Below are 72,089 nucleotides of genomic sequence, written 5' to 3'. Positions count from 1 at the left end.
TCAGCGCAAAATATGCTCAAATGGGATTAAAGACCTATTTTGCTAAAAGCCTGTTTACTGCTACCAGACACAATCTCTTTAAGAGTCAAGGATGGCAGACTCTCCAGAAAAAAAAAAAAAAATCCTCCGAGCCAGCAGGCAGCATCAATCTGTTACCAAGCACTACTGGGAAGCAATTCACCGTGCTTTCCACCTATAAGCCAAGTATTTAAGAGCAGCTTTCTGGACCGTTACAGAGAATTCTCAAAGAAGGCAAGCAGTGCATGATGGCTTGCTCTAAGCCAGGCTCCGATTCTGTATATACGCACTCTCACCATTCCCGGGACGTTTGCGCCCAGGAGGCTCTGGGAGATAAAGTGCCTGTCCAAACTCGCACAGATTGAAAGTGGCAGATAGAGCAGGGGACGCCGCTCAGTTGGTAGAGCCCTTGCCCAGCGCGCATGAAGCCCTGGGTTGCTGTCCTCAGCCCTGGGTGTGGTGGTACCTGCCTCGCAGCACCAGAGAAGAGGCAAGGAAGTGGCAGGAGGTTGCAGAAGATGGAGACAGGAGTATTTGGAGTTCAAGGTCATCCTCAAGTCCATAGTAAGCTTCAGGTCAAGCCTGGGCAACATTTAGGCCTTGTGTGCCCCCCCCCCAAAAAAATATAAGATGCCATGCATGGTAGAGCAAGGCTAGAATCCCATCCCAGCACTAAGGAAGCAGAGGCAAGAAGATCCTGATTTTCAGGCCAGCCTGGACTATAGAGTGAGACCCTGTCTCAAAAAAAAAACAGAAAACAAAAATACAAATGACCAAGGAGACATTGCTCTATAGGTTTATAGTTCAACATCCAAATTTTGTATATCACAGAACACTGCCTCTATACTGTGAAGGTTGATGTCCACTGGCCTGAATCCTGATAGGATATGAAAAGATTTAAGGTTCATGGGGAAATGCATATAGGCTGGCTTTCAAATGCCCTAGGTAGCTGAAGAGAGCCTTGAACTTCTGATTGTCTTGCTTCCACCTCTTGAGTGCTGGGATTCCAGATGTGTACCACTGTAATCGGTTTATGTGGTGCTGGGGATGGAGCTCTGAGATACTAAGAAATGGATTGTTTGTTTGTTTGTTTCCTTTTAATCACGGCTATCTCAATAGTAGTCTGGTTGTTTTTCAGTATCCAGAGGATTGGTTCTAGGACTCTAACACTAAACACACAAATCCATAGATGCTCCGGTCCCATATGTAAATGAGACAGCATTTACATATAACATATGCATGTGTGTCCATGTACTTGAACTCATTACTAGAATGTTTATGTTATCTACAACATGAATGTTTTGTGAGTAATTGTTACATTCCATTATATAAGCAATGACAAGAGAAGTCTAGACATACTCAGTATAAATACGATTTTTTTTTCTAAGTACTTTCATCCCTGGTGGATTCAATCCACAGACATAGAAATCCCAGATATAGAAAAATGACAGTGTACCATAGTACTGCTTATCTGTGGGACATCGTATAGGCCTTGATAAGCTTTCTCCTGAACTAACGAGTCTTGATGACACAAGCCTATAACTCCAGCTACTCTCAAGACTGAGCAAGAAGATCTTAAGTTCAAGGCCTTCCTGGATATAATGAGATCACTTAGCAAGACACTGTATCAAAAGGTAAAAAGAGGGCTTGGAGCATGGCTCAGCAGGAGAGTCCTTACCCAGAATTTGATGTGGCTCAGTGGTAGAAGGCCTACCTAGAATCCCCAGTGAGGGACTGGGGGTGTGACTCAGCAAGAGAGCACTTAATAAGAATCACCCAGCAAAGGGGTGGGAGTGTGGCTCAGTGGCTGGGGGTGTGACTCAGTGGTAGAGCACCTGCCTAGAATCCCCCAGTGAGGAGCTGGGGGTGTGGCTCAGTGGTAGAGCACCTGCCTAGAATCCCCCAGTGAGGAGCTGGGGGTGTGACTCAGTGGTAGAGCACCTGCCTAGAATCCCTCAGTGTGAGGGTAGGGGTATGTTGATCCAAGAAACACCATTACAAAAAGAACAAAACACAACAACAACAAAACCCTCCCAAATAGGGCCTCCCTTAAGATTAAATATCGCATTAACTTATGGCTGACTATTGCATTAACTTATAAAAAGTTGTAGTAGCATTCACTTAAAATCCCAGTGCTGGGGAGTTAGAGACAAATAGATTTCTGGAACTCAAAGGCTGGTGAGCATAGCCTAATGGGTCAGTTCCCAGTCAATGAGATACTTTGTCAACCCAATAAAACAAGGTTCAGGGAGTATCATGGAGGATGGGGTGGAAAGAACGTAAGAGCTGGAAGATGGGGAAGAAGGCTGTGAACTGCTGACTTCTGGATACAACCTGGCCCTTGAACTCACTGAAGCTGTGGCTACTTGCCCACTACCTCTACAAGGTCAAGGTCAAGGCAACAGGTGTGTCATCGTTCCAAAGGCAGCACTCATTGGACTCAGTGGGTCACAAACATGAAAAGGAAGGGGATGACAGGAAGTTGGGAAGGGGTGTGTTGGGAGACTCTAGGGGAAGTGGGGAGGGGAGAGCTGGGGTGGATATGATCAAGTTACATTGAATGAGCATATAAAATTGTCAAAGAATTCATCGAAGGTTTTTGTTTTGTTTTGTTTTGTTTTGTTTTAGAAAGGTGATGTGATGGTTGGTTTTTGTCAGCTTGCCACAATCTTAGACATGTCTGGGAAAATGGAATCTTAATTGAGAAAATGCTTTCATAAAATTGGCTGGTAGGCAAGTCTGTAGGGCATTTTCTTGATTTATGATTGATGTGGGAGGTCCCAGCTCACCGGGGGCATTGCCACCCCGGGGCAGGTGGTCCCGAGAGGTATAAGAATTGGAGCCAAACAAGCCATGAGGCACAAGTCAGTCAACAGTGATCCTCCATGGTCTCTGCTTTGGTTCCTGCCTGCAGGTTCCTGTATTGAGTTCCTGCCCTGATTTATCTCCAGTGATGGAGTGTAAATGACCCAAGAGTTGTTAAACCCTTTCCTCCCCAAGTTGATTTTGGTCATGGTGTTTTATCACAGCAATAGAAAGCCTAACTAAGATAGGCGGATGAAGAGGCTAGAGACACAGCTCAGCAGTTAAGTTCCTCTTCCAGAGGAACCTAGTTCAATTCCTAGCACCTGAATGGTGGCTCACCACTCTCTGTAACTCCAGTCCCAGAGAATCCAACACTTTCTTCTGGCTTCCAGGGGTACTGCATGCATATGATGCACAGATATACATGCAAGCGAAATACTCAATGCATAAAGTGAAATAAATAAATAAATAAATAAATAAATAAATAAATAATGTGGATAATGCCTGAGGCATGACAACTGAACACACACATGTGCACACGCGTGCACACACACACCATACACACCACACACACACACACACACACACACACACACACACACACACACCTCAGAAAGAAAAATAGACTCTATTAAGGTAAATTTTCAGGAAAACCAGCTCAATGACCCCTAGAGTAGAGCACCTAACAGGGGAGAGGGCAGTAGCCTGAGAACTTTTTGCTGCTGAGCCTGGACAAGACAACTACAGAAATTGAGAGTGAGAGGTTAGAAGCTTGCATAGCAGTTGGACAGAGTAATTTTGTATCTTGCTGGGTCTAACAGCAGCAACAACAGAAAACTTGAGGCTTGTAAAAAAAAAAAAACCATTAAAGTGACTATGTGGTCTGACTTGCGGCAGGTGTGTGCCCCACACGGGTCAGAGCCATTTGGAATAGGGAAGTCTGGGCATCGTATTGCATAGTGAGGGATTTCTAAGGGTCCAGCCACCCTACAGAGCACATTGTGGACCAACACTGCCCTGGGCCACCGTTCCTTCCCACAAGGGTTCTGGAAAACATCAGAGCCCTGCCAGGGTGACTATCACATGACTGTTGCTATTGGAAGTTGTACTAAAAATATGGAAGATGACTTATTTGGAGAGAAACTTCTATTCGCCATTTTAGGGGGGGAAAAGGGACGCGGCAAAAGTCTCTGAGAAAGATAATTGGAGAATTATGTCACGTACTACAGAAATCTGTATCCAAAACACAGGGGCGGCCAAATTCTAAACAGCTGTCAGGAATTCCTAAGGATATGCTACATGAAATAAACCAGACACAAAAGGACAAGTGTTAGCTGATTCTGCATGCAGAGGCCAGAAAAAGGGGGAACCAGGAGGCTATTATTCACTGGGCACAGAGTTTCTATTTGGGGAGATGAGAAGGTCCAGGAAGCAGCTAATGGGGATGCTTTTATAACACTGGGAATGTATTTAATTCATGTATGTTTTGTCTCCATGAAGAAACAAGGGTTCCCATGGTACTGATGTATAAATCCGGGGCTGGGGATGTAGCTCAGTTGGTAGAGTGCTCGCCTAGCACCCACAATGCCTTGGGTTCCCTCCTCAAGGCCTCATATGGTGATGCACACCTGTAATGCCAGCACTCAGGGGTAGATGCAGGAGGATCAAGAGTTCAAAGTCATCTTCAGCTACAAAGGGAATGGGAGGCTAGCCTGGGCTACATGGGACCTGTCACAAGAAAAGAAAAAAGCCAGATATGGTGGTGCATACCTACTAGCACTCTGGGAGGCTGAGGCAGGAGAATTACATCCTGGGCTCAGAGTCTGGGCTATACAGCAAAACCCTGTACCCAAGAAAAGGTAAATTTAAAAATAACCTCTGCAGTGATCATTCCACCTGGATCTAGTTACTGCAGTTAGAAACAAGAAAGCTGCCGTTTGCTCTTGGGGAAAGACCACGAAGAAAGAATGAAATCGACATTGTTTTAAACAGTGCAGTCAGAATTTCTACCAGTATTAAACTATAGCAATTCTGTGTCCTTTGACACTCCCCATCGATCATCAGCATCCTATTGAAATTTTCCTCACTTCTGTGCAAAATCTGTCTCCTTGCTGATTGTCTGAGCTGAGTCAGTAGATGGGATCGTCTGGGTGAGAGCCATCTGAAGACTCCACGCGCAGTTGAGGAGCGTATGTATGGCTTAATTCTGCTTTTCGCGTTGGATACGTGAGAGTTCCCTTTTATGGTGTCCCCAAACAAACTCTTCTTGGGGCTTCGGAGATGGTTCATTGGATAAAGTGCTTGCTGCACAAGGGTCAGGACCATTTTGGATTCCCAGAACTTGTATAAAGGCCACATGGTGTCAATAGCTACCTGTAGTTCCGGGCCTGGAAAGCAGAGGCTGGGACTCTCCAGAGTAAGCTGGCAAGCTGAAGTAGCCGTATCTGTCTGCTCTGAGTCTGATTGAGAGCCCCTGCCTCGATGAGTAAGGTGGCAGAGCAAATGAAGACAATTACATGGGCATGCACACCCACACACTCATATATCCACGTGTGTGCTCGAGCATACACACACACATACACACATGCACAGGCACACAAACAGGAAAGAGGGGTGAAACTCTTCTTTTTCTGTGATTTGATGTGTTTTTTCAAGCTCCTGCATCTTCTGCCATCTCTCTAGTTCATTGTTTCAATAGATGTCCTCGGGGCTGGTGACGTGGCTCAGATGATAAGCTGCCCGCCGCATGTTGTATGAGATGCTTCTCCGGAGGACACACACAACATACATACATGTCTACTCACCCCAGAAAGGGAACTCATGGCAGACTGAAGTGATGCTTGCACCAAATCTAATTTGGTGAACCAATGAGATTTTACTGGGGTTACTCACAGGAGTATGAATGAGGAGTTACTTGCAGGAGCGGGCGTGACTCCAAGTAGCTGTGTCACTGAAAAGCTTACCCCAGCATGGGAGACAACACACAAAGCAGCTTAACTGGAGCCCTCTGGATACCCTGCAGATAGCTGGGCAGATCTGAAAAGCTCCTCTCTCAGCATTGGTTATGGCTTCCATAACCGGGAGGGGGGATAGGCCCTTAATTGGTGTTCTATTGCTATGAAGAAACGCCATGACCCTCGGTAACTTCTAGAGAAGAAAACATTTCATTGGGGTGGGCTTGCTTACAGTTCAGAGGTTGTAACATGAGTCTTAAAAGGTCTTATAATAAAAAAAAAAAACAGAGCCAGATATTGAGACGAAAGCTGAAAGATCAGAGAAGCAGAACAGCCAACCACTAGCTTACCTTTATGAAATCCTCAGCCTCCAGAGAGCGAGTTCCTGTTTCCTCATGCCTTATATACCTTTCTGTGTCTTGCCATATTACTTCCCAGGATTAAAGACGTGTGTCACTACTGCCTGGTTCTGTTTCTCTCATGTAGCCCAGTGTGGCCTTGAACTCACAGAGATCTAGACGAATCTCTGCCTTCCAAGTGATAGGATTAAAGGTGTGTGTCACTACTGCCTGACCTCTATGTCTAATTTAGTGGCTGGCTCTGCCCTATGATCCCCAGACAAGCTTTATTGGGGCACACAATGTATCACCACAAGAGATTTAGTCCATTGTCATCCTGGGGAACATGCAGGTAGACACAGTACTGGAGAAGTAGCTGAGAGTCCTACATCTGGGTCCATAGGCATAAGGAAGAGAGATCCACTGGGCCTGGCTTGGGCTTTTGAAGACCTCAAAGCCCACCTCCAGTGACATGCTTCCCCCAACAGGGCCACACCTCCTGATCCTTTCAAACAGTGCCACTCCCTGATGACCAAGTGTTCAAATCTATGAGCCTATGGGGGCCTTTCTCATTCAAACCACCACAGCCCTAGTTAGTACCTTATACATATCAGCTCTCCCAGACACATAAGTTAGCTTACCACCTGAGTCTCATGAGCTTCTTCCCCTTCTTCCTCGAGGGAATGTTTCAGTTCAGAGGGAAACTGTCAAGCAGCATCATGCAAGCATGGAGACTTGAGTTCAGATCCCCAAACCTCCTGGAGATTTTGTTGTTGTTGCAGTTTGTTTGGCCTTTTTGTGGTTTGGTTTTTAAATCCACGCATGGTGGTAAACACTTGTAATCCCAGAGCTGAGGAGGCTGTAGTGACTGGCCAGCTAGCCTAGCCTATTTGGCCAGATGAATGAGAGGTGACCCTGTCTCAATATACAAGGTGCATAGCACCTGAGGAGCAACAATTGAGATTGTCCTCTGACTTCCATATGCAGAAGAGGGAGAGAGAGAGAGAGAGAGAGAGAGAGAGAGAGAGAGAGAGAGAGAGAACCCAAACCCTGGGCCTTCTCTGTGACCACTCAGATAAGGGTTATGGACCATAAACAATGACCTCTCCCAGGTGGAAATCAACTTGGGCATCATCTAATCCAATCTGCTCATTTCAAAAGCCGGTAGAAACATTATAGTAAAAGGAAGGAATTCCCCTGGGGACTTCCTGATGATCCTCACAAATTACACTACTTTCTGCAATCAATCCCCAGCATACAAGAGCCTCCACTGCCAAGAGCTAACCATATAAAAGAGACTTGGTGGTGTAAGGGGAGGTAAGGATGCAAAGATGCTCCAGGGCTCCCCTCTTGAAAGAAAGCCTAGAGGATGAAAACATCCTTAGAAAAATAAAAGCTGAACCAGGATTTAATGAGGAAAATAAACACCTTTCAAAGGCAAGCCTGGCAGTGCCTCTGAGTCATCCCCTGGCACCTGTGCCGCACTCCAGACTGTGCTAACAGTACTCAGCATCCTAACATCCTTAACCAACTGTAGGAGAACAATTAGCCTTAGTCATGACGCAGAACAAGCGGTCAAGTACGAGTCCATGACCTCTCATCTGCAAAGTCTAAGAGGTCACTTTAATCGTTTTGTGTTTGCATGTTTATTTTAGCAGTAATAAAAGGGATTCTTGGCGTAGTGTATGTCTGAGGCTACAAAGAGCTTCCACTAACCGGGTAGGACTGGAGGGACAAGACAGAGCATTCATTTGGGGTCTAGATGGAGCAAGAATTGCTTAACAGTTTACTCACTTAGAAAGTGTGAGTTGGGTGAGGCCCATTGACACCTTCTTGTAACCCACCTACTTGAGAGGCTGAAGCAAGCAGATTGAAAGGTTGAGGTCTAATGGGCTACAGAGTGCTCCATTAGGCACAAAGCTAGACTAAGTAACTCTGTGCAACCCTGTCTCACAAGTAAAAGTAAACTAGGGCTAGGGACATAGGTCAGGGATAGAGCTGGCCTGGAATACCTCAGTAAGGGGCTGGGAGTGTGGCTCAGTGGTAGAGCACCTGCCTAGAATCCCCCAGTGAGGGGCTGGGCACGTGGCTCAGTGAGTGAGGCACTAGATATCAATTCCTAGTACCACAAAAAAAAAAAATTTTTAAACATGTGATATTGTGAGTTTGGAGCCAAACTAGATTACATGATACATGGAAGGAAATAGGGAAAGGAGGAACGGAGGGAGGGAGGGAGGGAGGGAGGGAGGGAGGGAGGGAGGGAAGGAGAAGAAAATATTTATCACATCTCTTTAAGACATCTCAAATCAAGGACCAAATTTATTGTTTGTTTGTTTGTTTGTTTGTTTGTATTTCAAGACAGGTTTTCTCTGTGTAGCCCTGGCTTTACTGGAACTCACTCTATAGACCAGGCTGACCTTGAACTCAGAGATCCACTTACCTCTGCTTCTTGGTTGCTGGGACTAAATTGAAAGTTGTTATATCCCCCACATAGCATAAAATAAACTCTTGCTCTGTTTCCAATATGGAAAGATGAGTCTCATTCCCAACCCATCTTCTTTGAATTCTATACAAAGGACCCCACTGATGTTAACAATATTAACTAATTATTTTCAACCTCTTAAGTCCTATTGTCTCCTTTCACACCTCTTGATTTTATTTTCACACTAAGAAAATTTCACACACTGCTTTGGTTTGGTACTGCTCTGAGACAAGATGTCTTGTATACCCCCAGGCTAGCCCCAAACCAATAATCCTAAGACTGGGAGATGGCTCAGTGAGTCAACCATTTGCTATGCAAATGTGAGAACTCAGTAACCACATAACAGCAGGCTAGAATCCCATCCCTGGGGTAGGGAAGTGAAGGACTGAACTCACTGGCCAACCAGCATGGCAAATCAGTGAGCCCTAGCTCAGGTGAGACTCTGTCTCAAAACAAAAAGCATGAGCTGGGGAGATGGATCAATGGTGAAGAGCACTTTTGTCTCAAAGAGGACCCAATTTCAGTTCCCAGCATCCTTTTAGGATGACTCACACGATCACCTGTAACCCTAGCTCCAGAAAATCAACACTCCATGAGCATTACACTCACACACATTATGAATTACTAACATTCATAAATATAATTAGATATTTAAAATAATAATAATAGTAATGATAATTAATAATAATAAAGTAGAGAGCAATTGAAGAAGACACCTGACACCAATTTCTGGCCTCCACATACATACAACATATAAATAATGATGTTAACAATATTAACTAATTATTTTTATTAAGAAATTTTTTATTCACTTTATATACTAATTACAATCCCCTTCTCTTCCCTCCTCCCATTCCCCAGCTTTCCCCCCTAACCCACCCTCATTCCCTCCTCCTACAAGGTAAGGCCTCCCATGGGGAGTCAGCAGAGCCTGGTACATAGAGCTATAGTAATAAAAAACAGCTTGGTATTGGCATAAAAACCGACATATAGACCAATGAAATCCAACTGAAGACCCTCACATTAATCCACACACCTATGAATTAATTCTTAATATAAGCAATGTAACGTTAATAAACCTAATGTGAATGAGTTCATTTTACAGATTTTTGAACAAGTTTGTCAATACAAAATGTGTAAAGAGGGAATACAAAGTATTCAGACTTAAGATTTCAGTTTTGAATGTATCCCTCTTGATATTCAGAGCCCCCAGGGATGTATGATGGCTTGTTCTACACAGGAGTTCATAAATACCCACCACCGTAAAGAAGTTCTCAGAATAGGAGTTTGATGATTGCCATAGAAGATCTCACGCTCTGATAAATGTTCTGATAAAAGGGAGGATATGAAGACAGTAGATTCCAAGTTTAGAAAAACCTATAAAACTGTAGAAGTGCCACATAAAATGCCACAATTCCCTTCCCAAGCAGTGATGTGCTTTCAAGAACACAGAAATCAGAGGAGATTAAGTCAAACCTCTGCTGCTCTGGAGCTTCAGGATGACTCACAAACCTTATAATGTCGTGGGATTCCTCTCTCCTCCTCCCCCTCTCCCATTCCCTTCTCTTCTCCTCTTTTCCTACTAAGGATGGGACCCAGGCCTTGTGCTTGCTTCTAGGAAATCTCTACCACTGATCCACGCCCCTAGTCCCTCTCTCCTCTCTCCCTCCCTCCCCCCGCCACCCCGTAAGTGCTCTAGCAAGTGAGCCAAGCCTCTAGTCCTTAGTATTTTGAAATAAGGTCTCACTGAGTAGCCCAGGCTGGCCTTGAACTCAAGATCCTTTCCCACTTCCCTCCTGAACCTCTCTAGTGCTGGGATCAAAGATACCCCATCAGGAAGCCTGATTTCACCTTTTTTCTTTAAAATGAAGAGCTGGGAATTGACTAAAGTATTTTCAAAGACCTTTTAAATTCCATAATTCTGTAAGCCTGTTTCTATGACCACTGAACCATGGGCCTCCTCCTCACTGTGGAACTCTAGGCAGGATGTCAGCCCCTCAGCCATGCTCCCCAGTCCTTCACTGAAGGAGTCTAGGTAAGCATGCTACTATTGAGCCACACCCCTAGCCTCTTACTAGGGGATTCTAGGCAGGTGCTCTACCACTGAGCCACACCCCAGCCCCTCACTGGAGGATTCTAGGCAGGTGCTCTACCACTGAGTCACACCCCAGCCCCTCACTGGAGAATTCTAGGCAGGTGCTCTACCACTGAGTCACACCCCAGGCCCTAACTGGGGGATTCTAGGCAGGTGCTCTATCACTGAGCCACACTCCTAACCCCTCACTGGAGGATTCTAGGCAGGTGATCTATCACTGAGCCATACCCCAGCCCCTCACTGGAGGATTCTAGGCAGGTGCTCTACCACTGAGCCACACCCAGCCCCTCACTGGGAGATTCTAGGTAGATGCTCTACCAGTAAGTCACAGCTCAATTCCCTCGCTAGGGATTCTAGACAACTGCTCTACAATAGTGATTCTCAAGTCAGCCTGTATAGTAATAATGCCTCATGGGAAATTTTGCAAGGCCACAGCTTCTGTGGCATCCTTCTTGGCTTCTGTGATTCCAGCAATTTGAAAAGAAGTCTGGGAATGTTGTAGTTTTAGTGGTACTATATCAAACCTAGTTTGGATAGAAATTTCATCTGCTATCATTATTTCAAATATATCTGCTACCAGCAGAATAATACTTTCCATTAGAAATATAGTTCCTACTTCATAATAATGATTAAAGACAATACAGGATTCACCTTACATCTTAGTGGAGCTTTCTTGGAAAGCATCTATTAATTATATATGGAAAATAACTATATATAAGCTGTGCTTTTAGTGGCTGTATGATCACCATACCACAATAAGCTAGAATCCTGAGCACAACACTTGCAGTTTTAATTGTGTGTATGCATGTGTGTCTGTGTATGTGCACATGAGTGCAAGTACCTGCAGAGACCAGAAGAGGGCGCCAGATCCCTTGGAACTAGTGTCTCTGCTGGTTGTGAGCCACTTGACATGAATTCTGGAAACTGAACTCAGGTCCTCTGGTAGAGCAGTTTGCACTTTTCACTCCTGAGTCAACTCCCCAGCTCCCCACATCCTTTTTTTTTTTAAATGTAAGCCCTCTTGATTTTTTTTGTAATGTAAGTCAGTAATCAATCAAATAATAATCTCATGTATAGATATTTATAGCTATACCCGGGAACATACTTGCATTGTTCAGTAATCTATACTAGTTTCTTTTCTTATTGAATGGAATATCTAACAACAGTAACTAAAGGGAGGAAGGATTTACCTTGGCTCACAATCAGGAAGCAAGGGGAAGATGTTGGACCTTGGCTCAGATTCTCCCTTTTATTCAATCTAGGTCCCCAGCCTATGGGGATGATGCCACATTCAGGGTGGGCCTCGCCATCTTGATTGACCCATTCTGGAAGCTCCCTCACAGACATGCTCAGAGGGTGTCTCCTAGACGGTTCTAGATCCTGTCTACTGGATCATCATCCATCTTAACTGTCACAGCCTGTTTGAATAAGACCCTCGCATCTGGAGCTAGCTTCGAGAAAGCATTAGGAAACTCCCTCACACACCCCGTCCTCTCCTGTCTTTCTCGTTCACTCGCACTCTCTTGTAACACCTGAGGAAGTTTGAAAAGAACCAATAGCTGTACAGCAGCACATCAAAGTCCCCCAAGGAAAATATTTGAATATTTCCCATCTATTTTCTTCTCCATCTCTTTATGCTTCTCAATGAGAAGAACTGCAACACTTACATTCATGTCAACACAAAAGGCCCCTGTCTGTGCATATCACCTATTAAAGCATTCAGACATTCAATGTCAAGGTATGTATTATACACAGTTGGTTTTTTTTGTTTTGTTTTTTTTTTTCTGGGCCATTATCAGTGTTCTTCCAACACCATTATTCTTCAGCCCAGCTAATGCTCTGTCAGAGATTGAACAACAAGCATGGGAAAATGTCAAACAGTGGGAAAGAAACCTAACTGTTCTTCCCAACCTCAAAGGGGAAGGAAAAAAAAAAAAAGATTGTCTTTTACGGAAACTCAGAAACATTCCAGGATACAGTCTGATGGGTTTTATCTAAGGACAGAGCAGTGGAATGTCTTATTTGTTTTTCTCTGCGCACCTGAGTCCTCTTCTGAATAATTTCCCGTTTTTTCTCTTGCCGATATACTTAATAAAAATAGGCCCCGGGTTGTTGTCACTGTGGCTTCTTCCCAGGAGGTACCCAGCTTGGAACGAGACAGAAATCACCTGCAAGACTCACCCAGCCCTGTCTGCAGAGTCCTGTGAGAAGATTTAAGGGGCAGTAAAAGGCTCCTCGGGAGAAAAATATTTTTCCAAGCTGCTTACCGGGGTGCCCAGAATTACAACCCCTCTGCTGTTAAGACATTGAGAGCCTCCATTAAAATGCAAATAGAGGAGGTGAGTTACTTTATCAAAGTATCACATTTCGGCTTGAATCAGTTCATGGCTTAATCCCAAAATCCAAAAACTGGCCAGACAGGGGGACGGTAGCCTCAGATGAGAGGAAAGGTTATATGAAGGTTGCCAGTGGGAGACCAGTCTGGGCTACATAGGCCCTCCCTGTGTCAGTGACCTGACAGCCGCTAATTAAGGGAGGAAGATTTATTTGGGCTCACGGTCTCAGAAGGGTCAGTCCATCACGGTGAGGGGGCATGGCCTCAGGGGGCTCCGTGGTGGACGGGAACTGAGAAGTCTTACTTTCTTGCCTCATACAGGAAGCTGAGTACAGACAGGGAGTGGAGCCAGGCTACCCAGTCCACCCGCAGTGACCCATTTCCTCCAGTAAGGTTTCTGTAGCCTCTCCCAAACAGTGGCACCATGGGGGGGGGGGGGGGAGAGAGAGAGAGAGAGAGAGAGAGAGAGAGAGAGAGAGAGAGAGAGCGGAATGGCAGAGATAGCTGAGCAGCCAAGAATCTTGCTGCTCTTCCAGTAAACCTGAGTTCAGTTCCCAGCACCTACATCAAGTGGCTCACAACCACCTGTACCTCCAGCTCCAGGGGATCCAACACCATCTTCTAGCCTCCATGAGCACTGTACTCACACAACACACACACACACACACACACACACACACACACACACACACACACGGGGGGGAAGGGAGGGAGAGAGAGACACACAAATAAAAATAAATCTATTTTCAAAGAGATTAAGAGTCAATGCATGCCGGTGAATGCCTTTAGTCCCAGTGCTCAGGAGGCAGAGGTAGGCGGATCTCTGTGAGTTCGAGGCCAGCCTGGGCTATAGAGTGAGTTTCAGGATAGGCTCCAAAACTGCACAGAGAAACCCTGTCTCAAAAAACAAAAACAAAAACAAAACAAAACAAAACAAAAACAAAAATCAATGCATACATACTCTCCTCAACAGCTCTGGCTAAACAACAATGGCCTTGAACTTCAAAGATAATGTCAAAGAATCAATGACAACTAATGGAATATCCTCCTCCTCCTGGAAGAACAGTCTCCTGGAATATTGTCTCATTTTTTTCCTTTGTCTGGGCCTGTTCAGCACTTCTTCTCCCTCCCTGGCCTGTTTCAGAGGAAGCATGCATCCTGAGGTAGACATTGTCAGTGATCTCCAGTGTTCTCATTCTGTTCCAGATGCTGAAAGGAAGCCGTTTGCAGAGGTGGGGAAACAGGTGCTGGGGATATGACTTGGAGGCTAAAAGCATATGCTGTTCTTGCAGAGAAGCCTGGTCCCCGGAACCTGAGCCTGATAACTCACTACTACTTGTAACTCCAGTTCCAGGGGATCCTAGGTCCCTGGCGTCTGTAGGTACAGCACATGCATATACACAAGCGTGTGTGCGCGCACACACACACACACACGCACACGCACACGCACACGCACACACACACACACACACACAGAAAGAAGTCTGGACAGTAAGATGGGTGGGTGAGCATTGGGAGGCAGAAACTTTTGCTGTATTTCTTCTAGATTTTGTCCGTATATATGAACATATATTCATACAGTACACCTAACCTTATCCTGTCTTGTCAGAGGCCAAAACAGCTTTATTATCAACCAATGAGAGAAATACATATTCACAGTGTACAGAAGGACCATCCCACAGCAGCTGGCCACTGGGGCTAAAGCTCGGTGAGTAAAGTGCTTTCCTTGCACAAGAACTGAGTTCATTCCCCAGAATTCACTTCACACACACAAAAAGCACTGAGGTGGCACACACACACACACACACACACACACACACACACACACACAGAAAAAGAAGTCTGGACAGTAAGATGGGTGGGTGAGCATTGGGAAGCAGAACCTTTTGCTGTATTTCTTCTAGATTTTGTCCGTATATGTGGACATATATTCATACAACACACACACACACACACACACACACACACACACACACACACACACACCAGGTCTAACTCAGGGTCTCTTACAAGCTAGCCAAGCACGCTACCAAAGAGCTTAACCCCTAGCTTGTTGATTATTTTCTATGTTGCAATGCTAATTTTCTGTTTTGTTTTTCTTGTAAGAAGATGATTTTTAACTCTGTGTGTGTGTGTGTGTGTGTGTGTGTGTGTGTGTAAGAGGTTGAGCTAGCATCTCAAGGTGCTCACGTGGAAGACAAAGGACAGTGGTGGGACTCAGTTCTCTCCTCCCACCATATGGATTCCAGAGGTGACACTCACATCATTACCCTTGCACAGCAAGCAGCTTTACTCAATTTTTAAACTGAGACAGGATCTCACGATATAGCCTAGGATGGCCCAGAGCTGGTGGCAATCCCCCTGCTTCTGTCCCTCAATTAGTAGGACTATAGGCATGTACTAGCATGGTGAACTTCTTATTCAATTACTTTACATTTTATTTCCAGTTCCTTTAACCTAATGTCTGACATTGCTGCTTTTCAAAACTATCTTCCTGCATCACTCACGCTAAATCCCACACCCTTCTAAAGCCTTCCCTCCTCACCCGGTCTTCCATTATCTACTTTCACTCGCTGACTCCACACTTAGTATTCAAAGCACGTAATCTCCATCTTACAACATGCTACCCTGTTCACTAATTATTGGAATCACTCAATTTGGCCCTTGAATCTACGCTAATTATCGTATGCTAATATACGAAATCACACCTTACCCTAATTCTTCATGTGTGTGCCTTCTTCACTCTGATCTCCAGCTCTACCGGCAATTTCCTGTAAGCCAGTCCTATGCTATGCTTCTCTCACACCTTTAAGGAAGAAGACCGTAGTGTTAGACATAGGATCGGCATTTGCTAAGTCCTTGCATCTTCCCTTTGGAGGATGCCAGCAATCTTGTGCTTCAGGGAACTGACTGGAAATGGAAAAACACTTTAGAGGTTAAAGTGATCTATATAAATCGTCAAGTAAGCCGGTCCAGCCATCTCCTCAGCACAGCCTGTGCTCTCCAGGAGAGAATATTGCCATGTATTAGAAAGGTCTCCAAAATCCTTCCAAGAGATTGCCTGACATATTCAAGACTAAGCACTATATATCAAGGGCTGGAGATGTGGTTCAGTTGGTGGAGTGCTTGCCAAGCATATGTGAGTCCCTGTGTTCCATCCCCAGAACGATCAAGACTGAGCATGGTGACTCATGCCTGTAACGCCAGTGCTCAGGAGGTGAAGGCAGGAAGATCAGGAGTACAAGGCCATCATTGGCTACGTAGTAAGTTCAAGGCCAGCCTGGGACCCACGAGACCCTGTCTCAAAATAAAACACAACCTGAACCTCATCCCTAGAAGGTCTGAAGTCAGTGGATGGATCAGGGTCAGGACCTCGATGTCCTTCTAAACAAACTCTTTCAGACCACTAACCCAGCCCTCCTCCAACTGTAAGACAAATGTTAAGCAGAGCTCGGGAGCCTCCTGGCAAACTACCTGAGCTGAAGCTACTGCATGGTTTGGGTTAGAAAGAACCTCTGTAGAGAAGGACAGAAGATGTGGCTTGCCTAGCGTGTGTCTCCATCCCCAGCATTGCATGGCAATGGTAACATAAGCTTGCAATCCCCAGCTCTTCAGGAGGTAGAGGCAGGAGAAGCAGAAATTCAAGGTCATCGTCAACTACGTGAGAGGCTAGCCTGAACTACATGAGATCCTGTCTAAAGCACCCTTCACACATCCTCTAACAATGGGTACTGCTGATAGCGCAGGATACTGATTTGGAATGCACCCTCTGTAGCCAGATTGTCAGAATTCAAACTACAGCCATATACCATGACTTTTATGAAGATGGAGAGAGTCCTGGGCTCCAACCCCAGCACCACATAAACCAGGTATGGTGATGTACCCCTGTAATTCCAGAACTTGGGAGATGGAGGCAGGGGGATTAGAAATTCATGGTCATCTTTGGCTACATTGTGAGTTCAAGGCCAACTTGGGCGACTTAGTGGGACATTACCTCAGGGAGGAAAAAAAAGACAGAAAGATGTTTTAACATGTATAGTGTTCAAACACTGGCTCACTGTAAGTATCATGGATCTGTTTGTTAATTAATGCTCCAACAAGCCATGCATTGTATAGCAATGTTTGGGTCCATGTCTGACCTCATCTATGACAGCAGTCTCAGGAGATTATACAGCCCAGTGATGTTTGAGTGAGTTTACTCTGTGACTTTAGTGAAATGAAACTGCCTAATGCTATGATTCTCAAATGTGCCCATGTCCTTACGTAACCTGTGATTGTTGTGGAATATTCCTTTACACTATGTGAAGATGTGTCACTGTGATTGGTTTAATAAAAAGCTAAATGGCCAAGAGGTAGGCAGGAAGAGGTTAGGCGGGACTTCTGGACAGAGAGAGCTCTGGGAAGAAAGGCAGAGTCACCAGCCAGACACAGAATAACCAGGATGGGCAGAATGGAGATGAGGTAATGATCATGTGGAAGAACGTAGATTTAAAAATATGGGTTAATTTAAGTTGTAAGAGCTAGTTAGAAATAAGCCTAAGCTAAGGCCGAGCTTTTGTAATTAATAATAAGTCTCCGTGTCATTTTTTTGTGAGCTGGTGGCCCAAAAAAGAAAGGTCCATCTACATGTGATCCTGTCTGTTCCCCAGTGTGCATTGGGGGCACGGAGAAGAGAACAGAATAGAACAGAAGAGAGGAGAGGAGAGGAAAGTAAGAGTGAGCATTTCTAGAAAAGACATTTCTAGGACCTGGTAAAATAAAGGAAAAAAATAGGATGCCGTCCATTGAGGAGTTCACAGTCTGTTTCCCATTATGGGATTTTGCTCTCTGAGTTTGCATTGACTTGTTTATTTGTAACTAGTTAGTCATTTGAACAGCATCTTACTAACATGAAGCTGAAACTGGCCTTGAATGCTACACCCTCCTGCCTCAGCTTCCCATTGTTGGGAGGACAAGCATGAGCCCCATGTCTGCCTTGAACTGTGAATTTATCGTGTTGACTAATGGATTGATTTTTCAAGACAGCATCTCTTTGCACAACTCTGATTGGCCTGGAACTCCATATGTAGACCAGGCTGGACCAGAACATTTTTCAACCTTCCTGAGTACTGAGATTATAGGCATTGGCCACCACACCCAGTTTTGTGAGTTACTAAACTTAACATGTTTTACCGTCACAGCTTGGTCCCCTGTTGTTGTTCTCAGGCCCACAGGATGCCTTTTTTTTTTTTCTTCCACCAAGGCAACTTTACCTCTACAAATGGAATATCTCAGCCTCCTTTGCCATCTGGTTTCTGGTGAATTCCCTCCAAAGACAGGCCCTGGCAGAAGATTCTGGAAGTCATAACAGCTGGGTCATCCCTTCCCCTGCCTTCCACCAGCTCTTGCCCCATCTCTGCCTTCTGCGGCCTCTCATCAGAGCTGAGCATCTGGGCCCCACCAGGTGAGACAACTCCTGGGGTCTAATAACTTCCCCTCTGTCTCGATGGGTTGCACCAACTGTGTGTGGGCAGAGGTGGCAGATGGCCTCTGTTGCTTATCTGAGATGAATCACCAGCCCTCCTGGCTTCCCAGCTCTGCCTGTATTTGACAGCTAGTTCCCTGCCTTTGACTGCCTCCCACTAAAGTAGCTGGTGTGAGCCCTTGTGTCCTCCACCCTTACACACACACACACACACACACACACACACACACACACACACACACTGGTGTCTGATGGATAGACACTGATAACGCCCTCCCTCCTCTCTGAACCTCTCATTCTAGTCGTTCAGAATCCTCTTCATAGGCTGGGATTATCCAAGTGGATATTAACCAAGCCTCTTCTTTAACGGTTAACCAGAAAAGCAGTTCTCAACGATGTAGTAAACAAAACCAAAATAAAGTTAAAGCCCAAAGCAACAGCATGATAAATTGGTTCAAACGCTGGTTTGGTTTGTTTTTGATAAAACTGCTAAAGTAAACAAACTGACAAATATAATTAAGGGAACATTTTTAATTAGAAATGAGAAAGGAGATAAGATAATTTATAGAAAATACTTTTCACCTAAATCTAAAGAGACTGTTACACATACTTATAAACAGATACACATTGAAATCCTTGGTGAAATAATTTCTAGAAAGATATAGGTTATGAAGAAGAATCTAGGAAATATAGTCCTAGAAAGTATAACAATCATCAAGAAGCTGAGAAAAATTATTCAATAACGACGCAAAAATATAGTTGGTCTCAATATTTCCATCCAGATAATGTTGAGATTTTTTTAAGAAATGGTGTTGGGAGATTGACCATAGCCCCACAAATCTGTAATCACAGCACTCTGGAGGCTGAGACAGGAGGCAATCAAAGGTAGAGAGTCTAAGGGTAGCTTGGGCTACATAGCAAGACTCTGGAGAGAGAGAGAGAGAGAGAGAGAGAGAGAGAGAGAGAGAGAGAGAGAGAGAGAGAGAGAGAGAGAGAGAGAGAGAGAGGGAGAGAGAGGGAGAGAGATTAAACAAACGAAACATCTGTGGTAGTCAATGTTGATTGTCAACTTACTTGACAGGGTCTAGGATCACCTTGGATACAAAGTTTCAGACATGTCTATAAGGGAGTTTCTAGGCTGGGTGAAATGAAGTGGGACTATACTCCCAGAATGAAGGCAGCATCATTCCATGGGCCCAGGTCCTGAACTGAAAATTGAAAGCAGAGAGAGAGGGACCTGAGCACCAGTACCCATCACTCTCTGACTCCCCATGGGAGACCTAGATTTGGGGGATGTGGAGATGTGGGGTGGCTTGGGAGGGAGGGCTGGGAGGTGGGGAGGAGGGAGGAGGGAGGAGGTGGGATCTGTGGGTGGTATGTAGAGTGAGTAGAAAATTTCTTAATAAAGAAAAATGAAAAAAATTGTCTTCTGCACACACACACACACACGCACGCACACACACACACACACACACACACACACACAAAATGTAGCAGTTCCTGAATTCACATCATCCTTGTACAGAGGCCACTGTCTCCTACATGTGTTGCTGATGTAAACCTGAGGAACAGTAACTTCATAGCACAGGTTGAAAGACAGCAGAGAGAATTGTCTGTACAATATAAAAGTAAACAGCTACTTGACACAGCTACTCGGTGCGACTAGAAATCAAAGAGATGATATCCAGAGAAAACATTCACAACAGATGAAACAAAGTGTTCGTGTCGATGACATATAAACAACCAACACACATGAATACAAAAAAGGTAAGCCTCTAATACATAAGCTGAGAAAGAAGTTGACAAATCACGGCGGGGGAAAAAGGAGAGACAATATCAGTAAATCAACATGTGCAAAAATTGTTCAGTTTTCGCTGGGCGTAGTGGCACACACCTGTAATCCCAGATGTAAGCAGGGGGGATCAAGAGGTCAAGGTAATCTTTGGTGGCTACATATGAAGTTCAAAGCCAATCTGCACTACAGAAGAGCCTGTCTAGAGGGGAGAAAAAAGATAACGGAAGTTTTTCTTGTGATCCAAGAAATGTCCATTCACAGGGTGTTGTAACCCCTGATGCCAGGAATATTTTACAAAGTGAAAGGTTGCCGCAATATGAAGAGAAACTAGAGTATGACCATTAGTGTTCTATTACATTTTATCTGTTTATTTTGTGTTGGGGGACACAGTGTGGTTCACCATCACTGGTGGAAGTCAAAGGACAAATTACAGGAACCGGTTTTCCTGCCATGTGAGTCTCTGGGTTCAAACTCAGGTCACTAGCCTTGGCAGTGGGCACCTGTACCAGCCAAGCCAGCTTGTTGGCCCAATGAGGGCTGTTATGGAAGTCGTCTGGTATAGAGCATTGGATAAAGGAAGCAACTCAGACAGTCCTTGAACTTGGAGTTTGGCTCAGACTAGCCCCCAGCACTCAATCTTCCTTCCTTTGTACCCCAAGTACTGAGATTGCAGGTATATAACCCCACACCCTTAGGGAATATTTAGGGATTAAAGAAATAATAAAGCTACTTACACTATTCATTGAAAAATTATTCTGACAATCTGAATAAAGACATTTTAATTCGACAACAGTGGAATTAAGGAAGGATTATAAATTGTTATTTATATTTATATAAAATTGACATCTTATTAAGCACTCTTGCACGTACCACCCTCTTTTAAGCTCTATCGATATGATAAAATGGGTAAGAACCTCTGAGTCTCGGGAAAATTAAATGGCTTGTAGAAAATCACACAACCAGTGACTCCGAACACCACTGCCATGCTCATAGTCTCTCTACATGTTAAAGGGACTGGTTAGAAATATCTTTTCGGAGCCTCAGTTTCCTTATCTGCAAAATGGAGCTATTCACAGCACTCGAAGAGTGGTTGTAAAGGTTCAATGAAGTCTCCAAAGGCTAGGAAACTGGGCTGGGGAGGTGCCTCGGTTGGCAATGTGCTTGCCAGGCGAGCGTGAGGACTTGAGAAATCTATCCCAAGAGCCTACATCAGAAATGCAGGCCATGGTGATGTACGCTTGTCATCTAAGCACTTGGGAAGCAGAGACAAGTGGATCTGTGAGACTAGTTAAACAACCGGCCTTGCCTACTTGGCAGGGCCCAATCCAGAAAGAGACTGTGTCTCAAAATGCAAGGCAGGCGAGACCTGAGGAATGACACCTGAGGTCAGCTCCTGGCCTGCACACGTATGCACACACATGTGTACACATACTCGCACACACATACGTCCACACATTTGGAAAACAAATGCTGTGAAACTCTTAGCACAAGATATGGCACACAGCCAGCCTTGGGTAAATTGTTGAGAAAAATAATAATTCAGGCAAACCAAATCCCAACCCATGGATGGCCGAGACAGGGGGTTGCAAATTTGAGGCTACCTGGGGGACATAGGGAAAGCGTGTCTCCACAAAACAAATGGCAGTGTGAAAAGAGCCAAGTGTAATGGTGTTTGACTACAGTTCCGGCGCTTGGGAAGCTGAAACAAGAGGATCAGAAGCTCAACCCTTGAATCTTCCCTCCCAAGAGTCAATACGGCTCTCCAGTCTCCACTCACTCCTCCTCCTACGTCACAGTGGGAAAGCTACTCCATGCTCAGGCCCTGTTTTGTGAAGAATAAGCTGAAATACATACAGCTGAGGGAGAGGGAGAGATGCAGCTGATCCACGCGGAGCGTGAAACGTGAGCAACCACCTACATGACTTAGAAAAGCACAGGAATGTCGTGTCCAGTAAAGGGCAAAATGCCCAAGAGAAGTAGCAGGAGGTGACACACGTCTGAGCATGACTGAAGGCTGAATCACAGGTTTAGACTCATATGTTCAGATACCTATTCCAGCTGAGACATCAGACATCTCAGACTTGATGTGTCAAACCCTGGGCTGGGTGTGCTCGCCCCTCATCTGCTCTCTACCTGTCTTCCCACACAGGTGAGGGGTTTCCCATCCTTCCCAGCTGTCATAGTCCTGACTTCCTGTCTTCTCCCTTCCTTCTTCTTTCTCCTTGAGACCGTGTAGAACTGATAGAATGAATATATACAACGAAGATTCAGTCGATCGGCTTATACAGTAGGGACTGGGCTGCCAACAATGGCTGTCCGCACACTGGAGAGGCTGAGAACTTGGTAGCTGTTCGGTCCATGGAGCTGGCTGCAGCAGCAATCCCAATCTGGTGCTGATGGCTTGGAAGATTCCTGGACAGCCGGTGGTCTTTGGTTGGCATTGGGAGGCTGAGATCCCATGTTGGTGAAGGATGACACACATAGGACAGAATCCCCAAGAGGAAGCAAAAATGGCCAGGCAAAAAGCAACACTGCTTTCCCCCAGGCCACTATATCTGAACTACTGCCTGAGTGGCTTCCCAGTCTGTTTCAAAAATAAAAAACTATAGAAGGGCTGGGGAGAAGGCTCAGTCAGTAAAGTGTTCATCTTGAGACCATACGGACACGAGTTTGATCTCCAGAACCAAAAAAAAAAAAAAAGTCAACTGTTGTGGCTTGTGTTGGGGAGACAGAAACAGGTGGATCCTTAGAGTTTGCTCCCAACCAGCCTAGCCTACTTGCTAAACTCTAGACCAGTGAGAGATTCTGTCTCAGTAAAAAGTAGACGGTGCCAGAGGAACATAATCTGACCTCCACACATATCTTTGCAGAGAGAGAGAGAGAGAGAGAGAGTTCAAAGCCTTCCACTATGTGACCCTGAGCTGCTGTGTTCTGGCCCAGGCCCTCTCACTATTTCCCAGGGACACTGGTACACTCCAGGGACAGCTACACATACAGGTGTAGTCTGGGGACTTCTATACACAGAGATGCACCCCAGGGACATCTGGGCACTGGGCACTCTGGGAGACATCTACATATGCTATTCCCTTCTGCTGGGAAAGCCTCCTCTCAGGAAATGTCACGGTTCACGTCCTCACCTTTTCAAATCTTTCCTGGCACGTCATCCTCTCAATGGGGACTTCCTTAATGTAGTATTTAAAACCGAGACACTGGATGTCCCTACATCTTCATCCTGCCTCCTTCCTTCCTCTGTGTGGCACTTAACATCAAGCGACGTGCCACAGTTCATCTGTAGCTCTTTCTACCAGAAGCCAGCTCAGAAAAACAAGGAGTACTTTATTCTTTTTTTTCATTGATTATATCACCAGCATATAAGAATATCTAGAAGAAAGGGGGGAATCACACTTTATAAATATGTGTTCAATAACTGAATGAGAAGAAAGGGGGAAAGAGGGAGGACAGGAAGGAGAAAGGAGAGGGACGGAGGAGAGAAGGAAGGACTGATTGGCTTTTACAACCAAGTGTCAGGATCTTTTTTGAAGACACCCCAAGTTAGTTTACATAGCCAGGCTCTGGGTGCTGTGTTTTACTTTGAGATAGCCCCTCACACTGTAGCCCAGGCTGTCCCGGAGCACATACCCTACCAGCTGCCTCTGTATCCCAAGCACTGAGATGATGGACAGCTGCCACCGTGCCTGGCTTCTCACAGCCAGACTTCGTACCAAGCTTTAAGCTTTAAAAAAGCGCTTAGCGCACATTTAATCCTTTACAATTTCACACCGGTGCTCCAGTACAATGTCATTATAAATTCTCTTTCTCTGTACAAGTGGAGGCTCAAAGCAGGTCCACTTAAGATCATGCTGGCTGCAAATGGCAGAGACCGCGTGTAAGCCAATAATTTCCCATCAGCCACCAGCTCTCACCGTGCCACCTGGGGCGCCTAAATTCTCCAACTTCCGTATTTTATTTTGTTCATGACAGAATTGTGGACAGATCTGAGCAGGTCAGCAGCTAGCTCTCTCGCTATAAATTCCCTTTTGTCACAACCAAAATGTAGGATTTTGAAAAGCTACAGTTCTGGGGTTTTGCTTTTTGGTTTGGGGGTAGGATGTTTTTGGTTTAGGTTCTGTTTTTTTTTTTTTTGTTTGTTTGTTTGTTTTTTTTGGTTGTTGTGGGTTTTTTTTAAGACAGGTTCTCAAGGAGCTCAGGTTGGCTTTGAACTTGCTATGTAGAGGACAATGACCTTGGAGTTTCTATCCTTCTGCTCCGGCCCCCTCCCCCTCCCCCCGCCCCCCAGAGTGCTTGAGTTACAGACTCAAGCACTGTGCTCTGTTTACTCAGTGCAGTCAATGAAACCCAGTGCATGCTCAGCAAGCACTCTATCAACTGAGCCACATCTCTAGCCCTGCCCTTCTGGTTTTTAAGTGGAAATGGATGACCATCATTGACCGTCATGTCAACAACCACGATTCTCTCCCCTGATTCTCTCCATTTACCCAAAAGCAAAATGAGAGGATTCAGGAGCCCTCCCTGGGAGCACAGGGAACAGAAAGATATTAACCCAGCACAGCCAAACCCAGCAGCCCCCACGCTTAGGGAGTCAGGCATACAAAGGAAAGTGTGCAGCTGGAGTCACCCGTGCATGGAGATCATCACCCCCTTAGAACTGGAGGTGGCCTGATGCCTCTAAGCATCCAGAAAAGAATACAAACAAACAAGTTTTTACGAGGGCTGTAACCCAATTGACAGAGGCGAGCTCTCTCCGTCTGGAAATGTCCCTGCTCTGAACCAGTTGCCGTGCCAACAAGCCACACGTTTCCACTCCACAGAATCCAATTTCTGAGCAGCCTGACAGCGACAGGTCCAAGAGACACAATATGCAGTTCCAAGGTGCCTTTGAACACTTGCTGAATTGCAAAGAACAGTGTAGGTCCCTGGATGTCCTTAGCAACCTGGGGACATGAGCCAGGCACATGCATCTGTGAGTAATGCACCCAGCAGCCTCAACCCACCCAGTCCTTAGGTATCTGACCAAGCGACAGCACATGGCACAGCACATCCTTTATCACCATATTTATCAGATGGAGCCACAGGCATGGACTCAGGCAGGATCTCACTGTGCAGTCCAGAACATCTTGGAACTCACTATGTAGCTCAGGCTGGCCTCAATGTACTCTGTGGCCCAGGATGGCCTCAAATGCACTATGTAACTCAGGCTGATCTGGAACTCATTATGTAGACCAACTCAACCTAGAACTCATGGTCCTCTCAGTACTGGGACTTTATATGCTCATGCCACCACCACAGCAGGCTATGTAGCTCTCTTCTTTCAATGTGTCATGTTTAACTCTCACAACCTTCCCCATTAGGTAAATATTGTTAAGGTCCCACTTCATAGTGACAAACACAGGTAACTCCAGCATTTGGAAGCTGAAGGCAGGAGGATCAGAATTCTGAAATTACAACATGAGGTAGAAACCGCTGGGGAACTTAAAGTATTCCGCTGGAGTTCCCTGTTGAGCATTCACTCCATGGCTGGGCATCCAGCTTCTCTCTCTCTCTCTCTCCCACCGCAGACACTTTTATAGGATGGGGTGAACACTAGTGACCTGTTGGGTCATCTTCCAGCTGTCCTCAAGGACACAGTGCTTCACTCTTGGGCTGTCTAGCTGCCTTTTCCCCTCCCTGTCATGGAGTTAGCAGACATCCCGCCTATCCCCAGACAAGGAACTTGGTCGAATACTGGGAAATAAATGTGTACTTGGGTCTGAAATGGAGTGGAGGGCAACCGCACTTCCAAAGCCATCTTCTCAGTTTCCTCAAACAGTATATTACTTTTACCAACATAAGATACATTCCAGGGTCTCTCACAGACAGGATTTTTTGCTTAACCTGCTTTAGAGCCCTGAATGACCACTAACATCAGCCATATCTGCCTTATAGCTTCAAGTATGTTTTTCTTCCTCTTACTGGGTGTATTAGTTCCTTTTCATTGCTATAACAAAATATCTGAGGCCCGGTACTTTAAAGCAGAAAAGAGGTTAATTTAGCTCATGGTTCTGGAGGTTCAAGGGTATGTCACTGACATCAGCTCAGCTCTAATGAGGACCTGAAGGAGAAAATGATAATAGCAGGTAAATAAGAGCATACATAGAAGACACCAAGACAGTTAATCATGACTGTCAACTTGAATGGTTTGGGAGGCACCTAGAAGGTCAGTACTTGTGGGTGTGTCTGTGAGGGAGTTTCTAGAGACAATTAAATTATGAGGGCTATGACCTAATCAATGGATTAATCCATTGATGGGTTCTAAATAGGAATAGACTATAGGAGATGGAGTTGTGGAAGGCCATGCCTGATTGGAAGAAATAGGTCACCGTAGTCAAGTGCTTGGAAGCTACATCTTGCCCTGTCCCCTTGCCATATTCCATCTCTGCTTCCTCTTTGCCTGTGCCATAATATGAATGAGATTTGATCTGCGTCCCATCTACCATATTGTGAACTGAGGAAACTGATCTGCCTCCTGTCTGCCACGTTGTGGTACTGATCTGCCTCCCTTCCACCGTGATGTGAACAGATCTACTTCTGGTCCTGCTTTCTGTCCACTCTGATATTAATTGATCTGCTCCCCATCCACCATAATGTGAGCTGACCTGCTTCTTATTTGCCACGATGTGAATTAAGCTAATTCCTGTCCACCACGATGTGAACTGAGCTGCTTCCCATCTGTCATGATGTGAGCGTCTCCACTACAACCTTCCTGCTGTGGTAGACTAACTTTGGAAACAATGAGTGTAACAATTTCTTATTTTTAACTTGTTGGGTTGGACATTTCTGTCACAAGGACAATAAAAGTGACTAACAGAGTCAGAAAATCAAAGAGTGGAGAGAGGCCAGCCTCACAGCTTCAACAATTCACGTTCAGAAGCTAATTGGGGCTCCACAAGAACAGCTTCATTCTTTCCAAAGGTAGCATCCCAGATAGCATAATTCCCTCCCTCCCTTTTAAGCATTCCATGTTGCCTTCCAATACCACCACACAGAGGACCAAGCTTCTAACACATAAGCCCATGTGGGACCCACTCAAACCATACACAAACCACAGCCCTGAGACGGGGAGCTCTGATGTAGATGGGGGTAGGAGATTCCTATCGAAACCTTGTTTTAAGATGGATGTGGTAGTGCACATCTGTAATCCCATTGGGAGGCTGAGGTAGGAGAATTGCAATGAGCTAGAAGCTAGCCCGAGCTACATGGTGGGACCGTCTCAAAAAATCAAGTAACAGAAGAAATAATCCTTTACTAGTTTGATTTTATGGGATCTTGGGTCAATGAGATAAGGTCAATAGCCCGTGGGTGTGATGATTTCACTGAAAAAGTGGCCAGGTGTACCATCTGCCACACTTCCTAACAAACTGCTCAAAAAATCTTCAGTGTGTTGCCTTAGACTCTGATTCTCACAAAGGCCAAAAATAAATAATTAAACTGAACAAATAGAGAAGGAAACATCATGATATTGCTATGCTGCTGGAGTTACTGATTTTTATTAGGTTAGAAGATCTTTATAGTCTTATCATGTGTACATATCTCCTGAGAGTCATTTTATAAAATATATTTATTCTACACTTTACACAAAAATGGAGCCTTTCTACACTTCCTAGGCGATTATCATAAATGTTCCAAAGGAGAGGTATTTAAAGGAACTCTTTATCAAGGTTCATTAGGCTTTCTCTCCCTTTGTGTATATGTTTGAAATTTTCCATAAGGTTAAGAGGGGGAAATGAAAGAAAAAACGATGGAAAGAAATGAGGGATGGGGGTGAGAAGGAGGGAGGAGGAAAGAAAAGGCAAGGGAGGGCAGGGGAGGCATGCTGGTGGCCTCAGTAGATTCTGTAGTAAGGAAAATCTCACTATATAACAGTGTACAAACAACATCCCTTTTGAAGATAAAGGAAAAAGGAAAATTCAGCTCTTATATTCTTATTCAACAATGTGCATACCAAAAGACAGCTGTGACTCCAAAATATTACATATATAATTTGAAGGCTGTGTTGTGGGATATGGTGGTATATACTTACAACCCCAGTACTCAGTAGACAGAGGCAGGAAGATCATTAAGGGTTCAAGGCCAAAAGTAGGCAGCGGTGGCACACTCCTTTAATCCCAGCACTCAGGAGGCAGAGCCAGGCAGATCTCTGTGAATTTGAGGCCAGCCTGGTTTAGAGAGCAAGATCCAGGACAGGCTCCAAAGCTACACAGAGAAACCCTTTCTCTAAAAAAACCAATAAAAAATAAAAGAATTCAAGGCCAGCCTTGTCTACATAGAAAGTTCTAAGACAGGTAGGACTACCTAGTGAGACCCTTGGGAAAACAAAAAGGATAAGGAGGAGGAGAGAAGGAGAAAGAGCAGAAAAAAGGAGGAGGCAGGGGGAGGCAATTGCAGAGGCATTGGAGGAGAAAGAGGCAGGGTTGGGAGAAATAACTTTGGAGGTGGACACAGCTATGTTCCTCGCATCCTAGAACACTTCTCCAACCCCTGCCCTTTGTTTTTATTGTCCCTTTTGGGGGAAGGGACCTTCTGCGGCATGGCTGAGCTGTGTCGTACAGGCTTACTGTGAACCTGCAGTCCTCCTATCTCAGATTCCGAGTGCTGGGGTGACAGACATGTACCACGCAACCGTGCTCACACACCAGTTTTCAAGTACAGTCACACTTTGCTTGCCGGTTGGAAAAGTTGTAAGAAACATGTTGCTGGATGGCCTCACTGTTGTGTTAATAGCACAGACGCAGTTTAACTTAGTTGGTGTAGGACAACCTTTCTGAGGGCCTCTTAACTCAATCAAGCAACACTAAACAGATATGTTAAGCCACTGCCAGCATAATATAACATGCTGTTTTACCGAAAAACCTTGTTTTCATAACTAGCAGGAAGGTAAGGGATATAGTTCAGTTGGTAGAGCACTTGCCTACCATACAGGAGTCACCAAGTTCCATCCCCAGAACAATATAAACCAAGCATGGTGGCTGTTGGGTAGTAATTTACTTCAAGATGAAATACTCCATTCTAGAAGTAAGCTAGTTAAGACTCAAGAAGTTCTAAAGGAGGCTCATTAAGATTCAGGAAGTAAGCTGAGCAGTGGTGGTACAAGCCTTTGATCCCAACACTTGGGAGGCAGGGGCAGACAGATCTCCATTAGTTCGAGGTCAGCCTGGACTACAGAGTGAGTTCTAGGACAGCCAAGGCTACACAGTGAAACCCTGTCTTGAGAAAAAAACAGACATAAACAAAACACAACAACAACAGCAACAAAAGACTCAGGAAGTAAACAATTCACATGACTCAGGAAGTTCCTGAAATTGACCAGATGCACTCGCCAGAGAGTAATTCCCCAATGTTATATAAGTAGTAAAGTAATAAAGAGACTCTGATCAGCCAAGCTGCCTGGAAGAGAGTCTCTGACCTCTTGAGCTCCGAGTAAGCCATGCTGGGGTGGGATGTTCAATGGTGCAGCTGCCTTTGAGTCATCCTTGCTCTTATAAGTAACCCCTCACCCATACTTCTGTCAATAACCCCAAAAAAAACTCATTATTTTCCCAAGTTGAACGTTGGTGGCATCATTACTTTGATCTGCAGTTGGCTTCCTCTCTAGAATGAATAGACGTCTGTGTCCCATCTCAACAGAAAAAGTGTCACACAACAGTGGCTCATGCACATAATTCAAGCACTTGGAGGTAGGGGCAAGATGATCAGAAGTCAAAGTCATCCTCAGCTACATGAGACCCTGTCTCAAAAAAAATCAACTTATAAATATATTTCACATTGTACATCTGCCATAATCAAGGGAAGTTGTTAACACCAACAGCCAAGACACAAGGCAGGCATGTGGATAGGCGTCATCATTATTCAAAACCAATGTACTTTGATGGAAAATGACATTTGGCTTCTCCAAGATCACATAGCCTTGAGGTAGAAGAAAATGGAAGAGTAGGTATTTAAACCCAAGACTGGCACTGACTAGATGTCTCAGTGGGTAAAGGTCCTTGCTTCCAAGCTGACCACCTGAGTGTGATCCCTTGAACCCAAATGATGGAAAGAAGAACTGATTCCAGCAAGTTGTCTCTGATCTCCACACACATTGTGGCATATGCACATGCATACAATAAATGTAAACCCAAAACTATGTAGTACTAGTTAGTTTTCCTCATCTGTCTCCCTACTAGGCACTTTACCAGCCTATAGTTGATTAGGTATTTTCAATGGTAGAGGTGCTCACATCTACTGATACAAGCTGTTAGTTATTCTTCATATTGCTGTGAGCAAACACTCAATAGAAACAGTCTAAAGAAATTAAAGATGGATTTCAGCTCACTGTTTCCGATGTTTCAAACCACAATCTTTGGCTCTTGGACTCTGGACCCATGGAAAGACAAAACATCATGGCGGTGGCAGTATATGGGAGAGAGAGCTACTCAGTTCATGGCAGACAGTAAGCAAAGAAGGAAGAGAGGGATGGGAACCAGGACCTGACCTCCTCCCTCCCTCAAGCTAGGCCCCACCTCATGATGTTCCCGCTACCTCCCAACACAGCACCACCATCTGGAGACCAAATCACTCAGTACATGAGCCTCTGAGGGACATTTCACAGTGAATCCACAGCACAACCCTAATTGCCCATCTTCTTTTTTTTTTTTTTTTTTTTTTTTTTTTGGTTTTTCGAGACAGGGTTTCTCTGTATAGCTTTGCGCCTTTCCTAGGACTCACTTGGTAGCCCAGGCTGGCCTCGAACTCACAGAGATCCGCCTGCCTCTGCCTCCCGAGTGCTGGGATTAAAGGCGTGCGCCACCACCGCCCGGCCTTGCTCATCTTCTAACAGCTCTATCAGCAGCACATTTATAGTTCTGTTCTTCTGGACTCAAGCTCTGTGCTAAGCCCATCCATTGGTATCACTGCTCTGAGGGGCTGCAGGAATGTAAGGGTCATCTTTTAAACACAACAGTCCATGAATTTTTAAAGACCCTGTGACTTAATCCCCAGCAAGCCTTTTCTCTTCCAGGCTCAGTGTCCCCAGGCTCATTATCCATTCTTCACCCAAGACTCAGTTACAAATCCCCTTCCCAATTCACCCTCTTTCTTGCCTCCAGGCTTGACAAGAGCTATATACTATTGATGACCAAGGACACTTTCATCCTGGCCCTTAGAGGTTTGCGATACATTTATGCTTTCTTGGGATGACATGTATTCTAGGAGTACTAAGACTCGCTGTCAGTCTCACTGGCATTGAGAAGGACGTTGGTATTTTACGATATAATCATTCTTCTTTTTCTCCCAAGGGGCTGTCTGCTTGAAGAAACAACCGTATTCTCCGATCAAGTGGATCCAAAGGGTTCTGAGGCAGGTAAACATGACTGTGCAGAATTAGTTAATTTTCTTGTTGCTGTGATCAAATGTGTAACACACAAAGGCAACATGAGGAAGGTGGGCTTGACTGTCACTCATTCAGTGTTTGCTGGTGACGTCCATCATGGCAGGGAAATCAGGGTGCCAGGAACGTACAACAGTCATATCACTTGCACAAGGCAGAGAGATAAGAGTGCTGGTATTCTATCTACGTTTTCCTTTTCATCCTGTCTAGGACCCCAGGACCCCAGCCCATGGAACAGCGCCACCACCATTTAGGGTGGCCCTTCTCTCACCAGAGGCTCAACAGATGGTACCACACAACCTTGGACTTTCGCCTTAGGATCTGTGAGCTAAATAAATTTCTTTGCTTTCCAAAGCATCTAATCTCTGGTGTGTGTGCTATGGCAACAGAAAGCGTACCAGTACAGTAGGTTATCAATAAGTATATCATAGATCCGTGATGTAAGTTGCCCCATCCCACCTGAAACTACTAAAAGGAACCATTCCTTTGTACACAGGGTACATATTTTGAATCCAAAATAGCAGGAGAAACAGAAAATGCACAGAAGAATCAAAACCTGGATAGGAAGGTTTGAAATGAGAACATTAAAATCCCTGGAATTTTCCCAGCATCCTGTAGACCAGAAGCTCCAGGGGTACCACGTTGACTTGCTGGATCTTTCTAAAGTAGACTCTACCTCATTCATAAAATCCTAGGGGGATGGACTGAAAATAAATGAGTGTTTGATTAGCCCGGTATTGAGCTGTGTTATTCTCCTCTCCTGAATAGGGAGATTTCATGTCCTGAAATAAAAGCCTGCATGAAAGCCCTGGTTATTCAGAAGGGGGGAAGGGGATGGGGGGGGGGGAGATTATAAACTTTCCAACAGGCCCTTAGCACTGTAACTAAACGCTAATGTTTAAAGATATCCCCGGTATTTTAGGAAGCAGTTGCTAGTGCCTCACTGAAGCTCATTCTACTTTTAAAGAGAAATATTTGACTTGGAGGAAGAGACCCCATGCTGGCTCCAAGATAAACTCTCCTAGCTCACTCAGGCCAATTTTAATGCTAAGAGCAGCTTCGTCTAAGTGAAAGTTCATTTTCAAGAGCCAAGCTGTGAATTATGCTACAGGCTGAGCCGAGCAGTTGGCCTTTTGCTGATGAAGGGAGAAGTCTGAATGTGATACAGGAGTGGAAGGAGGGAGCCAGGGACATCCAAGGGGGATTAGCGCAGAAGGTCAGGCTAATTAAATGGAGAGAAGTCACCGGAGAGCCGGAGCTCCCACACACACCATCTTCAAATACTCTGACACATGCAAGGAGTGATAAGAAAAAGAAAATAAAAGAAAGGCTGAATCGCCACTTCCATAGGCCTGGAAGGACAACCGTCAATCAAATAAAACGTCTCACTATTGGTTTCAACCCGGATGGGGAGGGAAAAATGGAAATCGCTGCCAGTTCCTGATCATTCAAGGAATCAGAGAAAGGAAGAGCGTGGAAAAGAAAAGGCCCATTGTTTCTGTGGTTAGCCATTGACAGCATGATGTTGTATACCTACTATTTGCCGGACATAGCAGGGTGCCAAAGATAAAACAAACAAGATATACCCCATGTGCTTGAGAAGCCCATAATGGATAAGCATGTATGTGATGGCAGTAGTTGATATGGCCAAGACACTCACAGAGCTTTAAAGATTGCAGGATGTGGGACTAGAGCAGTGAGTGGTTCTCAACCTTCCTAACGCTGTGACCCTTTAACACAGTCCCTCATGTTACAGTGACCCCCCCACTATAAAATTATTTCCATTGCTACTTCATAACTGCCATTTTGCTACTGTTATGAATTACGATGTAAATATGTGAAATGCAGGATATCTAATATGGGGTCACAACCCACAGGTTGAAAACCACTGTTCTAAAAGGTGGAACGATCCAAAACGTATCTAAGAAAGCTCACTTGGCCACAGACAGAAAACAGAGCCTTTTCATTTAAAGGTACTAGCTACAAACCCTGGAGTGGTAGATGTGAGCACAACTTCTCTCTGGCCTTCCATTTCCTGTTTGGTCTCAGAATGAGGATGCTGATGAACAAACAATTCCTGGGTGTAGACGAATTTCTAAACAGTCTTATTAAATAAAAAACACAGAGCCAAATATAGGGGTGAGAGCCTTGGAGGGATCAGGGAAATGGGGAAAGCCACCAACCACCTTTCCTCACCAACTTTGCATCTTCCAAATTCGAGCTACTTCCTGTCTACCCATGCCTTTATATGCCTTGCTTTTCTGCCCTCTCATTGGCTCTTAGCCCAGCTACCTCACTTCCTTGTCACTGCCTGTCTGTACAGACCTCCAGGTCTCTATGGTTGGTACTGGGATTAAAGGCGTGTGTCACCACGCTTGGCTCTGTTCCCTAGTATGGCCTTGAACACACAGAAACCCTGCCTGATATGTGATCGGATTAAGGATGTGTGCTGCCTGACTTTGTTTACTTAAAATGGCTGGCCTTTCCCCCCTGATCTCGAGGCAATCTTTAATTATCAAAGCACAAATAAAATATCACCCACATTTCAGCACAAATAAAATATCACCACACCTGAGGTCCTACTGTGTGCAGCCAGCACTGTGATGCCTGCATCCAGACATTCAGAACCACCGAGTGTGCGGAAGCCCATTCACAAAAAGTCAGGGCTACACATCTCATCTTGGCTTCTGTGACATCCCCTTGGTCGCCTGAAATTAGCCACGGTGGGAGGCTTTGCACCACAGAAATCGGCAAACACTGTAAGCCAGAGTGTTTTATCTCTTCCAGGAAGCCACTTAGTACACATCTGAGCAGCACACCCCTTGAAAAGAGCCAGCCCTATCCCTAGATGACAGTACTTACTTAAGAAGCACATCCCAGGGCTGAGGAGATGACGCAGTAGGTGAAGGGTTTGCCTTGCAAGCATGAGGACCTGTGTTTAATCCCCAGAACCCGTTTTTTTTGTTGTTGTTGTTGTTGTTTGTTTGTTTTTTAAGGTAGGTGGAGTGGTGTGTTGTTGGAATCCCAACACTGTAGGGAGTGGGGGCAAAGACAGAGTATTCCTAGAACTTGCTAGCCAGCTAGTCCAAGCCCAGGCAAGTTCTAAGCCAGCTAGCGATTCTGTCTCAAAGGAGTTGGATGGTGCCTGAGGAATGACATCTGAGGTTGCCCTTTGACCTCTACTCTCTCTCTCTCTCTCTCTAATTGTTATTGTTTTTGTTTGGGGTTTTTTTGTTTCTTTGGTTTTTTGGGGTTTTTTTTGTTTTTTGTTTTTTTTTTTGAGACAAGGTTTTGCTGTGTAGCTTTGGAGCCTGTCCTAGAACTCACTATGTAGACCAGGCTGGCCTCGAACTCACAGAGATCTGCCTGCCTCTGCCTCCCGAGTCCTGGGATTAAAGGTGTGTGCCACCACCGCCCAGCCTTGTTATTGTTCTTATTACTAATAAACAATAAAATGTTTTCAGAGAATCCAGCCCAGATCTCTGACTCCATGGCAGCCGTCCACGCCCGCCCATGCAGCTGCACATAAGCCTGTCTTAACTGCAAATGGTCTGAGGAGGCACTACCTTATAGAGGAGGCTGAAGGTTAGGTAAAGGCAGAACTCCATCCATGCAGCTTGCTGAAGGTTATCACCCACGCTGAGGTGGGACTTCTCAGTGATGCGGCCGTTTTGAGGTCACCGCTGGCACTCCTATGAGAGTAACCCCTCATCCCCATTCCTTTAACCCCTCCCCCACGCTCCTATAAGTGGCCCCTCCCCCACATTCCTGTGTGTGACCCCTCACCCGTTCTCCTATAAGCAACGCTGATAAACTCTTCGGTTCACTGACCTGGATTTGGACGGGACCATTCCTTGGGTCTCACATTAGGACCCTATCTGGGTGGAACAGGTGTTCTTCCACATCTCCTCAGGACAATTCTTCACCTGTTTGTGCCAGCAGCCTTTCCACACCTCTCCCCACGTTACTGGGGTCTCTGCGGGCCTTCCAAGTCTTCTCTGAAGCATTTACCTTGTTGCAACTTCAATTTTTATTTTATTTCTCTTTATTCGTTAGATTTTAATTTTAAAGCCATTATTTATTTATTTGTTTTTTTGTTTTTTTTAAATTTTGGTTGTTGAGACCAGGTCTCATGGAGCTCAAGCTGGTCTCAAACTCTCCATATGCCTCACACTCTAGCAAGAGTGACCTTGAAACACCTGATCCTGCTGCTGCCTTCTCCAGAGTGCTGGGATTACAGACAGGCACCGCCACGCCTGACTTCCGGTTTTATTTCAAGCAGCAGAATTCTTGGATGGGGTGAAATCCTTCATCAGACTCCCAAGATAACACAGTGAGAAGCCGACGCCTTCGGGACGGGAAGCACTCTCTCTGGCCCCTCCCCTTCGTTCATTGTACCATCCCCCTACACCCCCAGCTCCCCAAAGCCCACTGGATGTCACAGGAGCCTCCTACCTATGCCTCTGTCTCCGTTATCTTTTCCTCCAGCCCAGCCCACACTCTGCCAACTGTCTCATAATAACACTGCTCCAATCTTAACACCCTTTCAGCCTGTCACGCCCCCGTGCCATCAAGCCACCCAACCACTTCCTGCTGGCTGCAAGACACGGATGAGTCAATCTATCACATCCATCTATCACATAGCCCACCTGTGCCCACATGGGCCTCGGCGCTTTGGCTTCTGAGGGCCCTCGTGGCCACACCACACCCCTGCTCAGCTGTCATTACCAATAGCTCCTTCTGAGTTTGGGGTGTTCCCCTGGGGCCTTCTCTGTAACCCCCTTCTCTTGCTCTATCATGTAGCTTACCTCCCACTTGTCCTCTGGATTTCATTGCCTGGCATCACCCAAGGAGGGAGTTGTCCTAAAGAGCCTCCTGTGGCTTACACCTGTAATCGAGCCTCAGTCCTAGGATGGGACCATGTGAACAGATCATAAGCCTTCAAAGAAAGACAGACAGACAACAGGCAGACAGAGGCTGGGTGGTGGTGGGGGGCCCTTTTTTGGAGAGAGGGTCCCATTATTGTAGCCAATCCAGGCTAGCCTGGAATTCACTCTATAGCCAAGAGAACTTGTGGCAATCCTCCTGTCACAGTCTCCTACATGCTGGGATTACAAGCATGAGCCACTGTGCTTAGTAACATGCCTCAAGAATTGATGGGAAAGCCTCCAGATGAGCCCCACTGCTGGAACAATCCACCTTGACCACAGGGGCAGGATCAACTAACAAAAAATGCAGACCTTTCCTGTAGTCACCCTTGCTTAAAGTCTTTCAACAAGCCTGGGCTATATATCAAGACTCTCCCTTAGAGAAGAAGAAAAAGAGGTGGTGGTGTGTGGAGAGAAGAAAAAAAAATCAAGGCATACCTATTATCCCAGTACTTGGTAGGTGGAGACAGGAAGATCAGGAGTTCAAGGTCATTCTCCTCTAATATATAGGGAGTTCAAAAAGGCCAGCCTGGGCTACACAGGGAACCTGTGTCTCAGGAAAAAAATAACCCTCAACAGCAATCACGTGTTTGCATTAAGGTCCTGTTCCTCTACTGAATATAAAACACTGTTTATGCTTTGACTCCCACCTACATACAGGGCATCCTCCCCTTCCCCCAAGAGCAGCCAGCCGCTCTTCAGCTACCGAATCACCACCTCTTTCTTTGACATAGTGTACAGCTGCTTCCTCCTGCTGTGGGTGTGGTTCTGAGTCCACGGGGACACCTGTCAAGATGTTCAAGTTCATGTGTTATGGAACAAAGAATTGAACCAGAGACAGCAGTTTGGTGGTAGCAGTTTGTTAAGACAGAAGAAGTCGCTCCTGAAAATGTAAGGGGACTAGAGAGCTGGGAAAGGTTTGAACCTCAAAATCCTGGTGTCCCCAATCTGTCTGCCTCTGCCTTTGAGGGCTAGGATTAAAGGTGTGGGCCACCTGTTGATCTTGACGCCTGAGGCCTTCTCTACACTCTGCTCCCCAGCCACACTTCCTCAGCTTTTTCTTTACAGGAAAAGCCACCCAGTGCCTGAGGTCATTTCTCAGCTCACAGCAAGGTGACATCCACTGACAGCCATATTGTCATCATCGGTTGGTAAGTAGCCACCAGCCATTTCTGAGAATCTTCTCCTCCCAAGCCCCTTTCTCCTCCATTTTCAGCAACTGTGAGGAAACTCCTGGCCTCTCTGGACCCTTGAGTGGTCCAGTTGTTCAATATCTACTTATGCTCTGCTCTCGCCGTCTCCCTGAATTGTCCTTCTCTCCAGCCCCTGACATTTCTGACTCCCTTCCATGGATGTCCTTGGCCCTGGAGGGAGGGGTTTCTCTGATTCAATCAATACTAGGTCCCACGGGACCTTCTTCATCATCACCGAGCTTGTTTTATTATATTGTGTTTTGGTTTTTTTTTCTTCAAGACAGGGTTTCTCTGTATAACAGCCCTAACTGTCCTAGAACTTACTGTTAGGATCCTGCCCTCATTCCGTCACATGCTCAGCTTGGGTTATTGCGTGTCTTACGTCATCAGTGGACATGGGCGACTACATACTCGCCTTAAAAAGCCAGACACGGACCCCCACCCTCTCTGTGTTCTCTCTCTCTCTCTCTCTCTCTCTCTCTCTCTCTCTCTCTCTCTCTCTTTCTGTTTCCTCTCTGCTCCGCTCCCTCCCCCCATCTTTCTCTCTCACCAGGCCTGGTCCCCTTCCCCCACCCCTTTTCCCTCCTAATAAAGCTCTAAAAAGTACCATTGGGTTCTGTCATGACCGTGACCTTTCCACGCAGTAACCAGTGCCATTTACCTTTCACTTACTGTGTAGACCAGGCTGGTCTTGAACTCAGAGATCCACCTGTCTCTGCCTCCTGAGTGCTGGAATTAAAGGCGTGGGCCACCATCACCCCGGCATATTGAGAGTTCTTATCTCCACCCAATAGTTCTTAGGGGCTTCTTCACCTAAGAGATGCTCAGGTAGGGCCTGCTAAACTTAACATTTATAATCAATTTGAATTTAATCAATTTGCAAAAGTTCTCTTTAAGCTTCCTTACCTCCTGTCTTCTCCCTTCCAGCCTTTCTCATATATTAAACCTTCACAAGGTTTGCTTTGTATAAATTAAGCATATAATAGACACTCAGTAAATGGTCTAGCACATGCTATATAACCCAGGCTGGCCTTGAACTTGAAATCCTCCTGACTTCATGTCAGTCATGCTTGGGTTACAAGCAGGTACCACGGGGCCTCTGGAGTGGGGGATCTAATGTGTATTTATCCCCCACCCCCACCCCACCCCAGTGGGAGGGCAGAACAGCCTCTCTTAACTGAAATGTAGGGATCCAGCTGAGGCCAAATAAATCTGGAAAGAACTGCCAAAGCCAGCTAAGCACACTCATCTGGCTGGCAGAGCCAAGCACCGCCTCTCCACCCTGCCTAGGGCAGGCTTCCCCAGCCCTTCCACCAAGGCTCTTCTACCCTGAGATCTCAAATCAGACATCCCAGAGCCGCACAGGGGATCAAACAGCACTCCTGTTTGAGTTGGGTGATGCTACGAACACAATTTTTTTTTTTTTAAGACAGGAGAAAACAGCATGAAAAGAATGTCTCTTCTCTCGCAGAGAGAAGAACAAGACAAAAAGGAACATCGCGGGAGTTGTCCTGCTGTCGGCCGATTTCCCCCAGGTCTACGGGAGCTCCGGGAGAAGGTAGGGGCAGGGCCTCCACCTGAGGAGGGACAGTCTGACTCTTCTACCCTCCCTGGGTGTGCTGGGCACAGAGGAGTGGGGCAGCAGGGCAGAGAGGAGAGAAACGGGAGAGGAGGGGCAAGGGAAGGAGGGAGAAAGGGGGAACGGTAGGGAGAGAATGGGAAGAAAGAGAGTGGAGAAGAGGAAAAAGAGGAGGAGAGAAAGAGGGAGGGGTGGGGAGAAGAGAGAAGCGAAGGAGAGAGTGAGAAGGAAAGGGGAAGGGGAGGAAAGATGGAGGGAATGGAGGAGGGATGGAAGAAGAGGACTAGGGCCGGGAGGTGGGGTAGACGGACAGCAGCAGGTCTACCAGCACTCTGCCAAGTACTGTCAGTGCCTGCTCCCTGAACCGGTAAAGCAGCCCCCCCCCGCCCCCGCCCACCACCCTCAACAGGCTCGGGTTTATCTCTGTTTTAACCCAAAGGGAACAGTTGCTGGAGAAGTCCTTCTATCATCCGCCCAAGGGCAAACTGCTTACAAGCAAAGTAAAATTGCAAGCCAAGACGTCTGCAGTTCCTACCCACTCTCTAGGGCACTCACCCACCCACTCCCACTCCCACCCAGCACCACAAACCACTTCCCCTGCCTTCCTTCGAATCTCCATCAGGACCAAGCTGGACTTGACATCCTATAATAACCTCTCCGCTTTCTGCTCGGTAGAGCAGGTCCACACCCTCGTGGCTTCTGGTTGAGAGCGAAAGATGCTCAACACTCACGTGCTACACGTGTATCGTACAAGGTCAAAGCCAAAGCTGACTGGCAGCTGGGGATTATGGATTACAAACAGCACTGAGCCTAAGGCAAGAGGACCATGAGACACGAAACTTGTTAGAGCATCTGCTCAAAATGTCACCTGTCACGGCCAGGATTTTCCTTGGCTCCTCATCCCCCCTTTTTATTCATTTTATTTTTATTACGTTTATATATTTATTATCTACATGCATGTGTGTGCATGCATGTGCATGAAGACCAGAAGACAACTTTCTGAAAGTCAGTCCTCTCCTTCTACCATGTGGGCCCAGTGATCACACTCAGGGTGGCAGGTTTGGCAGCAGGCATCTTTACCAACTAATACATCTCACTAGCCCTTTTCTTTCCTTCCTTCCTTCCTTCCTTCCTTCCTTCCTTCCTTTCTTCCTTCCTCCCTTCCTCCCTCCCTCCCTCCCTCCCCCTCCTTCCCTCCTTCCCTCCCTCCCTCCCTCCCTTCCTTCCTTTCTATTTTTCTCTTGGCAGAATTTCATGGAGCCCAAACTGGCCTCGAACTCCCTATGTAATCAAGAACGACCTTAGATTCTTCATGCTACTGCCTCCACCATCTCCAGAGCATCAGGATTACATGCTTGCACTGCTACAGCATTAGATAACATTTGAAAACTCTCAGAGAGCCCCTGTTCCCTTCTAAAAGCTGGAAGATTCTGGTAGGATGTATAGAATGCCCCAAACCAAGTTTCTTCTGTTCCTGGCACCATTATAGCCTGCCTTCTGTGACTCCATTCCATACACCTCTTTCTTCAAGTCTGTGGGGTCGGAGACATAACTCATTTGGTAAGTACTTGGTGCACAAGCATGAGAGCCTGTTTGGATCCCTAGAACCCACGTAAAAATCAAAAGTGGTCGTGTACATCTATAACCCAAGAGCTGGGCGAGTAGAGATAGGCAGATCCTGGCCAGGACTTACTGGTCAACCAGTCTAGCTGTATCAGTGACCTGCAGGTTCATTAAAAGACCCTAACTCAAAAAATAAGGTGGCAAGCAATTGAAGATGAGACTTGATGAGGATCCCTGGCCTCCACATGCGTGTGCATCATGTATACCAGCATGCACACACACACAGAGAAACTCACAACCCACAACAGATGCACAGGTGAGGGTATACACAAAGAGGGAGAAGTGGGCTGTACAACATTAGTAGGCAGTCATCCTGAGCAATGTTGTATGGCAGATACCGTGGAGATTCACAGTAAGTGCTAACGAATTATGCGGAAATAAAAGACCCAGCCCTGGAGACGTTCTTAGAATTGACTGTAGATAATTCAACATCAGAGCCCAGGTATCCATAAAGCATGGAAGTTATCTTATTGGTAATCATATAGTGGACTCCCAGCAACCCGTTTTCAGAAGCATCCAAGTGCTCAACCTGAAATAACATATATACAAGTGACACTATACAGACCAGACAGACTGCATTTATATGTCTAGGAATATATAACAACAGTTAAAGAAAAAGAAGCCAGAGGCCATGAATTTGAAAGAGAGCAAGGGAAGGTATATGGAAGGGGTTGGAGGGAGGAGAGAGAATAGGGGAAATTATGTAATTATATTTTAATTTCAAAAATTAAAAAATAATATTTTTTTTTGAAAAGCTGAGTATCACATCTCACCCATTGCTGTAGAGACAATTTCCCTGGCCAAACATAAACAAGGTAGCCTCCTTCCTTATAGGTTCTATGCCAGTTAGTTTCTGTCACCTTGATATAAACTAGAGTCACCTGGGAAGAGGGAACACAGCTGAGGAATTGCCTCCATCAGATTGGCCTGTGGGCATGTCTAGCGGGCATTTTCTTGATCAACGATTGATATAGGAGGGCACAGCCCACTGTGGATGGTGCCACCCTTGGGCACGTGGTTCTGGGATGTATAAAAAAGCAGGCTGAGTGAGCCATGGCAACAAGCCAGTCAACAGTCATCCTCCATTCTTCAGTTTTTGCCTTCGGGTTTCTGCCTTGTTTGAGTTCCTTCCTTGGTATCCCTCCCTCGTATACTGTGAGCAAAATAGTAAGCCAAAAATAAAAAATAAAAAATAAAAAACCTTTTCTCACCAAGGTGCTTTTGGGTATGATGTCTATCATAGCAACAGAAAGCAAACTCAAACAGTTACCAACAAAACCCGAAATACGATTCCACCAAATTTCTAACGGCGGAATGAACAAGTTTATTGGGCTGACTTACAAAGGATAGATGAGAGGTTTGCTTACAGGGATGTGGGTGGCCCCAAAGCAGCTGCACTGGCAGAAAGTGTCAGCCCAGCTGAGATGACGACTTCCCCATAGCCGCATAGATGGAGTGCCCATCCCCCCTCCAGTTAACCTACACGCTATGTACTCTAGCACTTGCTGCTGACACATGGAATTGAGGCAAAATGACATACAAGTAGCCCAGGAGTACTGGGGAGTCTTTGAGATCAGGAGAGGGTTCAATGAACCTCCCACATCCCCTTCTATGGGGCAGTGTTAATAGTCAGCAGGACTTGATTGTAAGGGTCTCTTGCATATAGTCACAGCTGCACTGATGAAGATGATGGTCATTCTGCTTAGAGGACAGCTGTTGCCCATATAAAATATGAAAATTTAGGCAAATTCTACAAAGATATTCCTTTATTCTTTTCTTTTCCTCAGTACTGTATATCATAACGAGATATCTTCTTGGACTTGGCCCAGAAGCCATGGCATGTAGAGAACAATACCGTGGTATCCAGGTCTGTGGTAATGGTAATGGAGCTAGTAGCATACACACACACACACACACACACACACACACACACACACACACACACACTGCAGATGGAGGGAAGGATGATCAGGGAACTCTCATCTGAGAATCCAACTATTATATCTCAGTCCTCTCCCCCACAGCTGCAAAAGAACTTAGGAAATGACAGTCTATATAGACATGGTAAGGTTAATTGAAATCAGGACTCCATGATGTTATCATCCCTAACAGAGTGGGAGTTGTGGTGATGTAGCTGCTATGGAGGTCACCCACATTCCTGTAAGTAACCCCTCACTTTTGGTCTGTAAGAAATCCCAATAAACTCACTGATCTCACCAAGTTGAACTTAGGAGAAACTGTACTTTGGACTGTGGTGAGTGCCCATCTGGGATGAATAGGCATTTGTTTACATCTCCCCAGGAAATGTTAATGTAATACTCATCAACTTCGGGTGTCATTGTTTCAAACTTGTCCTTTTCTCTCCAAGCACACAAGTTGTTCGGCTTATAAGATTGCCAGGCCTGGCCGTGTGACACACCTGTCATCTCTGCTTCTCTGTGTTTTCGCCTTCGCAGCCAAGAACTCAGGCCTTGCATTCCTGCCCCCCATTAAAGAACACTTTCTCGAATGTAACTTGACAGACCAATTCAGTTCAATCCACAGGCGTTACGTTTCCACTCAGAAAATTTATGCCTCTCTGTCCACAATTAAGAAGGAAATATGGACCGTGTACCCCGTGTGTTACAAGAGCAAGAAACATATCCATGGCTGTCTCAAAATGGAAAGGCACGGCAAGCTGAGAGCCAAGATTCACAGCACAAGCAGAGTATTTGCTCTTCCACTCTGGCCCATGTGGGTCTTGTAAGGTCAGGATGGGGGTGCAAGGAGGACCCTAAGGCAAATTGTCCTTTGGAGTAAGAGATCTATTCGGGGAGTCATTCATGTCATAGATAGACAGCAACATGGTGGGGGCCCTGAGGAGAGTTCAGCCCATGAGACAAAGTGAGAGGTCACCTCTTAGAGGTTTCAGAGAGAGGGAAGGGGTTCCATGTCATGTAGTTGATGGGTAGCCCATAGTGTGTACTTGCAGTTGGGCTGTCCTTGATTCCTGGGGAATCCAAGCAAGGTTTCATCCCTTTATTAATGTGTGTCCTTCATCACGGGATGTGGAGCCTGTGGCCCCTGATGGTTTGGGGTCTCAGAGAGGCCAAGTTTGGGAAGAGAGGATTATAGGTTGGCAGGCAGACTCTCAGAAGGCTCCCTGCCGTTTCTGTCACAGCTGCTCCAACGGTAGAGAAAGAACGAACGCTGATGCAGGTGAGCTTGGCCTGAGGCTCAAACTTAACAGACCTTCTCCCTGCTCTCCACTCTTCCCAGCCATCCACCTCCCACACGAATGGGAGAACTGAAAGCCAGAAACAAGCCGTGGAGGAGAAGACGCTGCCACTGTGGTCCATAACTGTAAAACACTATCTCTTTCAATATGTCATTAGCAGGCTGGGATAAAGCTCAGCCGGTAGAATGCTGGCATAATGTGCGTAAAGATAAGGGTCTGGGTTTCATACCCAGCACTGCGTACACCTGACATAGTATGGCTGTAATCCCGGCAAGTGGGTAGGTGGAGGCAGAAGGACCATGTATTCTCATCCTTGGCTATGTAATAAATTTGAGGCAGCCTGAGCTACTTGAAACCCTGTCTCTGAATGAGTGAATGAATGCATGAGTGAACGAATGAATGAATGAACGAATGAACGAATGAACGAATGAATGAATGAATGAATGTGTCATTAACATCCTGTGATTGTCCAGAGTGCCATTGCCCTCCAAACTCTTTTGTCTGGGGTTCTGCAAACTCTGAGACCAAAGGTCATTACCGAAGCCAGAGACAGACAATGGCAGTGTGGACCGCCCTCTGAGCAAAACACAGGGCTGGTTTGTGCTTATGAAAACCACAGGGATGGCAGCTCCCCTGGCCAGCAGTGTGCTGAGGCCTTCTTGTCTCTTTTTCCTCTCCCTTCCCCCTCCCTTGACTGGGTCATGTTTCAAGTGTTCTTGGTTACTGTGGCTCCTTGCCTGTGAATGTTAAATATTCAGCAATCTTCTCGGGGCTCCTTACGGCTTTTGTGCAAATAGGTTGGCTTTGAGAAAGGAACAAGCTGATCTGAACTAAAGGCAGCAACACAGCAAGCGAGCCGAGTCAACAGTTCAGATGGAAGTTGAAAGGGAAGAAGGCTGCCTATTCAGCAAGACAGGAACACCACAACCCGGCACAGCACGGGAGGAAGATGTGCATCCTCCCGGAAGACAGCGCAGACAGGGGCCAAGAGTGTGAGCTGGGCAAGCGTCCTGCTGGGAAATGAATCCTGCAAGGGCCCTGGGCAAATCGGAACCACTGGGGGTCTTGGTGTCCTCCAAGGGAGAGATGTTTGGATCAACGCTACAGTGCTATTGGTGTAGATTAAATTAAATGAGGCATGTGCTTGGCTCAGTAAACGAGAGCTCTGATTGGGAACCAAAACACGCTGCTGAAGGAAGACCTAAAAATTATCCAGAGTCAGCTTTCATTGACAGACAGGGTTTTCAAATGGGAGTTCAAAAAGGGTTGTCTAGGCATGTGTTTACATGTATAAGATAGATACATGTGTATACATACACAGGAGCATGAGTTTGAATTTAATGCTAGCCTGAGGTACAACGTGAGATTCTAACTCCAAAGTAGTAAGTGGGTAAGTAAGTAAGTAAGTAAGTAAGTAAGTAAGTAAATAAATAAATAAATAAATAAATAAATAAATATTAATATAGATAATACAGCTATAGGTATAAGATGGAGATAGAGATGGATGATACTGATATAAATATAGAGACAGCAATGAATAATATTGAGATGTATAGAGACAGAGATGGATTATATACATAGAGATACAGAGATAGAGATGATGATGATGATATGTGTGTGAATAAACAATGATCACCAAAATAGGAGTACTAAATAATAGAATATTGACTACTATGTTTATTTCTTTGAAAAAAAAAATACCCAACAAAAGCAACTTCAGGAAGGAAGGATTTATTTTGCCTCTCCGTTGGAGGGTACAGTCCATCACGGCAGGGTAGTCATGGAGGCAGCTGGTCACATGGCATTACAGACAAGAAACAGAGAGAGTCGACTACTGATGCTCAGCTTACTCTCTCCTTTGTATTCTGTCCAGGAGTCCAGCCCATAGGACGGTGCTGCCCACAGTCAGGGTGGATCTTTCCTCTTCTAAACCTCCCTAGAAATACTCTCACAGACACGCCCAGAACCACGTGTCCTAGATTATCCCAAACACTACCCAGTTGACAATGGAGGTGAACCATCACAGCTACCATGTGCCAGCTACTACGTGAGGCCCTTCATCGACACACCTTCATTTTCAAAACATCCTAAGACACGATGACAAGGGTCCCATTCACAGATGGTCATTGGGGACTCAGAAGTAGCTCATATCTATTAGCAACAGATCCCAGGCACCAACTCTTGGGCTCCCTGACCCACCTAGGCAGGCTCTTCCCACCACACCACACAGCCTCTCTGTCTTAGGGTGTACAAATTGAAACATTCACGTAGCTGGGACTTCCTGTTTCCAGGAGCCAAATATACGCAGAAGTGAATTTCTGTTCGCAGAGATGGAGTCCTCCTTGTCGAAGCCGCGTGGTCATGCCAGCATCCCATACAATCCCCCGTGAAGTCACTTTCCCATGAGACACCCTCAACGAACTGACTAGGGCTCCCTGTTCCAAGCTGTGACCTCTCACTAGAGGCACAGACAATGTACCTCAGAAGCGGGGACCCACTCAGAGAGCAGCCACTCACCAAGCCCAGTTAGCTTCCTGTTAGGTCAGCAGCTTCTCCTAGCAATGCTGCACCCCTGCAGCCAAGAGGCTGAGGGCCAGCTTCTCGGTGGCGTGGCGCTGTTTGCGATTAGTTATATACAGTGCCTTGGCTCCTCAGCATCGTTCCATGTACCCACTCAGGTGAGGTCACCACAGCTGTCACAGCCCAAGCACCTTCTAACAAAGGAAAGGAAGGGTCAGCTGCTGTGTGTCCGTCCGTGTGGATGGAGGGGCAAGGGAAGAGAAGAGAAGGGGAAGGAGAGAGGGAGGGGAGAAGAAGTATGGAAGGAAGGAAGGAAGGAAGGAAGGAAGGAAGGAAGGAAAGAAGGGAGGGAGGGAGGAAGAGGGAGAGAGAAAGAAAGAAGAGTGGGGGGATTGGAAGGAAGAAGAGAGGGAGGAGGGAGGGAGGGAGGGAGGGAGGGAGGGAGGGAGGGAAGGAAACACTCCCATCCACATGAGGAAATCTGCTTCTAGTCTGAGACACTGGCCTCCTTTCCTCTGAGGGGGACGCTCTGTTGAGAACTACAGAGAGTCACTCTGGTCTGGTGGGGATTCTCATGTGTAGTAGGGATGTCCTTGGTAGGAGGATATAGTTCCCTGGGCTCCCAGACTCAGTTTTACTCCCATACAAGACCAACTAACTAGCTTCCCTAAAGCTTTCTCTATTATGGCATGGGAGGAAACTAAAGAAACTTCAGAAATGGGCACTGGGACAACGGCTGGGTCATACAGTACGTGCCGCACAAGGATGAGGATCTGAGTTTGGATGAAGAAAAAACTAGGCACCTAAGAAAAAGAAAAAAGCCGGGCGGTGGTGGCGCACGCCTTTAATCCCAGCACTCAGGAGGCAGAGCCAGGCGGATCTCTGTGAGTTTGAGGCCAGCCTGGGCTACAGAGTGAGTTCCAGGAAAGGCACAAAGCTACACAGAGAAACCCTGTCTCAAAAAACAAAAAGAAAAGAAAAAGAAAGAAAGAAAGAAAGAAAGAAAGAAAGAAAGAAAGAAAGAAAGAAAGAGAGAGAAAAAAAGAAAGAAAGAAAGAAAGAAAGAAAGAAAGAAAGAAAGAAAGAAAGAAAAAGAAAACAAACTAGGCACTCTGTGCCAGCTGGGTGTACTGGGAAGGTGAAGACAGAGGATCTCTGGGGCTCATTGGCCAGCCAGCCTAGTGTAATTGCCAAGTTCTGGGTTCAGTGAAAGAGCCTGTCTCAAAACATGAGGTAGAGAGCAACTGAGAAGATGTTTGATGCTGACCTCAGGATCCCTGCCCATCCCCCACCCCACCCCCCAGTGCATACACCCATCCCACACACACACACACTACATGCGCATGGACTCACACACATATGCAATGGACTGATCTGAGTTTCATCTGCTTTATTTCAGCTTTGTAAATAGTTGTAACTAGTGGTTGGAGTTTTTTAAGGTTTTCCTATTGCTTTTTGTTTTCTTGTTGTTGTTGGTGGTGGTGGTGGTGCATTTATTTTGTTTTGCTATAAGACTGGGTCTCCCCTACATAGTCTTTTCAGGTATGGAGATCATCATGTAGCCCAGGATGGCCTCTAATTTGCAAGCCTCCTCCGACTCCTGCATGCTCCATGCTTTCTCAAGTGAGAAACTTTCTCATATTCGCCCCAGGCCAAGGGCAGCACCCAACATTGAACTACATTCATCAGCCATACCAAAGCAGCTCATGTGTGTGCCTGGGGCTTCACTAAAACTTGCGACTTGGTCCAGATGTCAGCTTTAGCTGGGACTCTAGAGGTCTTCCCCTCAACATGGGCTTTCAGAAGTACTTTCAGCCTGTGTGCAAAAAAAAAAAAAGAAAAGGGGGGAGGCCTTGGAATCAAGCTCAAAAGCACCCAAACTCATCCAGGCTCTCACGGTCTCCCTCTGCACTACTGATTAAAATTTTTAAGTTCTCCTGGGTCAGTGAGTCAAATGAGGAGAGGCAAAGCTCAGAAAGGATTTCTGAGGATTCTGTCCAAATCTCTAACCAATACAATGCTGCTCACCAGGCAGGAGCGTGGCCTCTTGGAACACAGAGAGCCTCAGCGAAGCATAGAGTCTGCTCTGCATAGTGGTGAAGCCGAAGTATTATGGCTGAAAACAACAAAAAACACACAAACCACAAAACACACAACGACAATAACAAGATGGAGATATCAAGATGATCTGATAAGATATGGTCCAGACAAGAATCCTAAGCAGAATGATGGCCATGGGGACTCAGTTCCCCAGCTGAGTGAATTGGAGAGGGGTCCAGAGGCAGAAAGGACGATGAGAGAAAGACACTGAAGCAGTGAGCTTGAAGGACACCGGTCCTGACCTACCACCAACATGAGAAAGAGATGTTACAGTTTGCAAACAAACCGGGCAGTGGTGGTACATGCTTTAATCCCAGCACTCAGGGGGCAGAGGCAGGCAGATGGAGGCCAGCTTGGTCTACAGGGCAAGTTTCAGGACAGCTAGGGCTACAGAGAGAAACTCTGTCAAAGAAAGAAAGAAAGAAAGAAGGAAGGAAGGAAGGAAGGAAGGAAGGAAGGAAGGAAGGAAGAAGGAAGGAGGAAGGAAGGAAGGAAGGAAGGAAGGAAGGAAGGAAGGAAGGAAGGAAGAAGGAAGGAGGAAGGAAGGAGGAAGGAAGGAGGAAGGAAGGAAGGAAGGAAGGAGGAAGGAAGGAGGAAGGAAGGAAGGAAGGAAGGAAGGAAGGAAGGAAGGAGGAAGGAAGGAAGGAAGGAAGGAAGGAAGGAAGGAAGGAAGGAAGGAGGAAGGAAGGAAGGAAGGAAGGAAGGAAGGAGGAAGGAAGGAAGGAAGGAAGGAAGGAAGGAAGGAAGGAAGGAAGGAAGACAGCAGGTGGTGGTGCACATCTTTAATCCCAGCCCTGGGAAGGTAGAAGGCAAATGGATCTCTATGAGTTCGAGGCCAGCCTGGTCTACACAGTGAGTGTCTGCAAACAAGCTGGAGGGAAGTCTAAAGACTTGGTGCTCCTCTGAAGGTGGGACTTAGTTTTAAAAGTGACAGGTTTCCCAGAGGCCTGAGAAAAGCTGGAATCAGGACTCTCTCTGGAAAAAAACTGAATGCAAGCCAAAGGCTGACATTTCCCAATAGCAGCAGAGAAACTCTTTGAACTCAAGGTAGTAAGAAAATTGTCTGTAGCCCCACCAGCTACAGTTGTATGCCAGCCTGAAAGGCAGTTCAACAAGAAGTGGACACATGTAACCAATGTGAGCATTAAAATGACTGTGGTGCAGAAGCCGACTCTTGCCAGGAAAGATGCACAGTCGTTGCTGAAAAGGAATTCAGCAACTGCAGTTATAGCTCTGTAGTAGAGACTTCACATAGAATCCCCTAATGAAAGGCTGGGAGCATGGCTCAGTGGTAGAGCACCTGCCTAGAATCCCCCAGTGAGGGGCTGGGGGTGTGGCTCAGTGGTAGAGCACCCGCCTAGAATCTCCCAGTAAGGGGCTGAGGTCATGGGTCATAACATGGGTCATGCTAGCATTTGCCTAACACACCAAGACCCTAGGTTTGATGCCTAGCGCGTGCGCGCACACACACACACACACACACACACACACAAAGATAAAAATTTAATTAGATCTGGACATGGTGACACATACCTGTTATCTCAGCACTCAAGAGGTTGGCCACAGGAACGTAGGTTTAAGTTCAACGCTAGCCTGAGCTACAAAGTGAGATTCTAACGCTAAATTAATGAATAAATAAATAAATAAATAAATAAATAAATAAATAAATAAATAAATAAATAAATAAATAAAGGAATAAAGGAATAAAGGAATAAATAAAGGAATAAATAAAGGAATAAATAAAGGAATAAAGGAATGAATGAATACTAATTTCTTTCAATTAAATGAAAACAAAAGCTTTGCCGATTTAAAGCTCATCTCTTTCTAATTATTCTCCTATTATTTATTACTGTAGGGGCTTTGGAGATTACTCATGCCTGCAGCCTCTCTGTTTGCAAATGCTGCTTCACTTCTCATTCCAGCTCTATTTAGTGACGTCTCAGCCAGAGTGACATGGGCTCAGGCTGGATCTTTCTCCACAGGTGAGACCGCGGGACGTGCTCCCTAAGACTGTTCACCTGCCTCACAACCTCGGCTGTCCACAGGGATCACACTGGACTTCTGAGAGCCTGCATGGAAGCCTTGGGGGTCTCCAGGATCTCCCAACCCTCTCCAAATCTCTTTTTTTCCTACAGCCAACCTGTTCTTACAAAAATGGAAGCCCCTGGTTTATATGATGCTCCTAAAACTATGCTATCAGGGTACGCCCAGAGATAGGTAAGCCTACACACACACACCTACTATGCCTCGGCTTATACCAAGTGATTTCCCTGTGGAAAATCTGGCTAAATGTACCTGAAGGACAAAGGAACCCATCAAAGGGCATCTTAATGGACCTTTTTAAAAGCCGGATAGTAATTCTAGCACTCCGGGAGGCTGGGACAGGCAGGTTGCCAGTTTGCACCCAGCTTAGTCTGCCTTATAGCAAGACTTCATCCAAAAGAAAAGAAAAGGCCAAGCCTGGTAACATTTCACCTGCAACCCCAGCATGTGACAGGCTGAGACAGGAGGATTGCCATGAGGTTGAGGCCAGCCTGGGACATACAGTCCATTCCAGGACAGCCTAGGTTACAAATGAGATCCTATCTCAAGAAAATGGGGAGGGAGAAGGAGAGGAGAAGGGGAGGGGAGGGAGTGTATAAAAGTTTAATGGTAGTACTACAGCCCCATGGGAGGGTGCGGAACCTCAGCCTCCCTTTCCAATCTTCGCAAATGCCCGTTTAATCCTGACCCTGTGTCTTTCACCACTACTCCGTAACCGCTGGCCAGCTCAGCTCCCTGCTTCTGGCTTCGTGCCCTCTGCCCACCCCAGCTGGCCTCGACACAGCAGGCGCCAATCTTTCCTACGTGTGAACATGATCCCAGGCCGTGGCCCTCGGCCCACACTCCGTGGCAGGTGTATCAGTGTTACCCGAGTTTTTCAGGTCAGATCCTAGGCCAAAGCAGCCCTGAGAAGCTAGGCTCAGCTGCTCATCATCAAAAGACAAATTAAACAATTCATAGTGAAAAGCAGAGAAAGATTTAGAAGGGGAATAAATACGAGGTCCATCTTCAAAGTATTGACACAGGTTGTAGGTTTAAATATGCAAGGGGTTTATGTAACAGAGCCGGAGAGGGACTCAGCAGTTAAGAGCATTCATTCGTCCTACAGAAGACCCAGGTTTGGTTCCCAGCTCTCACACATTGGCTCAAAACTGCCTGCAACTCAAGTTCATGACAATCTAATGCCTTCCTTTGGCTCCCGTGGGCACCAGGGCACGCATGTGGTGTATACGGATATATGCAGGCAAACATTCATACACATAATATAAAAATACATTTAACAAAAACCAGGTTTGCATTGCTAAGCAGTCTTTGTCAAGGTGTGGTCACACTCATCACTCACCCATCATTGCCCCAGCTACAGCCTCTCTTACAATAGTCTAATAAATGGTCAAAACTCGGTGGAATATCTTCCTGAGACATGTTCCACCTCTACCAGAGCCCTTCCTAACCCTTCCCTTCTCCTAGCATATTTGAGGGGAAGTTCTGATTTCTTGGGGGTCTATCATGTCAAAAGTCTGATAGCCAAAGGGAGGAGCTCAAGTGTTTCTTTAAATTTCGTCATTTTTACCCTAGGCCACTGATCTCCGCATCCCTTCCAATGTCACCTCAGCAGCCTCCCCTACTGCTCTAACCCCTTGTCTAACCCATCATCCCCTGGGACCCGGGCCCTGCTCAAGTGTGGGTGCTCTTTCCTCAAAGTCTCTCTCCACCCCACAACCTGACCTGGCATTGTAGTCCATCTTAAGATCTCAGTTTCAGGGGTCATCTTCTCCCCTAAGACTAGATTAAGGGGGCTCTCTTCTGCCTGCTCCCAACATCTTCAGCCTCCTAACTGGGAAGCACCAACTACACAGGTGTGGCACATTAGCCTCTGTTGCTGCAGTTGGGGACTTCTGAGGCCTGTGCCCTGCAGCAAGAGCCATATCTTTTCCGCTGTGACATCTTATAAATGGCATTTAGCTTGGCCTGGCTGAGTGTGAGCACTTGGCAAATATTGACTGGAGAAAAGATGACCTCAGAGCCTCCCTCTGCTGACACTCATGGGTATGCCTGCCCACGGGAGAAAAGGTCAAAGCTCCAGAAACACAGTTGGTGTGTGTGGAGGGGATATTTAGATACTTGTTCCAGCCATGAAACTTTGTTACCAGGACCATGGAGGCCTTCACCAAAGTGAGTGTCTTTAATAATTCACTGTATATTAACTCAGTCCTCATGATCACTCTATATGGGACACATTGCCTTGTAACTAGTCTTTGTCTGTCCCACCAGTCAGTTCCCAAATAATTACATGGAGACTTCTTATTAATTATGAAAGCTTGGCCTTTAGCTTAGGCTTGTTCCAACTAGCTCTTATAACTTAAATTAACCCATTTATATTAATCTATGTTCTGCCATGTGCCGTTACCTCTCTTCCATCTTGTACCTCCCACTTCTTCTCCATCTCTGACTGGTGACTCCACCTTTCTTCTTTCCAAAGTTCTCTCTCTGCCCCAAAGTCCCACTGCCTCATTATGCCTCCTGCCTAGCCATTCAGCTTTTCATTACACCAATCACAGCAATACATATTCACACAGTGTACAAATATCCCCTGACATTTCCCCATTTTTGTCTAAATAAAAATGAAAGGATTTAACTCTAATGTAGTAAAACTATATACAATAAGAACAATTATCAGATAATAATTACATTCACAATGTCCAGTCCATTTGAATTTGGCATATTTGGAGAAAACACTCTATTATATATCCTATCTTGATGAATCTAAAGTTTTGTACCTAAACCACTTTCTATCATAACTTGTATTACCAGCCTAAAAGTATCCTTTTAGACTTTAAAGCATTTTCTTAGCTAAACAACTTAAGCTTTATGTGTTTCAACCTATAAACTTTACATCTCTTTTGTAAGTTTCTGTTTTTTAATTTGGTAACAAAGAAAATGGTATAACTATCTATAGTCTTCAACCCCATCAAAGACCTGAAAAGGACATAATATTACCTGAGTAAACAGGAAGTGCAGAGCAAGCAACTTCCAAAACTATAAAAATGACAGAAACAGTTGGCTGCCTGGACAATCACTCATGGTTCCTCTGCAATATTGGGACATCCACCTTCAGCCTACAGGTTTAGAACATCTGACAGATTTTTCTGTGAAGTAGGGATGTTGAAGGACTGTCCCACCTTGTCTTGGCAAATTTTGGCAGTTGTCTTTTGTGTCCTACTTGTCCAACTTGGACAGCACACAGTCAGCAGTTGAGGCAAGAACAGTGTCCCTGCCCAGTGCAACTTTACTATAAATAAAAGCAAACTCCATATGGAGGTTCTACACCCATCATCCTTTTTTTTGAAATAAATTGGTGCTGCCAGGAGCAGACATGTCTCACTGTCATGAAAAACCTTATGTTATTAAAACATCTTAAATGCCATCTTTTTTAGGTCTCTGAAGTGTTTGAAGACCATCTATCTATCTAAAATATATCTCTGATTGACCTTGAAAGCATACCTAACATGACTACAAGTTTATTATACATGATTAACTACTAACCTGCATTTCTTAATTATCTCAAATAGTATTCAAAGACTAGAACTTTATATTACATTTTAAAATGAGCTGCATAGGTACAATACCTTAAATAAGAGTAAAAACATACATACAGTATGTTATAACAAAGTAATCTTAAAATTGTGTCAATATATAAAAATCCATAACAATGTAAAATATTTAAGATTAATAGTTGCTTTTTAGTTTAAAAGTAGATTTAATAATCTACCGTTTTATCCTACCATTTTATATCCCCATTTTTTATCTTTTTAGAAAAAGATCTCTAAATTTAACGTTCTTTCTTTAGTTTTTTCCCTGACCATGATCAATAACAACTTGCAACCAACCCCCTAAACAATGACAAACATCCACAAAACAACCAGAAACCACCCACCATACCTCTTGGGAATGTGGGCATAATGTTCTCTAGACTGCTTCCTGTTGTTTGGTGGTGACAGCATTTTAGGGAGCCCTGAGAAAACTAGAATAATGATTAAGTCCTGAGAAAGCTAGCTATGTTATTTTTGTTTAGTTTCTGTGTGGTGGGAAAGTATAGAGCTTATCTGAAGTCTTGGCTGAAGTAATCTGTGAGGCTGGATTATCTCAGCTAACAGCTTTGAAGTTGTTTTGGATGCAGAATTTTGAGAGGCTGGATCACCTGGGCTACTTATCTACTTCACTAGTGTCTAGTCCTTTTGTTCTGAAAACACATAAATTTTAAAGGGTAATTATATATATATATTTATTTACTTATTTATTTATTTACTTATTTATATTTGCATTAACACAAGTATGGAATGAGTGGTGTGTACAAGTCAGCTGAAGATGATTTTCTGTTTTATGTTTGAGCTAGTAAAATGCATTTGTCAACTTTATAAGTCTGTTTGGACTGTATAACCAAACCTCTATCCATGCCATAAGAATGGCATGTAAGGCCGGGCGGTGGTGGCACACGCCTTTAATCCCAGCACTCGGGAGGCAGAGCCAGGCGGATCTCTGTGAGTTCGAGGCCAGCCTGGGCTACTAAGTGAGTTCCAGGAAAGGCGCAAAGCTACACAGAGAAACCTTATCTCGGAAAAAAAAAAAATAAGAATGGCATGTAAAAGTCATGAGGACTCTGTAGCCAACAAGATTTATTATGTCTCATCCAGTCTCAGAGCTGTTCCCATGTCTAGGGATCGGCATATATATCTCCTGTCTTGTAGTTTTTCATTTGTTTCTTTTTTTAATGTCTGTAGCCAAGATTGTCAGGAGGTCTCCCCCTATCAAATCTGTTCTTTATTAATTTTGAAGAAATCTTTAACTTTTTGTTTCCTGTGGAAACAAAAGCAAAACCTCCCCCCCTGTACAACATATTTTCTGACTTCCATTCTGAAGTTAAGACATCTTTAAAATATATAGTTTGCTTTAGCAGCTTCCATAATCCAATGTCTCTCAGCAGCTATTTTTGTTGTAGTTGTTTATTAGCATTTAAAAAGTTTAAAGTCAATAAAGCACCATACAGAATCTGCTTCAGGCCACAGGAATATATCATAAGAACTTAGCTGGTTATGGCAAAGTCACTACCTGGAGGGATCAGGGAATTCCTCCAGAGGAAGCCAAATTCCAAGGAGCTTTTGGTGTTATTTGGCTTGTTATATAGCAGCTGTCTTCTGTTAGGAAAATTATGTGTGCCTTCATAGTTTTTCCAATTGACTTTTCCCTAAGAAGGGCTAACAGTGTGGACTGATCACTCTCTGGACATATACATTCCAGGTGTTTGGAGAACAGCCTCAGGAAAGGCTTTCTCTGGAATCAGGTATCTCCCTTAGCCATTTTCAAGGACTAGCAGTGATAACAGCCCACATGCAAGTCTCCTGACTTAAGGTAAATTCCACAAGGAGACACCGCCTAGGTCAGGTGGATGTTAAGTAATAGCTTTACACAATTTAGCTAGGACCCTCCCTTCTTATAGCCTTACTAACTTTATAGACCTCTAACTTCTTACCTAACCACTCCTAGGAATGTAGACTGAGCACATAGATCCCCTTTTTGATATACTAAACCTTCATTAGCACTCAGTTGACCTTCTCTTTTACCACTCCCATTTTGGATTGTTAAAGAAAGCCTGGTGGTCACTGCCTGAGGAAAATTCTTACCTGTCTTTATGACTCTGTAGAATTCAAGCCTGGTGACCTTGCTCGACCAGGGGATTGCTATTGCTTGGGTTTATAACTGGATCCCTGGGAGACTTAGGGAGAGCTGAGAGAATAAGAATACAGAGAAGAGAAAAGAGAATGGAAGAATAGATGGGTAAGAACTCAAGAGGAACAAACTGAGACAGGGAAGAACTAGATTGAAGTGATAGAAGAGAGTACTAGAGGAATGAGATAGAAGATGAAGAAGAGCCAGATGAGGAAGAACGAGATGAGAGAGAAGGAGATGGGAGAGGAGCTGATATGGGAAGGAACTAGATGAATGAGAACCTAGAAGGGGCAGAACTAAGATGAAGAAATTAAGATAGAACCTAGAGGGGACAACAGATAAATGTAAAGAGAAATTGGGCAAGAAAGGAGCTAAAAATGAGAGCAGAGTTTAAGCTTGTAGAGAGAGAAGTGACAGAATAATAAAGTGTATGAACTAAGGAATTTCTTCTACATAGATTCATTTCTTTCTTCAAGATTAATTATCAACTGGTTGTAGATTCTTCCCAGACCCTGGGAGGGGACTATCGAGGGGCTGGACCCCCCTAGTGCCCGATAAGGATCCAGACACCCGGTGTACTTCTCATCTTTATGGTGCTTTTTCCTTTTATATTACTTTACTCTTTCTTTAAAGACTTTATTATTTTTAAACTATTTATTTTTCTATGACTGTCTATACCCATTTTCTTTTCTTTCTTTAGCATCTAGGCACATTTTTAAGTTTACTATATCTGTTTGGAGGTTTTCTCGGTCTGGACCTGACTTTTTGCACGTCTGCAGCCTTCTCTGACCATGGGGGCCAAACTTTAAACTGCTAAGCATTGGCTAGGCCCTCAGCTGCATGGCTTTACTTAGCACATGGCCTGGAGGCTAGCTCGGCCCCCTTCAGTTCAGTGAGAGTGAAGCCTCATGCCTGCAGACCCCGGCCTGGGGCCAGTCTATCTGCCCCAGCTCTAGTAGGTACTTCTATCAAATCTCCTGTCACCTTGTAGCTCACCACCCACCACTCATAAACCCCATTCAAGTGCTCGGTAGCAAGGCCTCTTAAAAGAGCCACGCCTCTGTACACCTCAAACACTGCCAAGCCTGTAAATAATGACCCAGCTTAGGCTTTTTCCAAACTAGCTCTTATAACTTAATTAACGTATAATTTTTTTTTTAATCTACATTCTGCCACATGGCTTGGTTACCTCTTCTTAGTATGGCACATCCAACTTGCTTCTGAGTCTGCTGGTGAAATCACATGCCCAGAATCCTCCTCCTAGTTTCTCTCTCTCTGCCTGGAAGTCTCACCCAGTGTCTCCTGCCTAGCTATTGACCATATAGCTCTTTATTAAACCAATCAGAAGGTGCCTTAGGCACAGACACATCTTTACAGTATAAACAAGTATTCTGCAACATTGCTATGATGACTATAATGTTCTTTTAAAATGGAAGATTTAGAGTTGGGAGAGGACTCAGTGGATAAAGAATTTGCTATATACAGCATGGGGATCTGAGTTCCAGTCCCTAGAACTCAGGTAAAGCCAGACACAATAACATGTCTACAATCCCAGCATCCATCCATGTAAGAACTGGGAGACAGAGACCAGTGAATCCTTGGAAGCTCACAGGTCAGGTAGCATGGCGTACTCATCCATTTCCTGTTCACTGTCTGCTTCCTGAGTACAGATTCAATGTGACTCAACACTCTCCTGTTGCTGCCACTGTGTCTCCCATGCCGGCTAGCATGTCTTCCCCACTACGAGGGACTGTATCCCTCTGAACTGTGAGCCAAAATAAGTCCTTTCTCCCTTAAGTTGACTGTGGTTTGTAAATTATGGGAAGTACAAAATGGTGGAGGTTCACAGAAGAATACCAAGGAGACACCAGAATGGTTCTGGTGTGGTCAGAATTACTGTGAGCTTGTTCAGACCCGGAACTCTTCCTTGAGTTCCTCAACTTTCTTCTTCATTCTGAGCACACTCAGAAGAGCAGCCTGCAGGTCCATTTCTGGGTACCATTGAAACTTGAGGGACTGAGTATAGAGCCTAGTTGGTAGAGTACTTGCCTAACACCACATATGAGGCTCTGGGTTCCATCCCCAGTACCATATGAACAAGGTATGTAATCTCATCCCTACAGAGGAAAACACAAGAGAATTAGTTGTTCAAAGGTCAGCCTTGGCTGAATTTGAGACCAGCCTGGGCTACATAAAACCCTGTCTCAAAAAAAAAATGTTTTTTCTTTAATTACTCAGGATTCTACGTTGGGAATTTTATTACAGTTGTTTTTGTGTTTAAATTCACATGGTTTCCAAAAGCAGGTCTTTCTTATAACTATTGACACCACCACCAAAAGAAAAAGAGAGAGAATTACACACACACACACACACACACACACACACACACACACACCTCAAGGTGTTATTTATAGATGGAAAGGGGGCAGTAAGATAGAGTCTTACTAGGTAGTGCAGGCTGGCCTGGAACTCAGTATTCTCCTGCCTTAGCCTCTCAAGTACTGGGATGACAAGACTTGGCCATTGCTCCAGATAGACACGAGTTTCTTGATGAAGACCAAGTCATCCTCACTGTGTAGGGTTTTGTTTGTCTGGGATGCAAAACCATTCCTCTCTTGATTTATAGTCTGAAGAACTGACCAGAAGAGCTATGACAGGCAGATGGGGATGAAGCTGGCAGACCGATGTCACAGGCAAGCTTGCATGCTTGCTTTCTTGTTGATTTTATGGGCTTACATTCACAAAGTCCTCATCAACCAGCTTTTCACCTCTGAGGAGATTACAATGTGTTTATGGGTCTGAATCCTTCCAAGACAGTAGCTAATTGGTCTCACCACACAACAGCAGGGGAGTCTCATTATCCTGATTTAACAAAGGAAGGCACTTCCTGCAGAGAAGTTAAGGGACTAGATCCAGTCCATAGCACTGAATCTAATCACCACTGTCATTGGCCCACTTTTCATCGCCCTTAATTTTTAACATGCTAGGAGGGCACTCCAGCAATCCATGCTGGTCCTCCAGGAGCCCAGAGATTAATAGACCCTCGGTGGAACTCTCTCTCAAAAACCTAAGTAATGGAATAAATATTTATTGAACTCAATGCTGTGGGCCTTCTCCTCCTTCTTCCTTGGCACTGGCCACAGAGGTAGCACCTTCTGCATGACTTCAGACCTCTCATGAATTCCAAGGCTGTCAAAAAGAGGACCAGGCACTGAACAGATGTCTCAATGGTTAAAATCACTTGCCGCTCTTGCAAAGGAGCTGTGTTCAGTTGCCAGCATCCACATCAGGTGATTCACAACCTCCTGTAACCCCAGCTCCGGGGATCCAGTGCTCTCTTCTGGCTTCAGTTAGTTCCGGCACACATACTGCAGCCCCACCCCACACATACGCATATACACATAAATAAAAATAAAATAATCTTTTTTTTAAAGGGGGTGGACCAAGAAGTTCATACCAATAATCGGACCAACATGTCAAGACTGTCACTGAAGGGTGGACAGCAGTGCCTGGAGATGGTTCCAGAGCCACATCCTGATGCTCAACATTGGTTATGGGAACAACAAGCAACTGTCACACCTGGTGTCCAGTGGTTTCCAGCTGTTCCAGGTTCACACAATCAAGAAGCCGGAAATTCTCCTGATCTCTCAGCGTTTCCTTCAAGGAAGGTCACTGTGTAAAGAGCCGCCCAGCGGCCATCAGGGCTATCACTCCCGAGGCCAGGTTGCCCAGAAAAGAAAAATGACAAGATGGCTAATGGGTTTATTTGTGCTTAAAATAAAGACCACAAAACAGGGGCTGGTAGCTGGTACACATCTGTCATCCCAGTACGCCAGAGATGGGAGATTAATAGAGGGTCGGGGGTTCAAGGTTATCCTCAGGCTGAGCCACACAAAATTCTGTTTGAAAAAAGCAAACAACAAAAACAACCAATAACCAGGCCAAACAAAAACAAACAAACAAACAAAAAACCCAACTATGAAGCAAGACTAGAGATGTGTGGCTCAGTTGGCAGAGTGCTTACCTAGTATCTAATACTTCATAAAGTAGGCGTGGTGTTACGAGCCTCTCATTCCGGCACCCTGGAGACAGAGGCAGGAGGATTGGGATTTCAAGATCATCATCTGCTACATAGTGAGCTGAAGGTGAGCTACATGAGACCCTCTCTTAATATGAATGAATGAATGAATAAATGTACAAAAAATTTAAGTAATGCTCTCACACCTCTGGCCTTATTCTTTTTTAGAAGAACTCAAAGGAACTAAATGTAAAAGCAGAGGTTAATTACATCCTGTTGACTGTCTCAATGTCCCCAACAGTAGGAAAGAATTAATACTATCTGATGGTGTCCTCAGTGGTGGTTAACAATGATGCTGATTAACATTGATGTTGAGCTGGCCTGCAGTGGCACATGCCTTTCATCCCAGCACTCGGGAGGCAGAGCCAGGCAGATCTCTGTGAGTTCGAGGCCAGCCTGGTCTACAGAGTGAGATCCCGGACAGGCACCAAAACCACACAGAGAAACCTTGTCTCGAAAAACAAAACGAAACATTGATGTTGATTATTAACTTGTCCTCTGGGTTTGTCTGAGAGGGATTGTCTAGATTGGGTTAACTGAATCGGAAAGACCCACCCTAAATGTGGCCTGCACCGTTCATTGCCTGGGATCCTGGACAGAGAGGCAAAAAGGAGAAAGTGAGCTGAGCACCAGCATCCGTGGACCGCTGCTTCTTCTGTGGATGCGTCATGCCCAGCCACTTCACACTCTTGCTGTCACACCATCCTTGCCATGACAGATTGCATTCAAACTGTGAGCCACAATAAACCTCTCCTCTCAGCTGCTTCAGACAGGTATTTTTGCTACAACAATGAAAAAAAGTAACTAATACACCTCCCTCCTAAGAAGGCTTTAAGGTGTTAACTAAATACCAGGTTCCCAGACCTTACTCTGGATGTCTGGGGTGGGTCCAGGATCAGTATCTATGTGAATTACTCTTTTAACTGAGGAAGAATTGGGCAGAATGGCATGCATCTCTAATCTCACTGCTGTCAGGCAGTGGTGGTGCATGCCTTTAGTCCCAGCACTCAAGAGGCAGAGCCAGGTGGATCTCTGTGAGTTCGAGTCCAGCCTGGTCTACAGAGCAAGATCCAGGACAGCCAGGGCTACACAGAGAAACCCTTTTTTGAAAAACAAACAAAAAATAAGTTCAAGGTCATCCTTGGCTGCATAGTAAATTCCAGGGCTACATGAGACATTGTCTCATAATAAAATAAAAATAAATGAGGACCAAATAGAAGACAGGGCAAATTTGGGGGGCTAAATATATCCAGCTACTGTCATTGTTCAATATGTATTTCACTGCTGTTGACCCAGAAACACGGATTAGTTTTAGGTTGGTCAAACCTAAGACTGATGGCTTAGGTTTCTCAATAGTGTACAGAACAGAATTGAATTAGGACATGAAATGGGCAGTAACGTGGCCACCTAATTAGCATCATGGTTAGATACTTTTCCCCCTGAAGCACAGTTTTGTGAAGGAGTAGTCAGAAGAGCATTGTGGTGGCTGGTTTTGACTGTCAACTTGGCAGAACTGAGAACCACCTCGAAGACAGACCTCTACGCATGTAGCGGGATGATTGACAGAGGGGGAAAGACCCACCCCTCAAAGTGGAAGGGAACTTCCATCAGGCAATCCAGATATAAAGAGATGCGAGGAATAAGCAGTTTCCTCTGCCTGCCTTCACCTCTTCCTGAGCAAATGTGTCTGTCCCTAACGCTTTGGTCCATGGTGGATGCCAGACTCCATCTTCTTTGGCTTGCTCATATGCACCAAGTACCAGTGATTCTCTAGGGAGTTTCTTTCTTCTCACACCCAATTGGGACTGCCTAGGTATCCAGCTCTGTGGGCTGAGCAGCTATCAAGTTCCCAGAGTCTCTAGTGTGCAGACAACCATGGTTGGACTACCATGACCCTATTGCATGCCAATCTAGTAGATTCTCTTTGTAAGATGTGCACATTCTATTGGTTCTGTTTCTCCAGAGCAGTGGTTCTCAATCTTCCAAATGCCGCGACCCTTTAAGACAGTTCCTCATGTTGTGGTGACCCCAACCATAAAATTATTTTCATTGCTACATCATAACTATAATTTTGCTACTGTTAGGATTGCAATGTAAATATCTGTGTTTTCTGAAGGCTTTAGGGGGACCCTTGTGAAAGAGACATTTTACCCCCAAAGGGACTGCACCCACAGTTGAGAATCGCTGCTCTAGAGAACCCTGCCCAATACAGGCATAAAGATAAGGAAAGGAGCTGAATGTGGTGCCCAATCCCTTCAGTACCAGCACTCAGAAGACAGAAGCAGGAAGATGGAATTTTGGAGGCCAGGCTATACAGTGAGACCCTAGTTCAAAAATTCAAACAAAATGATGAGGAATGGCCCAAACCATATTGCTATGGTTCAATGACAAGCTATTTATCCTCTGCGAGCCTCAGTTTCCTTATCTGTGAAGTACAACTAATACATAACATGGATAAATTTTCTAAACACTATGCTAAGTGAAAGATGCCAGATACTTCAGGCTGTACATTTATCATATAATTCTATTTATGTGAAATGTGCTGTATGACCAAATCCATAGAAACAGGAAGTAGATCAATGGTTGACAGAGGTGGTGCAGAAGAGGGCAAGGGGGGGCTGACTGTTTAATGGCAGGAGTTTTTATTGGGGTGATGACAGTGGTCTGGTACTAGACAGTGATGATGGCCGCACAATGTTATGAATTGTTGAATTCATAATGTTGTTGAATGAATACAAGATGTTTCTGGGTTGTACGCTTTAAGACAGTTAAAACGGTGGCTGGAGAGATGGCTCCACCGTCGCTAAGAGCACACACTGCTCTTTACAGAGGACCTACGTTCAGGTCCCAGGTCCAACATAGGGCAGCTCACAATCACCTATAACGCCAGCTCCAGAAGATCTGTCACGCTCTTCTAGCCCCTGTGGGTACCCTGAGCATAAACACATATACACAAATTTAAATTAAATCCTTTTTTGAAAAGAAGGTGGGGAGATGGCTCAGTTGGTAAAGTGCTTGCTATACAATCACAACATGCACAATCTCACACACATGTGCAATCGTGCACATACACACAAAAAACGAAGACACGCCCTCCATGTATTTGTGCCAGGAGTCATAACCATGAGACCAACCAGAACAAACTAATTTCAAACTGTTTCTGTATTAAGACCTTCAAGGCCGAATCAACCAGAAGACTTTTCTATAGCCTTGAGCCTGTATATACCTCTAATGGCCTACCCATAAATAAGAGACATAAAAATAGCAATAATGAGCTTGGGAGGAAAAAAAATACTAGCTAATTTACACCATAATCAAAATACCCAGGAATCTTTAACAATTGAAGTACTGATGCCAGTCTCCGTCATAAGCACACCCGGCTGCATTATTCCACGTGTGAGTGTAATTTCTAAATTGCAGTGTATAATGTGGAAGGGTGTGCACTTTCTGAAAGGCAAAAAAGTATTTATGTTTCTCTGCGGCATCATTCCCTGATGAGAGAAATCAAAGGGATTATTGGAACAGTGTATTACAGAGCTCGGGAGCGGAACAGTTCAGAAAAAGACTATCATTAATCTTTACGCAGCTGCAGAGATGAACAGGGAGTACAGAAGAGTGGGCCTTGTGCTGCCAGTAGCCAAGAGGCATCTCGGCCCCAGAAACACCTGTCTGCCCTAAGAGTAGCCGTTGACTGACTCGGAACGGTGAGGTCAGAGCTGCTATGGGTGAATGAACCCCCCACCAGTCAGCTCTCCCCAACCCAAATCGCACCTCGAGTATCTGACCAGTATGTACTCCCTGCACACACGCTTCCGCCGCCGCCACCATCTAAGTTTTGGTGTTATCTATTTTTCGCACGGCTGTGACAGAACACCTGATGAGCAGCTTAGTAAAGACACGCCTCACTTGGCTAAGTGCTGGCTGTGCAAGCATGAGGACCTGAGTTTGGATCCCCCCACATCCGTATAAAGAACCAGGCCTGGGACACATCTGTAATCCCAGTGCCGGAAAGGCAGAGACAGGCAGATTCCTGGAGCCTGCTGGCCAGCCTGTCTAGCCAAATCAGATAGCTCCAGGTTCAAGGAGAGAACTTGTCTCAGAAAACAAGATGACAGTGATTGAGGAAGACATCAATGTTGTTCTCTGGCACACACACACACACACACACACACACACAGAAAAGCAACTTATTTTGGCTCACGGCTTTAGGCAGGCATTACCAGTGGGCCTTCTCCTGTGGTGATGGGAACTTGCGTCAAGACTTGGTAGATCAGGAAGCAGGAGAGGAGACCGGAAGCAGTGTTAGGTTGCATCCCTCAAAGCCCGTCCCCAGTGTCTTACTTACACCAGCCCGGCCTGACCGCTTAAAGGATCCACAACCACCCTCAATAGACACTAGCTTGAGACCAAGTATTCCAATACACGAACTCGTGGAGACATTTCACATTGGAACTTAGAAATGGGATCTTGCAAAGGGAGCTCACCTCGGCTGAGGCATGTTTCATCTTTCTGTCTACTGTGGATTGAATTCATCCCTCAAGGTTCCTGTGTTGGAAGAGTTGTATACAACGTATTGGGAAGTGGTATAAAGGGGTTATGGGAGGTCCTTGGGTCATATAGAGATAGTCCCTCAAAAGGGATTGTGGAAGACCTGAAGAGATAACTCCGTGGTTAAAAGCACATGCTGCTCTTGCAGAGGAGTCACGTTTGGTTCCCAGTACCCACATCAGGCAGCTCACAACTAGGGTAACTCCAGCTCTGGGGGATCTGATACCCTCTCCTGGTCTCTGCAAGCACTGCACTCACATGCACATGTACACACAGAGACATGCATGGAATTGTATTCTAATCTTTAAAAAGAAAAAGAAAGGAATTCTGGGACCCGGGTCCCATGCTTGCTCCCCTCCCCCACATGCTTTCTGCACACAAGCCTCTTCCATGCATCCATTCTTCCTGGAAGCCTTCTTCAGAGCTGAGCTGACGCCGGCACTGTGCCCTCCGACCTCTGGAGCTAAACAAAATTCTTCTTTGTGAAACTGAGATCTTGGTGACCACAAAGGGAGAGATTACAGTTTAACAATGATGTCTTAACACGTGTGACAATAACGTGTGTCAATCTGAAAAAAGCACGGAGAGTCCTGGTTAATTTTTATTGTCAACTTAACACAACACAGAGTCATCAGGGAGGAGAGAACTTCAACTGGGTCAGATTGTCCTGCAGCCATGTCTGTAAGAGACTGTCTTCACTAACGAGGGATATGTCAGGGTCCAGCCTACTATGGGAGGCACCATTCCTAAGCAAGTGGTCCTGGGATGTATAAGAAAAATAGCTAAAATGAGCCAATGAGTGTTTCTCTGTGATTTCTGCTTCAGGTTCCTGCCCTATCCTCCCTCAAAAATGGATGGTGACCTGGAAATGTAAGATGAACTATAACCTTTCCTCTCCAAGCTTCTTTGGGTTGTGGTGTGGTCACGCAATAGAAAGCAAATTAGGACACTAAGGTACTATAGTAACAAAAAATGACTAATACTCCAGCCCCTTCTATTTCCTCATTCTGCATGTCACTCAACAAACATTCTGAAATATTTTAAGTTTTCTAAGTAAACCTAAATGCAGTGATTTTTAAATGGGGGCAATTTTGCCCCTTCCCACTGTGATAATACAGAAACCTTGAAGACTTTTTTTTTTTTTTTTTTTTTTGGTTTTTCGAGACAGGGTTTCTCTGTGTAGTTTTGCGCCTTTCCTGGAACTCACTTTGTAGACCAGGCTGGCCTCGAACTCACAGAGATCCGCCTGCCTCTGCCTCCCGAGTGCTGGGATTAAAGGCGTGCGCCACCACCGCCCGGCGAAGACTTTTTTTTTATTGTTCCCAGTAGCATCTAAAGACAGAGAATTCTGCTAAACACTGCAGTACACAGAACATCACCCACTCCCCCCAAAATAAACAATCCAGCCCAAAATGCCAATAGTGTCATTTTTGAGAAAACTCTCCTTGGTAAATTACACCAATTGCCCCAAATATTCACTCATTTGTAACAGTTAATATTGTCAACCTGACCGAACTACCTAGGCTAATTCCCAGCCCATGGTATAGGGTCAGCCACATTTAAGGTCGGTCTTCCCTTCTCAGTTAATCCTCTATGGAAACACCCTCACAGACACACCCTCACACCCTCACCAATGCCCTAGGTACATATTTTGCATATGTGGGAGGTGAAGGGACATGTATGTGGGTACATCTGCATGTGTGTGTGTGTGTGTGTGTGTGTGTGTGTGAGGGCCAGAGGACAACTTCAGCATGCCTCCGCAGCCATCCATTTTGTTTTTTTGAGACAGGGTCTCTCACTTGCCACATAGGCTAGGGTGTCTGGCCAGAGAACTTCTGGGGTACACTTGCCTCTCCCCCTTCCCCCCCAGCACAAGAATTATAAGCACATGCCATCACACCCTGCTTTTTAAGTAGGTCGTAAAGATCAAACGCAGGTCCTCATCTTGTGAGGCAGGCACTCCTCAGATTGAGCTCACATACCATGGAACACACATTGGTATCAGAGAACAGTTTGCAGGAATTGGCTCTCTCTTTCTGCCATGTGGGTCCGGGGATCAGGGATCGAACTGAGATCTTCAGACTTGGCAGCAGGCATCTTAATCTGCTGAGCAGTCTCACTGGGCCCCCTATAGATGCTTCTTAATCCAATCTAGTTAACAATCAGAATTAACCATCTCAAGCTGTTTGTTGCATCCCTTACCTCCAACTCTTACTAGATAGCGAGTTCCTGGAGAGCGGAAGTCTCACTGCGTCTCTGGCTGCAAGGCCGAACTGTTAACAAGAGTGGAAATATTTATGGAATGCCAAGGAATGGACCGGAAATTGGGGAAAGGTGATTGCCAAGGGCATTTATTTATCAGCTTTGGCTCTGCCACTGAAATGGTGCCTGGAACGTGTCCCAATCCCTGGGACAAAAGAAGAAACTCTTGGCTCCAACTCGCTGTCTGGGTTTCCCTGCCAATCAAAGTTGTCATGGAAAGGAACGGCCTCTGCTATTATGTTGAGCACAATGAGACTGTTTAGAGGAGAGCTTTACCGTCAGGAAATTCCAATGAGCCTGTTTTATTGTTACCTCCCTACAGTAACGACTCCCATGGGGTTAAACCAGGTGTAAAATAATTACTAAAACATCCCTGCCACAGACAGAGAGCGAGGCTCCTGCTACAATTGGAGAGGGAAGGGCTTACTCGTGGAAACAAAATGTGGCATGGAGGCTGTACAGAGAAGAGAGGGGCAATCACGGAATAAGAGTGTGGGGAAGGAGCAAGAGTCCAGACTTTTCATCCCAGCCACATATCACGCCACTTCTTGCCTCTGCTGCTCGGTTGTCGGTCTAGAAAACAAACCTACAAAACACATCTTTCCTTAAGGTGGTTGTTGTCGTTGCGGTGGGATGTCGTCCTCCGAGAAGTAACAACCTCCGGATCAGGCCGGTTGAACTAGAGACGCAGCTCAGCCGAGAAAGTGCTCGCTGAGCATGCGTGAAGCCCTGGGTTTCCCCAGAAACTCAAGTAAAAGCCACATCTGGTAGTGCGTAATCTCAGTGCTAGAGAGGTGGAGACTTGAGGATCCCTGGGGATCCCTGAGTGGCCAGCCTAGCCTATTTGGCACGCCCCAGGACAGCGAGAGACTGTCTCAAAAAGTCAAGGTAGAAAGTACCTGGGAAACAACACGTGAATTTGACCTTTGGCCTCTACACACACACACACACAAACACACACACACACACACACACACACACACACACACACACACACACACACACACACACACCCCAAAACAATGCAGATGGAGAAAGGTGCGGCCATTATGAGTCAACTTTGTCTGGGAAATACTGTTCTCCAGACAAGGAGCTAAGGTCTTATGGGAAACCAAAAGAGGATGAGAGATTCACCAAGGAGTATTTTCCAGGGCTGGAGAGATGGCTCAGCAGCTAAGAGCGCTTAATGCTCTTGCTGAGGATCTGAGTTTGGTTCCTGGCACTCATGTTGGTGGCTCACAACTGCCTGCAACTCCAGACCCAGGGGACCTGACGCCCTCTTCTGGTTTCCATGGGTACCTGCACTCAGTAAGCACTGTGGTAGCTTGAATGAGAACGCCCCTCCAGACACTCTCCCTCCCCCCCCCCAAAAAATACCCACTCACATATTTGAATGCTTTGTCCTTAGTTGGTAGAACTGTTTGGGAAGGATTAGGAAGTGTGGTCTTGTCAGAAGAGATGTGTCACTGGGGATAGGCTTTGAAGTTTCAAATACCCATACCATTCCCAGTTAGCACTGTCTCTTGCTCTCTGTCTCTCTCCATGTCTCTCTGTCTGTCTCTCTCTTTCTGTGTCTCTGTCTCTATCTCTCTCTATGTGTCTCTCTGTCTCTTTGTGTTTCTTTGTCTCTCTGTCTCTCTCTGTCTCTGTCTCTGTCTCTGTCTCTGTCTCTCTCTTTGCCTTGTACTTATGGATGAGACGTAACTTCTCAGCTCTTTCCTGCCATGATGGCCATGGACTCTAACCCTCTGCTTTCTTTTCTAAGTTGCCCTGGTCATGGCGTTTTGTCATGGCAATAGGAAAGTAACTCAGGCATGTACATACCCACACAAAGACAGAGGCACGTGCACACGAAAAATAAGATGAGGTGATTTTTTTTTTGTTTTGTTTTTTGTTTTTGGTTTTTTTTGGTTTTTTGAGACAGGGTTTCTCTGTGTAGCTTTGCGCCTTTCCTGGATCTCACTTTGTAGACCAGGCTGGCCTCGAACTCACAGAGATCCGCCTGGCTCTGCCTCCCGAGTGCTGGGATTAAAGGCATGCGCCACCACTGCCCGGCGAGGTGATGTTTTTAAGTATTTTCCTTCCTTTACACTTTGGTGTTCTGCACCGAGAAGAGTCAAGACACTATAACCCGAATGTCACCACCTCAAAAGCAGCTATGTGTTCTCTGAGCTGACAGAACATGGGTAAGAATGTAGCATAGAACTGTGTTGTGTAGTATTAGATCGGGGTAGCATTCAGATCCTGACATGGGGCTTTGGATAATTAGTTTATTGATTTGTGAGCTGTGTTCAGAACGAGTTGGGTTTGTCAGCACAAAAGCTGGATTTGGGCAATGTAATTGTTTTCAATAATACAGCACTTGGGTATCAATAACATCCTTTCCTTAAATACATTTGTTCTTTAGGGCTGGAGAGATGGTTCAGTGACCATGAGCATGTGATGTTCTAGTAGTAGAGGACCCAAGTTCACTTCCCAGCACCCACACCGGGCAGCTCCAGTCAGTCACCTGTAATACCAGCTTCAGGGGCTCTGATGGCCATTTCTGGACTCCATGGGCATCTGCACTCACACATGCACATAAGTACATGCACACGCGTACGTGTGCATATACACACACATATACATGATCTTAAAAATTAAATTCATTCTTTGACAATTTCGTGTGTGTGTGTGTGTGTGTGTGTGTGTGTGTGTGTGTATGACCACACTCTATCCCTGACACTCTCTAATTCCCTTCCCATTTCCATCACTTCCTCAACAGTCGTCCCTATCCCTGTCCCCCCTCAACCTCCCAACTCCTCACAACCCCCCCCCCATACACACACACTTTCAAGGCTTTGGTTTTGTTTTATGACCCACCAAGTTTAACAACAGCTGCTACTGTGTGAGACAGGAACAAACGTCTGCTCACTCCAGAGTGGGAACAAACCACCATTCCACCAAAGTCCCACGTGGTAAACCATTGTGTTCAAACACAGGGGCTTGTGGGGACGGTTTACATACCATACCGTCTAGCCTGTTTTCTGTTGGTAAAACACTCTGACCAAGATTACAGGGGGAAAGGGTTTATCTGGCTTACACTGACTCATCTTAGTCCATCACTGAGGAAGTCAGGGCAGATACTGAAGCAAGAGCTTGAAGCAGAAACCACAGAGGCCTAATGCTTGCAGGCTTATTCCCTGGCTCATACTTACTTAACTAGCTTTCTTTTTTGTTTGTTTGTTTTGTGTGTGTGTGTGTGTGTGTGTGTGTGTGTGTGTGTGTGTGTGTTTCGAGACAGGGTTTCTCTGTGTAGTTTTGGTGCCTGTCCTGGAACTCGCTCTGTAGACCAGGCTGGCCTCAAACTCACAGAGATCCACCTGGCTCTGCCTCCCGAGTGCTGGGATGAAAGGCGTGCGCCACCGCCACCCAGCCTTAACTAGCTTTCTTATACAGCCCAGGACCCCCTGTTCCGTGACGATGCTGCCCACACTGAGTTGGACCCTCACAGATCAGTCATCAATAAAGACAATCACACAGACCAACCTGATGAAGACTGCTACCCAAGTTTGTTTTGTCCTTCCCCAGGGACGCTAGACTGTATCAAGCTGACAGTTAATACTAACTAGGAAACCACACTGTCTTAGTCAGTCTCCCGCTGCTATGAAGAGACATCATGACCATGGCAACTCTTAGAAGAGAAAGCATCTAACTGGGCCTTGCTTACAGTTACAGAGGTTTAGTCCATTATAAACTTGGCAGAACACATGGCATCATGAATGCAGACATGGTAGCTGTGAGTTCTACATCTGGATTCACAGGCAGCAGGAAGAGAGAGCCACTGGGTCCGGCTTGAGCTTCTGTAACCTCGCAGACCACCGTAAGTGACACACTACCACCAACAAGGCCACATCTACTCCTACAAAGCCACACCTCCTAATCCTAAGTAGTGCCACTCCCTAATGACTAAGCATTCAAATACATAAGCCTATGGGGGCCATTCTTCAATTTACTTATTTTTATTTTATGTACATTAGTGTTTTGCTATGGGTGCCAGGTCCCCTGGAACTGGAATTACAGGCCAATGTGGGTGCTGGGAATTGAACCGGGGTCCTCTGGAAGAACAGCCAGTGCTCTTAACCACTGAGCCGTCTCTCCAGCCCCACCCACCATTCTTATTCAAACCACCACACACACCCTAACACTTTATAGCCAAGCTACAGCCAGCCCTCATTGTGAAGCTGTTTTGATACTCTCCTGGATTCATTAAACTCGCATTAAACTCGGGTACCGTCCAAGATGCATGACAAACTTAAGATCTTCTTGTGTTAATCTCCCCAGTATGGAGGTCCCTGGACTGTACCACGGGCTTGGCTGGGGATAATTCTTTTATTAAAGTGTCTGATGGTGACTACTGATTGTCAGCATGACAAGATCTAGAATCATCTAGGAGACAAACTTCTTGGCTTGTCTGGCAGGCAGTTCCTAGATTGGGTTCATTGAGGTGGGAAGACCCATCCTGAATGTGGATGACACTATTCTACATTCTGGGGTCCTGGACTGAATAAAAAGGAGAAAGTGAAC

The 72,089-nt window shown here is 45.4% G+C and overlaps 1 long non-coding RNA gene across 1 annotated transcript; it reads left to right on the top strand.

Moving 5' to 3' along the window:
- Window positions 1-37,380: 37,380 nt before the first annotated feature.
- Window positions 37,381-42,198, top strand: LOC131898374 (uncharacterized). The gene is made up of 4 exons (XR_009375912.1): window positions 37,381-37,527; window positions 37,705-37,787; window positions 39,301-39,387; window positions 40,657-42,198. It is a non-coding gene; the product is annotated as an uncharacterized LOC131898374 (long non-coding RNA).
- Window positions 42,199-72,089: the final 29,891 nt, after the last annotated feature.

This window comes from Peromyscus eremicus, chromosome 23 (genome assembly GCF_949786415.1).
Source record: "Peromyscus eremicus chromosome 23, PerEre_H2_v1, whole genome shotgun sequence".
In the NCBI taxonomy this organism is placed as follows: Eukaryota; Metazoa; Chordata; class Mammalia; order Rodentia; family Cricetidae; genus Peromyscus; species Peromyscus eremicus.
The sequence above is the reverse complement of the archived record's forward strand: the minus strand, read 5'-3'. Positions and strand labels throughout refer to the sequence as shown.